At 32.2% G+C, this 69,393-nt stretch overlaps 10 protein-coding genes, 2 long non-coding RNA genes and 2 other non-coding genes across 18 annotated transcripts in view; 5 read left to right on the top strand and 9 right to left on the bottom strand.

Annotated features, from left to right (window-relative positions):
* The window catches only part of LOC126660393 (phosphatidylinositol-3-phosphatase myotubularin-1-like), an 18,159-nt gene extending 14,857 nt beyond the window's left edge, over positions 1-3,302 (top strand). For all 3 annotated transcript variants that reach the window (XM_050353867.2, XM_056103924.1, XM_050353868.2), the window contains 4 exons: positions 469-528; positions 881-945; positions 1,512-1,791; positions 2,294-3,302. In XM_050353867.2, coding sequence (XP_050209824.1) covers positions 469-528; positions 881-945; positions 1,512-1,791; positions 2,294-2,815 — 927 coding nt within the window. In that variant the 3' untranslated portion in view covers positions 2,816-3,302. The remainder of the gene's footprint in view (positions 1-468; positions 529-880; positions 946-1,511; positions 1,792-2,293) is intronic.
* A 7,788-nt stretch (positions 3,303-11,090) lies between these two features.
* On the bottom strand, positions 11,091-14,693 carry LOC126661091 (uncharacterized). Its single transcript, XM_050354855.2, has 7 exons — positions 13,846-14,693; positions 12,840-12,972; positions 12,667-12,720; positions 12,462-12,553; positions 11,765-12,003; positions 11,451-11,609; positions 11,091-11,347 (listed from the first exon to the last, which is right to left on the bottom strand). Exons 1-7 carry the CDS (start codon positions 14,502-14,504, stop codon positions 11,262-11,264), a joined length of 1,422 nt encoding a protein of 473 aa, XP_050210812.1. The 5' UTR covers positions 14,505-14,693; the 3' UTR covers positions 11,091-11,261.
* A 1,830-nt stretch (positions 14,694-16,523) lies between these two features.
* On the bottom strand, positions 16,524-19,147 carry LOC126659663 (uncharacterized). Of its 2 annotated transcripts, none has more exons than XM_050352977.2 (2): positions 18,731-19,144; positions 16,524-16,837 (listed from the first exon to the last, which is right to left on the bottom strand). In XM_050352977.2, exons 1-2 carry the CDS (start codon positions 19,037-19,039, stop codon positions 16,700-16,702), a joined length of 447 nt encoding a protein of 148 aa, XP_050208934.1. In that variant the 5' UTR covers positions 19,040-19,144; the 3' UTR covers positions 16,524-16,699. The 2 variants fall into 2 exon arrangements, with proteins under 2 accessions (XP_050208934.1, XP_050208935.1); XM_050352978.2 differs by having other exon boundaries at positions 16,743-16,860; positions 18,731-19,147.
* A 1,803-nt stretch (positions 19,148-20,950) lies between these two features.
* On the bottom strand, positions 20,951-22,943 carry LOC126661422 (uncharacterized). Its single transcript, XM_050355276.2, has 6 exons — positions 22,821-22,943; positions 22,033-22,076; positions 21,874-21,892; positions 21,675-21,755; positions 21,437-21,541; positions 20,951-21,337 (listed from the first exon to the last, which is right to left on the bottom strand). The coding sequence occupies exons 2-6, from the start codon at positions 22,035-22,037 to the stop codon at positions 21,221-21,223; spliced, it is 327 nt and encodes a 108-aa protein (XP_050211233.1). The 5' UTR covers positions 22,038-22,076; positions 22,821-22,943; the 3' UTR covers positions 20,951-21,220.
* On the bottom strand, positions 22,487-22,573 carry LOC126662445 (small nucleolar RNA Z159/U59). Its single transcript, XR_007635817.1, has one exon. It is a non-coding gene; the product is annotated as a small nucleolar RNA Z159/U59 (small nucleolar RNA).
* Positions 22,631-22,714, bottom strand: LOC126662378 (small nucleolar RNA Z159/U59). Its single transcript, XR_007635755.1, has one exon. It is a non-coding gene; the product is annotated as a small nucleolar RNA Z159/U59 (small nucleolar RNA).
* Positions 22,944-33,311: 10,368 nt separating the features above from the next.
* On the top strand, positions 33,312-37,146 carry LOC126661905 (zinc finger BED domain-containing protein RICESLEEPER 2-like). Its single transcript, XM_050355787.2, has 7 exons — positions 33,312-33,338; positions 33,498-33,677; positions 33,793-35,667; positions 35,761-35,817; positions 36,415-36,532; positions 36,973-36,996; positions 37,124-37,146. The coding sequence occupies exons 1-7, from the start codon at positions 33,312-33,314 to the stop codon at positions 37,144-37,146; spliced, it is 2,304 nt and encodes a 767-aa protein (XP_050211744.2).
* Positions 37,147-39,763: 2,617 nt separating this feature from the next.
* Positions 39,764-44,788, bottom strand: LOC126661159 (mRNA cap guanine-N7 methyltransferase 2). Of its 2 annotated transcripts, XM_050354962.2 has the most exons (10): positions 44,550-44,788; positions 43,981-44,075; positions 43,104-43,175; positions 42,865-42,974; positions 41,931-42,053; positions 41,759-41,851; positions 41,122-41,190; positions 40,918-41,006; positions 40,678-40,775; positions 39,764-40,262 (listed from the first exon to the last, which is right to left on the bottom strand). In XM_050354962.2, the coding sequence occupies exons 1-10, from the start codon at positions 44,728-44,730 to the stop codon at positions 40,035-40,037; spliced, it is 1,158 nt and encodes a 385-aa protein (XP_050210919.1). In that variant the 5' UTR covers positions 44,731-44,788; the 3' UTR covers positions 39,764-40,034. The 2 variants fall into 2 exon arrangements, with proteins under 2 accessions (XP_050210919.1, XP_050210920.1); XM_050354963.2 differs by lacking the exon at positions 39,764-40,262 and having other exon boundaries at positions 40,918-40,992.
* Positions 44,789-46,130: 1,342 nt separating this feature from the next.
* LOC126659658 (uncharacterized) lies at positions 46,131-46,906 on the top strand. The gene is made up of 2 exons (XM_050352971.2): positions 46,131-46,345; positions 46,585-46,906. Exons 1-2 carry the CDS (start codon positions 46,163-46,165, stop codon positions 46,810-46,812), a joined length of 411 nt encoding a protein of 136 aa, XP_050208928.1. The 5' UTR covers positions 46,131-46,162; the 3' UTR covers positions 46,813-46,906.
* On the top strand, positions 46,835-48,789 carry LOC126661906 (uncharacterized). The gene is made up of 3 exons (XM_050355788.1): positions 46,835-47,534; positions 47,630-48,207; positions 48,337-48,789. Exons 1-3 carry the CDS (start codon positions 46,835-46,837, stop codon positions 48,787-48,789), a joined length of 1,731 nt encoding a protein of 576 aa, XP_050211745.1.
* Positions 48,790-49,417: 628 nt separating this feature from the next.
* Positions 49,418-51,255, bottom strand: LOC126660041 (uncharacterized). Its single transcript, XM_056104044.1, has 6 exons — positions 51,197-51,255; positions 51,020-51,115; positions 50,584-50,710; positions 50,381-50,498; positions 49,778-50,297; positions 49,418-49,689 (listed from the first exon to the last, which is right to left on the bottom strand). Exons 3-5 carry the CDS (start codon positions 50,667-50,669, stop codon positions 49,974-49,976), a joined length of 528 nt encoding a protein of 175 aa, XP_055960019.1. The 5' UTR covers positions 50,670-50,710; positions 51,020-51,115; positions 51,197-51,255; the 3' UTR covers positions 49,418-49,689; positions 49,778-49,973.
* A 200-nt stretch (positions 51,256-51,455) lies between these two features.
* On the top strand, positions 51,456-52,447 carry LOC126662288 (uncharacterized). Its single transcript, XR_007635735.2, has 2 exons — positions 51,456-51,689; positions 52,260-52,447. It is a non-coding gene; the product is annotated as an uncharacterized LOC126662288 (long non-coding RNA).
* Positions 52,448-56,246: 3,799 nt separating this feature from the next.
* Positions 56,247-56,817, bottom strand: LOC126660956 (uncharacterized). Its single transcript, XR_007635474.1, has 3 exons — positions 56,726-56,817; positions 56,563-56,655; positions 56,247-56,297 (listed from the first exon to the last, which is right to left on the bottom strand). It is a non-coding gene; the product is annotated as an uncharacterized LOC126660956 (long non-coding RNA).
* A 140-nt stretch (positions 56,818-56,957) lies between these two features.
* LOC126661152 (uncharacterized) lies at positions 56,958-58,154 on the bottom strand. The gene is made up of 2 exons (XM_050354952.2): positions 57,156-58,154; positions 56,958-57,053 (listed from the first exon to the last, which is right to left on the bottom strand). The coding sequence occupies exon 1, from the start codon at positions 57,791-57,793 to the stop codon at positions 57,314-57,316; it is 480 nt and encodes a 159-aa protein (XP_050210909.1). The 5' UTR covers positions 57,794-58,154; the 3' UTR covers positions 56,958-57,053; positions 57,156-57,313.
* Positions 58,155-69,393: the final 11,239 nt, after the last annotated feature.

Raw genomic sequence — 69,393 nt, forward strand, 5'->3', positions numbered from 1 at the left:
TACCCTTAGTTATTACGGCCTTGTTTTATAAAATCTCTATCTGATTATTGGTAGCTGATTGAGGATAAGTTGGCCGATTTTCATGTCTATTTGGTTCAGGTATCTGTAGTTATTGATTTAGTAAATTACCATTAAAAGGATGTAATTAATTTATTATTTAGTTGTCTTTTACTTTATACCATTATTTTATCTTTTTTTATTGATTAAAATTTTAGAATAATTATCATTTAATGAATTAACTGTTTGCTTTAATAAGTATTAACTTCCCCATAAATTTGAGCTTCTTGTAATGATTTTTTTTTGTCACTGAAGAGTTTAATAGTCATTTCTTAGATCTACAAGTTACTTTTCAATCAATTAACAGAAAACAACTATAGCAATTCATATTCATTTTCATACTGAGTAAATTTGAGTATCCGTGGTGTTCTGCAAGATTCTAATGATTTACAATTTGAATGTTTTGTATAGTGGGTGGATTGCGTCTCACAGTTAATGCGAATGTATCCAGTTGCTTTTGAATTCTCCTCGGTATGTAGCTTTCCCTTGATAATACTCCCTCCATCCCATTTTGTTTGTCAATTTTTCATTTTCACACATATTAAATATCATAGATATATTTTCTTTTATACCCCTCATCTTGGGAATATGACAGAGACAAATATATTACTAATTTTATTCATTAATCTATTTATCAACTTATTAATAAGGCTTAAAAAGGAAAATATGTGTTAATAATACAAAAGTGACATTCTTTTTGGGACCATCAAAAAGACCAACAAAATGGGACAGGGGGAATATTATGCATTCTCATTTCAAGAAAAAGCCATATGTTTCCTTGTCTATTATTTGTCACTGATTTGTATATTATCTTGTGATTTAGGCTTTCCTGGTGGATTTGATGGACTGTGTACTTTCATGTCGTTTTGGAAACTTCTTTTGCAACAGGTAATTGTGATAACTTGTTTACATTGCATTTTCTTCTTGGTTTACCTTTAAATAGACAATGTCCCTATGGTTTCTGGGATGCATTAGTTTGATTTTTCTATATGATTTGTGCCGGGCTGTTTGATTATATTATGATTGGTTGCTTAATAATTGATATCAGCAAAGACCGTCTAGCAATTGAAGTAAAGGTAAACTGGGGTTGCATGGTTATGCCTATAAAGCTATTAAATATATTGTATATGGAGCTATTAGATACATATTATTTATAAAGAGAAAGATACTCTCATTGAATTTATATCCCAATTGATAAGGCCTTCTGACCCTGTTTGGGCTGGGTTGCTGGAATAGAAAGCTATTTTATTAAAATTTGGAAATCAAAGATTTTTCTGTGAGCTTCTTCTGATTATTTATTTTAAGCTCGACTTAAATTGCACATCTGCTCATTTTTATCAGGCTGTTAGAGAGGATAAAATGGTATATGTTTAAAGGAATTTGAGCTGTGACAACCACAATCAATTTGTGAAAAGCATTAAAACTACCTCTTATGAGCTTTTGATCTTCTTCAGTGAAAAGGAGAGGCAACAAGTTGGTATCTCTGAAGCTTGTGGATGTTTGTGGGCTTATTTAGCAGATATGCGCTTTTCGGAAGGAAGATCTCATGCACACTATAACCTTTTCTATGATGCACAGAAACATGATGGTCCATTGTTGCCACCAGCAGCAGCTTTAGCGCCAACATTATGGCCACAATTCCATCTCCGATGGGCTTGTCCTTCAGAAGCCCAATCTGGGGAGCTTGAAGCTCAATTTAGGAACATGTCTGCAAAGTTTTCTGAACTACAGAAGGTAAACGTATTATCTTTTATCTGGCTACATTCCTCCAGTTTGACACTATGTAGCACGGAAACAAATGGAAATGCTGAAATAGAAAACAGAACCAATATTTTTTAGGAATATGTTATGATTATAGAGTTTCAGAGTTTTAAAAGAGTTTGCCGAAATGGAAATGAAACGCCGAAATGCAGGATTCGAGAAGTTTCCGTACAACATAGGCCGGACACGGTTAATTTAGATTTTTCAGTACTAAGTTAACTTAGACAAGTCTCGGTACCATGAATCTCTAGTTTAATGAAAAATTTAACAATCCATGGGGACATTAGATCTGCTGAAGCCGATAAAGACGTTATGAGTATTATTATTTTTGTTTCATTTCGTGCTCCTCTTTCTGAAAACATTAAAGTTTGAGGTCCTTTTTCACATGTAAGGTGGAGCATACTGCTTTTTTCTCTTTATGGCATTCCTTATAGTTATTCGCTTATTAGTAATTGAGTGGGCAAAATCAAAACAGGCAAGAGAAGTGGCTGAAAGGAAGGCTAGAGAAATTACAATCTCCATGGAATCTTTATCTGCGGAATTACGGAATGAGAAAGAGGTCAGTAGCTCTGCTATGGCCTTGGCCAAGAAAGCCAGCAAGGAAAGTGTAGCCATAAGGAGAGCCGTCGAGTCACTGGGATGCAAAGTTCACTTCGCTAATGATGGTGATACTTCTGTAGATGTCGAAAACATTTCAATAAACTCTTCGCAAAATATTATGCATTCTTCTTCAAAAAGAGAATCGGATGGTACTGTGGCGCAGGATGACAAGTCGGATCTTTCGGTTTCAATTACAGTATTGGCAGATGATGCAGCTTCTGACAACCCTATTGGTCGAGTATGTGAACGTTTATGCCCATTACGCACAAGAGATGGAGGCTGCCGATGGCCTGAAGCTGGATGTGCTCAACTTAGCAGTCAGTTTGTTGGACTAAAAGCAAACTATGATGCTTTTGATCGTCTTTCAATTCTTGATAGTTATTTTGAAACAGAATAAGTACTCTGCCTCATTTTTGTCTGGGCGTGAGGCATAAAGTTTTGTCGATAGTTGATTTAGGTTAGCCCTGAAGAGAGAACGATTAAGATTGATCATATCGTTTTAGCGGAAGGAGTTAAGAAGCTTATTAACGATCACAAGCAGGTTCAAGTTCTCATCTAATAGGAAATTAAGATAGACCCTGATATTTTGTACGGGTTGCAGTATTGTTCTTATAGAGAATTTAGAATTAGCTGTAAAGCATCTTTAGATTTAATCAGTCCCCGGTAGTCGAAAGAAAGAGTCCCCGGAGTTATACTGAAGGTGATTTTCTTACTGGCGGTGCAGGTTTTTAATCCTGTTGTATCTGAGTAGCATACTGTGATTCATTATATTTTTCAAAAATAAGGTTAGATGTTGTACAGTGGCTAAATTGATTCATAAGTTTACATTCTTTGTATACCAAGAATTAAATAAATATACGATGAATCTCTTCTATTGCCCTCGAGTATTAATATGTACCTCCTTTCTATTTTAATTGATGTACTGGGAAAAGGTTTGTTTATGCCCTTTATGTTTACTTCAAGGCCCGTATTTGTTTTTACATTTGATTTTGGCTGAAATACATTTTTAGCGTTTTAAAACTGGCGTATGTATACTTTTATCTTTGACAGAGATAAATAATTCAAATTTTCTGTCATCTCTTTCCTATGTAGATGATTATATGGATGACATGGCTGGTACACCTAAGCACAAGTTTATTTATGTCCTAATGTTTACTCTAAGGTCCGGATTTATCCTTAAATTAAATATTAATTTATTTATTTTTCAATAAAAACTGAAGGACTTCTTTAAAAAAAGTATACACTTTGTAACTCCACTCCAACGAATTTATCGGAAAAAAATTTAAAAAATTAAGAGACTTTTTTCTTAAAAATTTTACATTCCGTACCCACTTAAAGAGCCACCGTCCGCCAGCAAACGAGGAACTGATTCTCCTCATCTTCATCCTCAGAAGTTCATCCTCTATGAGGATGAGTAGCTAGGTTCAACCTCCTTGAGGATGAACTCCGGCATTCTCAAAGATGATGAATCTGAGTTCATCCGATGAACTCGTCGGAGTTACGGAGTGTAAAAATTCAAATAAAATCTTTCAATTTTTATTGAAACAATAATTTAAATTAGTGTTTAATCTAAGGAAAAATCCGGGTCTGGAGGTAAACATTAGGAGCATAAACCAATTTGTGCTTAGGTGTAGCAGCCAGGTCATCATCCACGTAGAAAGAGATGACGGAAAATTTGAATTATTTAACCCCGTCAAAAATAAAGCATAAGTAGGCATTTTTGAAACGTCAGAGGTATATTTCAGTCAAAATTAAATATAAGGATAAATTTGGGCATTGGGATCAACATTAGGGGTATAAACAAACTCTTTCCCTTTAAAAATTTGCGTAAAGATTATGAAAGAGAAAATTAGGTAAAACACTCTATTTTCTAAAATAATAGTAAATTATACCTCAACAAGGAAAACACAGAGAAAATACCTCACCTTTTTAGCACTTTTATTTTTTTACTATATATTCTTTTTTTGTTATAATAATACTTATTTCTTATTATTTTTTTACTCTAAACATTATATTTTTACTCAAACATATATATCTCTTTGTTTTTTTCAGATTTACTTCTCTCTCTCTCTCTCTCTGTTTCTTCTTCTTCTCCATTTTTTCTTCTTCTCCATTTTCTTCTTCTTTTTTATTTTTTTTCTTTCTTTATCACGCCGTCGTCGTTCCTTCAACGATCCGCCATCACTCCACCATTGCTCCGCCTTCGCTTCATCTTCGCTCCGCCGTCGATTCATCGTTCTTTCATATTTTAGCGATTTTTTTCTTAACTCGTGGTGATTATTACGATTTATTTTAACTCTCAGATCTAAAAAAATTGTTCTTGAATTTTTTTTAGTTTGAGATCTGAAAATCTGCATTAAAAACGATTTTCTGATGAAAAAAACGATTTTTTTGCAGAAAACAGCGCCTGATTATCATATCGTTATCACTATGACGTTATCATATCATTATCATAACATTGTAGAGAAAAACGATTTTCTGCCAAGAAAAGTATTTGATTATCATATCGGTATCATTAACGTTAACATGTCTATATCATAACGTTATCATATCAGTATTATAATATTATACGATTATGATAATAGTATGATAAGGTTTATGATAATAGTATGATAAGGTTATGATATAGTTATGATAAAGTACGTTATGATAATATTTTGTGATTTTCTTATGATAAAGTTTATTATGATAATGTTATGATAATAGTATGATAAGGTTAATGATAAAAGGTTAAGATACAGTTGTGATAAAGTACGTCATGATAATATTATGATAATATTTTTATGATACTGTTATGATAAAGTATATTATGATAATTTTTATAAAAACAGATGATAATAGTATAACAAAGTTAACGATAATAGTATGATAACGTACGAAAAATAATTTTTTTTACAGAAACATTATGATACCGAGATGATAATGTCACTGCTGCTTTTATGATAATATTATGAAAAAATTTGTGATACCGATATGATAATATCACTGTTGATTTTTTAGATTTATATATGAAAGATCAAATTGCGATATAAAAAATAATGATACATAAATAATTGGAAATTTTAAAATAAAATTACAAGATTGAAGATGACGGAAAATTAAAAAAAAGTGAAAGTGAAAAATGCAGGAAGTGGAAGAAGAGTGAAAAAAAAGAAGAAAGAAAAAGAAGCAAATTGGAAGAAGACAGAGAGAAAAAAAAAAGTGGAAAGAGAAAGAAAGATAGAAAAGAAGGAAAGTGTCAGGTCATGCATTCTATATGTTAGAGTAAAACATTAAACTTTTGCCACGTAGAATAAAAGTAAAATGTCTAAAAAATTGTGATATATTTTTCATAATTTTTCCGTGTTGAGGTATATTATCCTATTACTCTTGTTTTTGAGGTAAATTTGTAAGGAACCCATTATGAAACTCAATTAAAAGATGTGTAAAGTGCTATAGTCTCCTTATAATAACTCCATCAGCTGTTTTTAGTTAAATTTAGAACATTGTAAAAGCAGCATGTAATTTGGAGAATATTTTTCACTTAAAATGTCAATTAAAGTGGAATGGGGAAGTAATTCAAATTAATTTTATTTATGTGATAATTTTTCAAACCAAATTAATACAAATCAATAAGTTTATTTCGGATTGATTTAATAATTTCTTAATTAATATTCAAATTATTTATTCAATATAAAAATTATATTTAATATAGCTCTTACATTAAAATTTTTAATATTTATTAATATGATAAAGTTATTAAACATTAAAATTTATTGGTCAAAAATAAATATTTAATTATTTGATAATTATCAAAGTCATATTGACTCCTATCAATATAAATTACTATGTTAACTGATAGAGTGATTTAGATGGCATTTGATAAAATTGAAAATTAAGTGCTGAGGTCACAATTTATTAAATTTGGCTGTCATGCATGCATGGTCTAATTTTTTGAATAAATTGGTTCAAAATAAATAAAATTTGTAAAAAAATGTGCTTTATTAATTTTTTTAATCAATTAAAATATTTACTATTTAATTAATTTGAGGCAAAACCCATACGAAGGCCCTTCTACTTTATCAGTTTTGTTCGAGAAACCCCTACTTCAAAGTTGTTCACGTACGAGTCCCTATACTTGGCAAATCCCGATTATGATACCCTTGCGTGGATGGAAAATGGCAAGTGAACCCCACTTCCGTTATGTGAGACTATGAAAATAAATTGATGTGGTTTTTTAAACTTTTAATCTCTATAAAATTATATAAAATTAAAGGACCTCAAGTGAATTTTTCCTTTCTTCTCCAACGTTTCTCCAAACCCAGTGAATTTAACAACTAAAGATGATCAGACAACATAAATGGTGGAAATTATAATGGTTTACATTTGACAATATTTTATAATTTGCAGAACATTATAATAAAAATGGTGGAAATGTAAACCATTATCAAATATAAACCATTATAACAAAAATATAATATAAACCTTAATTAAACCTAATGAAGTTAGACTCAATGAACAGACAAAGACAATCTACAGATGGGTTTGAAGATCAAACGAAGACAAGGTAGGCCGTCTTCGATCTCAGATGGTGGTGCCGTTGCCGTCTTCGATCCCAGATGGTGGTGCCGTTGTCGTCTTTGATCCCAAATGCTGTTGGAAATTTCTTATCCCGCTGTTGTTGCCTCTAAAAAACGTCGTCGTTGCCGTTGCCTCTAGAAAACACTGCGCTTCCGTTGCCTCCAAAAAACGCCGCCACAGCCGTTCCCTTGAGAAAACGCCTCCACAAATGAGAAAATGATGTGCCTCTGTTTCTTTTCTAGTCAAAGAAAATATCAGATGATGAAAATAATTTAATTAAGATCAACTATGTTTTGGTTCATATTTGAGAAAAAATAAATTATGAAACCTGGGTTCGATAATTAATTTCCATAGATTATGTTTAATTAAGGTATAGAAGGGAAAATAGGTCTGGTTAATTGGCCATTTGAAATGAAATTTGGTGATTTCTGGAAAAAATGGAGTGAGCCATGAAGAAGATGGAAAAATGATGTTTTTGCCATCAAAGTTATTGTATTTTACCATTTTTTTATTAAATTATAATTTTATATAGAATAAGTCCTTAAGTTGTGTTGCCATATGGCATCAATAAATAGGAATAAGCGCCACGTCATCTTTTTCCGTTAATTAACGGAGAGTGGATTTCACTTGCCAGTTTCCATCTATATAAGGGTGTTATAATTAGAATTTGCCAAGTATAAGGATCCGGACGTGAACAACTTTGGAGTAGGGACCTTTCGAACAAAACTGGTAAAGTAGAAGGGCCTCCGTATGGGTTTTGCCTTAATTTGATGACTTATTTAAAAAAAATTATAAAATAACTTTCGGAGCATTGACTTAATTCAAAGAAAGTTTTCCATTTAAATATGAGGAAGTTAAATGTTTGAAAATAACTTTTAAGCAACTTTTGATGACGTGTGACATGCATGTGCCACCATCAATGTCAACTCGTGATAGTCACATATCGGTGGAAATAAGGGTGTGAGCTTGTATGTAAGCATTAATTTTTTATTTAATTTTAGACTAATTTAAATTAAAAAAAAATGAATTGTATTTTTGTAAAATTAAAAAGATATGCACGAAATGGCCAAAATTAAAAAAAGACAAGATGAAATAGTTAAAGATCATGTTTTTTAACAAAGAGATATTTATGACGTGGATATCTTTAACTACTGCATCAATTTATGATATTCCACGTGAGTTTTCAATGCCAAAATTTACGCATTAAATCGCCAAAATTTATAATTACGTGCATACATTTTTGCTATTATCTTAAAAGTGGCTGATTATTATGCAAATAATCTTTTTAAAGTGATTCGTTGGATAATTATTGCTATTTTATTAAATGTGGATACAAATTTTGTATTATAAATACCACAAAGATAATTTTATTCCAGTAGTAAACACCTAATGTATTATCCTAGTTGTAACTATGGTTTGAACACTAGGGATTGCAGAGTTATTTTTTTTTACTTTGACAAAAAGAGCATTGTTGCATATTTTTTTTTATAGATAATGTTTTGATTGGTTGAGTTAGGTCAGTTTTTTAAGAGATAAAACCGAAAATTCAAATAAAATGTTATTCGAATATTTCGGTTCAGGCAATTTGGTTTTGAGTTTGATGGACTACTGCTGACTCGAAGGAACTAAGGTTGGCTTTATCAAAGTTATGGAGCCAAAATTTATATTATCTGTATTCTATCTTTTAAAACTGAAGTTAAAAACTCTATACAGTTCTTTATGAAATTTGGAGTTATATAAAAATTAAATTTTTATTTATTGATCGCGAGGCCAAATATGCAAGTTGTATATACTATTTTTATGCAATTTAATTGCCGTTGTCTCTTTTGAGGAAATTACACTCAGCACTTGATTATCAAAAATAATTCCAAAAATACTTGAGCATCTTTTTTTTTTTCTGTCAACATTTGATCTCACCTTTTTATTTCATCTAGCACTTGATTCCACCTTTTTATTTCATCCAGCACTTGATTCCACCTTTTTATTTTATCCAGCCTTGATTTCACCTTTTTATTTCATCCAACACTTAACCCAACCTTTTTATTTCATCCAACATTTAACTCCATTTTTTTAAGATTTAGGATTTATATTTTAAGATTTTAGGATTTAGGGTTTATGATTTTAGGGTTAGGGTTTAGCATGATTTAGGGTTTAGGGTTTAAGCATGATTTAGGGTTTAGGGTTTAACATGATTTAGGGTTTAGGGTTTAAGATTTAGAATATAGGATTTAGCATGATTTAGGATTTAGGGTTTAGCAGGTTTAGGGTTTAGAATTTAGGGTTTAGGATTTAACATGATTTTGGGTTTAGGATTTAATATGGTTTAGGGTTTAGGGTTTAGAGAAATAAGATTTTAAGTGTTAGGTTTAATGTTTTTATTAAATCAAGTGCTAGGTGCAATTTATTTTCTTTTGTAAGTATTGTCCGCAAATAAAAACGAACATAAGTATTTTTGAGATTATTTTAACAAAATTAAATATTTTTTAACTTTTCCCTTGTCTTTTCTATTATAAAGTGTATGGTGTATGTAATGCTTATTGGCCCAATGTACCGGATTTTACATATTTTTTCAATTTTTATGTCTTATCACAAACACATTTTCATTACTATACTTACAAAATAGAGGCTTTTCTTCTCCTCGAGCAACTCACTCAGCACAAGCAAAAAATTACTTCAATAACTTTACACAAATAGCGTGAATTATTGTCATAGTAATTGTGCATTCAATTCGCTACAGTATTAATTTTCATAAATTTTGATGCATTAAAAAACAAAGCTAACAATTATACCTGCCCTCTTTATCTTTACGAAGATAAACTGACCTATAAAATATAAATCTTAAAAATCAAGGTATTTCTTTAACCACCATGTATTAAGAGTCACCTTTTCTTTGTGTTGCCTTTGCGTGTCCTTTTTCTTTTTTATTTCCCGAGGAAAAAAAATGCATTTGTTTGCAATTCAAATAACCCTGCCATTCAATTATAAATTAGTTAGCATTGTAGTGTGTCTCACACAACTCTCTGTACTAAGAGTAGTCTTTCTTTTGCTATTTCATATCTTCACGTATTGTGTCCATTCTCAAAACTTTTTAATTTTTCAGGTTTCCGCACCAACACTCGAATATCTCATATAAGGTAATAAAATTTCAAATTATCAATCAATACACATGTGAATACATTTGCGTTTGTAAGGAAGTTTATTAGATGTTTAATTACAACAACTAAGCATTTACAAATACTTAGCATATTTAGTGCCCACTATTTGATTGCGTATATTATTTTATTATGAAAAAACCATATACTTAAATATAAATTTATTAACTATTGCGTATTGATTCGCTTTACGGATTTCCTTAGTAGAACCTATCTAGTTGAGTATTTTATTGTCTATATGCCGCAAATTGTCGTGACATTTGACTATTTGTTTATGTTAACGTTATTTTTATGTCCGCGATATTTTTACATAGTATAAAATTGAACCGAAAAACACTGTACATTGAACAGTATTTTAGGGTTCAAATACTATTTTGTCCCTCATTGTTACAGTAATCTCAATAATACTTATACACAACTTTGGCCGATTGACTTGTTTTAGTTAATTCCAGCTGCTTCTCATTCAAAAGGACAATTTTGTTTTATTTAATCACATAAAACACAAGATTAGTGTTACTTAGATTAAAATAATTTTATCATACCTTTTTTTATACTAGTGTATTAGTCATACTCAAACAGGGCATAATTTAATTTTCAATTTTTTAAAAATCATACAAATTTACTTAGATAAAGAAGTCAATTTACTTTTTATTACGTATCCATTTTTTTTTTAAAATTGAATGATTTGATCTGAATTGAAAAAATATTGTATTATGCTATTGTGATTTTGTTATTTTGTTATTTGGTGAATTACTAGAATAAATAGGCACAATTAATTACATATATGGTAAAAAAAATGGCATTTTATCCTTAAGATAAGTCAGATTATTGCTATATATACACGTTAAATATTTGACGAATCATTTTGCATTTAGCAATTATAAATATTATTCACTAAATAACTATATAATTTACTATTCAAGTAGCATTTATATTTTATTTTTTTGTCAAAATTGTAGATTTAAATTAATAACTTCCACAGCGAAGCAACGGTCATTTTACTAATTTTACATTATAGGTTACACTTGGTTTCATCTTTTCTTTGCTTCTATTGCTGTCATTCTAAATATATACAAATACCAATTCACAAAGAGTACAAAGCAGCAGTTTCATGTCATTCTAAATGCATTCTCATGCTTGATCAATAGAGGTGCCAACTTGATCTCCACATAATGCTCTACAAATGTTCCCGGGTTCGAGCAAATTGAAGATTACGACTGCAATATCAGAACGCATAATTTCAGTAGAGTAGAGAAAGGAGACAGAAACGAGGTTAGTTAATAGCTCGATTAAAAAGTTGTAAGTTGAAGTATGACAAACCAGGAATTCCGTTCTCTTCGCAGTACGTAATTGCCATTGTATCCATACAAGTAACACCCTTGGAAACCACTTCTCCGAAAGGTATGCGATCCAGTATTACATTACTGTTTTCAGAGATTCCATTGACAGTTGTGCCTTTAAGGAGTGCTTCCGCATTAACTGACATATACGTATAGATATCAGAAATTTTATTCCAGATCAATATCCTTTTAGAAGAGCTCAAAATAAAAAAATAAATAAAAGGGGGGGGGGGGGGGGGGGGGGGGCTCAAAATAACAAAAAATATTAAAAGGGAGGGCAGAACGAGGAAATACTTTCAGAAGCCCTTAGAGCTGCAGCTGCGTCAGTAGTATTAAATAGTGGATTTCCAACAACAGAACCGATACCGCCAAATATGACAACTCTTCCTTTCTCAAGATGTCGGATTGCTTTTTGCCTGCTATAAGGTTCAACCAAATCTGGCATTGCAAATGCACTTTGCACCCGGGTCTGAATATCCAACTTCTCTAAAGCTGACTGAAGCAGTATGGCATTCATCACTGTTGCCATCATACTACGGGACATCATAAGTTATCACCAAGTCAAAAAATACAAAAACTCGAGTATACCCAAGAAAGTTTAAGCCAAATTGCGGATAAGAAAACAAATTTTATACATTAACAAGTAGGAACATTAGATGCCACATTAGTATTGAATCAAGCTTTACAAGTTGCTTCTGCAAACCAGCTAATATAGGCTTATTAGGATGACTATTCAGTCGGTATATCTCAAGAGAATTGCACATGGAGCATGGTCAATGCAAAACATACTTGTAAAGCTAGTGACTCAAAATTTATTATTTTCCAGGCACTCCGTTTTAACCATTTCAAGGACACTAGAATGACAGAGATTAACAATCATGAACCATGCATGCTCCAATTGTGATAGTATAAAGCACAGAGCAACATTCTCGTAATATACCGATGCCCTGTTAGAAAATGCTATGCAAGCTCTAATGTTGAGGAAATTTACCCAATCTGATATGCCATAGGTTTATCTAAGCCAGTAGCAGATATCCATGAATCTCCACAGAAAAAATTGCGGCCCCCAACAACAATTGCTACCTATAGAAGCAAATGAACCAAAAAAAAAAAAGTTCTGATCAAAGAAGTTAAAAAAGGTATACAAAGGAAAATAACTACAAAAGAGAACAAATAAAGAAGAATTTACACAATACCTCTAAACCAAGGCGGCAAGCAGTAGCTACTTCCCTCGCCACGTGTGTTGCCACCTGATTATAGAAAAACAGATCTTCAAATTGCAATGACAAGAAAACAATAAACAAAAAGACACTACATTGTGCACTTGATTGCAGTAATAGCAACAATTGTACAATAGATAAAATTGCACCTTGGGGTCGATATTTTCAGAGTTTCCAGCTAAAGCAGCACCACTAATTTTAAAAACTACTCTCCGCCATTTTAACTTACGAACCGATTTAGCTTTCAGGTTCTTTGCAAAGGCAAGATCACTAGGTGTATATCTGCATAGCACATTTAAGACATTTAATTTAAAATTCACAAAGGTCCTTCACTTCATACATCATGGCAGTACGCCCAACAACAATTTGTTTGCCAAACGCAATTCAACATCAGACATGCAATTTTGTATCAATTGCAAGCTACAAATTCTCTAGATGTCAATCCCCAACATACACGAAACTATTCTTGTAACTCTAGATTTCATTTAAGTATAAGCAAGCAATCAGTAGAGTAAACCCACCAAAAACAGCGACACATTCAAGCAATTACCGAGGTCTGGCATATTCTTCCATTCTCCAAGCGGCAATTAAAGATCCATTTCTTATATCAGTTCTTCAAGCTCAATCTTCTCGATGTACAGAAATTAATAACGAGCTAATTCTAAAACCAACCATACTTAAAATTAAAAGTATCATCCTAGAATAACCTCAAAAAAAGCACTCTGTCAAGTTAATATGAGAATTTCAGCACACTCAAATCGACCTAAACATGAAACAAATAGCAAAATTAATCATCATCTAATAATAATTTATTCCATAGTTCATCACAAATAGACACACAAATTTGCTAAACCAAATTAAATATTAAAATTAAAGGGCATTGATCGGCATATTAAATCTGAATATATAATGTTTGTAGCGATCTAAATCTCATGGTTTAAAACGTTACATATTAAATTATAACATTTCGCGTTTTTTGTATTTTGTAGTCCAAATCTTTCAAGCAATTTTAATCCTACGTTGCATCCGGGCATCCGTGCCACATTGTACATAACCTGGCACTCCAGGTATGATCAGAATTTCCGGAAAATAGATTCGGGCTACAAAATGCAAAAACGCAAAAAAAGTTCACATTTACAATGTGATATATTTTACCTCTTGAGTGGTTTAACATTCACAGCACCTTCAGCTTCACCACTACCAAGCTTATTAGCACAAGAATTTCCCATAACCATTTCAATTAGCTTAAACCAATGCCAATTACTATTATTACCGCTACTAATTACCCTCTGTAACTCCAGTTTATATCTCTTCTTTAAATTATCAATCTTATTCTTACACTGCTCTACACTCTTTTTCTTAACATTACCACTATAATTACCATTATACCCTCCTCCTCCGCCACCTCCTCCGCCGCCTCCTCTCTCGCTCACTGCCTCCGCCACCTCCTCCCAATCTTTCCCTCTCAAGTTCCCCTTATTCACCTCTCTATACCTCTCCGTATACGCCTCTATCAAACACGCTATCGCCGCCTCGCTCCATTCCTCCCTGTCTTTCCGGTAATCTTCCCGGTAATCCACGGTGGCGACGTTCAGCTCCGATTCTCCTGCTTTTCCGTTAGGTTTTTGCTTCTTGCTTCCGTTGTTATTGCTGTAGTGGTGACGTTTCGAGGACGGTGTCGCCGGAGCTCCGGATCCTGATATTTCGGAGTCTGCATAGGGAGTGTAGTAGTCTCCGCCGTTTACCGACTCTGCGTCAGGGTGGCGCGACGGCGCGTGAGGATATGTGAGGACCGGAAAATCGTTAGTGGCCATGAGAGAGAAATAAAAACAAGAATAGTTACCGTTAACGAGAAAGAAACGGCGTCAGAGTCAGGCCTAGGATTAGAAAATTAAATGGAGTGAGTGAATGGAGATCGGTGACGGAGTGAGGGACGGGTGAGAATGTTGGTAACGACCCGTTTAAACAGAAGTGGTTACATTACAAATCGTTAAAAGCTGGAAACACACGTTTTCTTTAATTTTTTTTAGGCTAATCACCCCAAAAACTACCGGTCTTTCATTTTTTTTCCGATAATACCCCGACTTTTTAATTTCGTTAATTGCATCTTATTTCGTATTTTTACATTTCAATAGCACCCTAAATTAAAAAAATAGATGATTTCATGATTATAAGGATTAAGTTTTATAAAATAACTAAATTTAAGGGTCATTTTATATTATTTTCTACTTGGCTAAATTTTAACAAGTCTCTTAACTTAAAATATGTTCAAATAAACCATCTTCTCCACTAATTCAAAATAAAGAAAAAAAATATCTTCCCCGACATCCTTTCCACTCGACCCGCTGCCGCTTCCGAATCCGCCACCACCCACCGCCGCTTTCGGGACCAGCAGCTGGCCTCCTTCCGGTCATGGAAGACCAGCAGATCGTCTTCCCCAAAGGAAGGTCTTCCATGGAAGACGCGCAGCTCGTCTTCCATGGAAGACCGGTGACGGAGAGCGGCGGCGTTCGAACGGATTTATTTATTTTTTGTTATTAATTTATTTATTTTTGTTATAGAGAAGAGGGTTTGTACGTATAATGTAAAATATTATATGATATTTAGAGTTTTTTAAAAATATGAAGGATTTATTTTAAACTTTATCCAAATGAAAAGAGTTCAATTTAATATTTTAGGGTGCTATTGAAACGTAAAAATACGAAATAGGGTGCAATTGACAAAATTAAAAGATCGGGGTGTTATCAAAAAAAATAAAAGGTCGGTAGTTTTTGAGGTAATTAGCCTTTTTTTATTCACTGAGTTAAATTACTTTATAATCCTTAATTACAAATAAATGTAGAGCAAATTACTATGCAAAACAAATATATGGTTTTTCACTTTTATTTCCAGTTAGTTCGTCCATTTTTAATGTTAGTAAACAGGGTCTGAAGATTTAGTGATAAATTAATTTTCAAATGATAGACGAAATTATTGACAGAAATGAAAATGAGGGACGAAATCGAAAAAAGAAACAAAAATGAGAAAATATATAGTTTTATTAACTCGGTTGACTAACACTAAGAATGGACGGAATGACTAAATCATTGATAAAAAACAAAAGTGAAGACAATATCATTTAATTTTCAAATAAGAGAGATTATAATGTGAATTATAATAAATATGAAAGACTCATAGTAATTTGCTTATAAATGCACCATTTGTTTGAGGGCTTAAAAGGTAACTTTTGTTTTTGAGGTAATATTGATTCAATTCTTCCTTTTTACATAAATTTAATATAAAATATGTTTCGACGAAAATTAAATTTTGTAATGAAATTGAGCTGTTAGCAATTTCCATACATAGTGTGAACACAAAAATGAATTTGATTAAAAGAGAAGATTATTCATTACAAATCAAAGTAAATCGAGTAATTGAACTTGAATAAATACAAAAAAGAAAATCTATCGTAAATTAACTGTTATATTTTTTTATCTATTAACCGACTATTTTGATTGGCTCCATTTTAAATTTCAAAAATTCAAAATAATTCACTCGGTTCAAAGTAAATTGATTGATACTCCCTCATCTCATAAAAATAGAAAAAATAGTAGAATTTACAATAATGAAGAAACACCTTAATTATGATATATTTAAATATTCCTATAATGCATTTTAAAATATCTAAAAACGAATATTATAAAGTTACTATATTTGATGCTCATTCAATAAAATTATGAAGGTAGTTTGATAATTTTATTTTAAATTATCAATAAATGTGGTTACTTTTTCTATTTTTATAAAACAAAAAAAACGTACCTTTCCTATCTTTATTGGACGGGACAAAGGGAGTATGATTCTAGTTAAAGTATGTGTAACAATGTGATTGAAATTTTTAGCAGTGTCAATGAAGATTGTTAAAAGCAGATAGCATTAAACAATATGAACTAGACAGAAAAAAAAGAAGCAATTACAAAAATTGCTGTTAGCTAAGAAGCTATTCACTTGCAAAGAGATTGCACAGACTCATTCAGTTATCATCGGGCGGTGATTGATTCTCATCGGATGATTGGTCATCATCTGAGGATGCTTTCTTCGCTCTCTCGTTCCTTTCCTTATATCTCGCCCATGCCCATTTCAAAATAATGAATCCACCCAGTGCATAAACCTGAAGAATTTGAAAAATAGAAGCTAAGCTAAAAATATCAGAACTAGGAAAACACATTTTGGACTTCCAAAACTAAATACGAACTTTCATTCTTTTACAATTTGAATCATCGATTGAAAATCCAATCAATTGGTGCTGATGTGGATGCCGAAACCCATCTTATCATGCCTTTCATTTTTGGATTTCAGCATTCCACATCAGGCTTCCGTGAAAGGTAAATATTTAGTAGGCCGATAAAATTTTAATGCATGTCTATGTTTGTTTTTCACGTTCGACATTCAAGGATTATGCAAAGAAACTTTACTACTATGACAAAAAGAAGCCATACTTTAAGCGTAGAATAGTAAGGCAAGACTGCCAAGATATTGCAACTATCAGAAATTTAGAACATGGACTTGGGCATTCTAACAATTGATCTCAGAAGCAACTTCAGAAGTTTAGAAATTTCAAAAGCTCTTGAGGATATCATTCATTGAGGCATTTATCATTGGAATTTAAACCTTAGATTTTTGTTGTTGATTTCCGAAAAACATGTCTTCAGGAAGCGTGAATTTGATCGATCAAGGAAATCCTAGTTAGGTTTATATGGACAGGACCAGATTCTTTTCCCCATCTCATGCTTAATCTAAGCAGTCATAACATATGTCAACACATAAATGAACATGTACTAACATCTCCTATAAAGTAAAAATGACGTCCGCCTAAACATCAAAGTACTCTACCATTTCTAGCTCCCATATTTGCCTTTTTGATTCTTAGCTACTTTTTAAATATATCAAAGCAATCAATTATTCAAAACAACTAACCTTTAAACATAGAAATACCAAAAAGAAAGACAAAGAATGCTCCAACCCACTATTCTCTCTTTTCCTATCCAATCCGACATTGCTACCACCAAGTACATACAAGAAGCCGGTCATCAAAACTTGAGAAAGCTCAACAACTTCATCTATGGTACCAGAATAATCATCCATTTCATATTATCTTATTATGATCAGCCTCCACATGTAAGCAACAATTTAAGTCCCACAATTTTTATTGGCCAATGAGTTGATACATATTAAGCCTAATAATCACCATAACTAACATATTGTATGGGGCGATAGGTGGTACCCACTCGACTGCTTGTTCAAATTTTAATGCAAAAAGCTCCATAAACATCCTCCAAATTGGATATTATTCTACTATATATAACAGTCGTATTACAATATTATATAAGATCCATTACCTAGGTTATTCCATATGAATTATAAGATCCATAGCCTCTATAGAAAACAAACACGAATCCTTTTTTTCTCTTCCTCAAACCTTCTAGTGTAGCATGTCTTAAAAAATGTGAACTTTTTTAATAGACCGAGTAAATATCAAATAATTACCAAATCTTACAAAATAGCAAAGTGAAAGCATAGCAGCAACAAAATGATGACAAATTCAAAAAGGAACTTGAATGCATATAACATAATAAACAAATTATACGGCCATCATCTTCTGTGCCCTTTGCTCAGTCCTATTTCTAGGACACTTGGACACGGACACGGACACGGCATTAACTAAAGGTTTTAATATGTAAAAATTGAAGTTTCATGTCCGACATGTTTCGGGAACGGGAAACGTTGATCATATGAAGTGTTCGTGCAGTCCGTGCTACCTAGGTTTCTCCCTAAATTTATCACATTTGAATTAAAACACATAAAATTAAGCAAACTTCCCCAACACCCATCTTAATTTTTCAACACCACATTCATCTAAACACCTCAATACATATCTTAAATCACATTACTCAATTTCTAAAACATTCAACTTCACCTAGAAATACAATAACTCACTACAAACATATCCAAATAACTTCAAATAAAAAACAGAATTTAAAGTTTGAAAATCTCACTATTTTACCTGCCATATAACAATAGGTTTATGAGTCCTTCCACTGCCCTCTTCAACCTCAATACCGAAAGGCGCCGTAAACTTGGGATTATTAGCATTAGGTAACCGAACAAAATTGGGTTTATTCTCGGCTTCTCTCTCGCTAATTCCCGTTTGTTGGTCCTCTTTAACCACCAATTGTGCCTGTGGCTGTGGCTCTGAGTGGTTAAAGAATGGAAATTTGAGGTTGAATTTGGGAAGTAATGAGAGGAGATTTGTGGGTTCGTTTGGGTTATTGTTGTTGGTGATAGTTTTTGGGGTGTCTTTGGATTCTGCCATGATTCAGAGAATTGAGGTTTGGAATTTGCTTGTGTTTGTTTTGGAGAAGGGTTTTTGTTTTTGAGGTTTTGTAGAGCGGAGAATGCAGAGTCTGTCACGTGTGGAGTTTAGGCTTAATTTTGGGTGTTGTTAAATACCGCCCTAATTTGACTAATTACCGCACTAATTATTATAATTTCGACCTTTTACTAAAAACTGAAAAAACAAAAAAACATATTGTCTCCGCCTGTTCGAATCTCAAAAAACACAATGACAGATAAGACTTCAAAATCAACAGGATTTGAGTATCAGGTGCCGGAAACAAATTTCCCGGCTTCTCCTGAAGTATTTTTTAAGTTTTTTTACGTTTTTTTAGTTTGCACGTCATTAATTTCATACTATTTGGGAGGATAAATAATGAACAAACGTTCATTTTGCACCCTAAACTTAGCAAAAAAGATTAATTAAAATTTAATTTTTGGATAAATACTTCACATACTGATTATTTTTTACTTTTTTTTTGGAAATTTACTTTTTTACTCTTAAAATTTATAAAAATACTCCGTCTTTTTAGAAACTGTTAGAAAATCCCATTAGAAACAATATTAGAAACGGTTTTTAAGACAGTTTTAAACTATTATTTTTAGAAACTGTTTAAAATCTCATTAGAAATTGTTTTTAAAATCCCATGAGATGTATCTACTTTACAAGCAATACTTGTACCTGCTCTTTAGATACAATATATATATGATAGATATGTGCTTTTTAGATAAATATAAATAATGATATTCAAAATATTGCAGATACATAAAAAATACACAAATGATACATATACATATTTTATATGTTATTCAGGACTAACGCACGCTGACCCAAGCCTACCGCGCGCTCTAACCCAGATCTAATGCACGTGTCGACAAGCTCTTATTTAATTGATTGGGTATAAAAAGTATTTTTTTCTATGGTAGGAGTGTAATATATAGAGTCGATTGGTATTTTTATACAGTAAATGATATTTTAGGATAGTTTTGAGGATTTCTCATAAATATAAGTGGAAATACAGTTTTGTACTTTATCTACAAATATATCTTCTTCAAATAACAATAAATTACTTTTGTATTATATTTTAATTTAAACTGAAATTCATTTTATATTTTTCTGAATAGCTTAAATTTATATTTAATTTTAAATATATTCTATTAACATACTAAAAAAAACTCCTACATTTTTCTTTTAAAATTTTACTCATTTTAAATTGTGATGTTGACATCATTTTTGTTTTGAAATTTGACAAAAAAAAAGGAATAGAATTGTTGAAACCAAAGGCAGGAAACCACCCAAATTTCAGATGTGAGGATAAAGATGAGCCCGTCAAGGCAACAAATGGACGGTCGTAGAGGTAGAAAAAGGAGAAACTGATGGAGAATTCATAAAGTTAAAGAAGGGATCGCTTAATGTGAAAAAAGCATCTGCAGAGGTGTCGACGATTGAAGTAAGTTTAAGAAGGGAGTTAGCGGAAGCTCGAGAAAATGCCAAGGAATTTGAACTCGAATTAACAAGAGTAGCTGAATCCGAAGCTATCCGAGTCCGAGAACACAAACATAGGGGAAGAGGTATTGCTTGTAAAGCTCGAGGTAAGTGAAAAGAAGTACAAGGAGCTTCAAGCCGCTAACAAGAAAATAGGTAACTGAAGCTTAAGAGAAATACAGTTTGCAGCTCAGCTCTTTGCAAGAGGCTCTGCAAATGCAAGAAACGAAGCACAGGGAATTGATTCAATTGAATTAGTCGTTTGATGGCCTAAGCCTTGAAAGGAAAAACAACAAAAACAAAGATTAAAAATATATTAAATAAATAAATAAAATGTCATACTAAGCGCATAAAGCTATACTAGTAAATTAGTAATTACTAAAAGAAGCAATTCGCAACTCCCGATTCCTTCAAATTCATGAATAATTTCACCAAAAGTAGCAATACACAAGAAATCTAAGCAGTGCCTTTACATATACAATAACCTCAGCAATGTTTTTATGTCTTCACAAGGGTTAATGCACTTTGTCTATAGTAACAAAAGACAAAGACTAACTAGGATTAGGGGCCTCAAGACATACATTTTAACGCAAATGGCTTTTACAGCAAATATGGAACTTTCACTCTGGCCAAGTTTTGCAGCAATCTAACGTCAAATTCAAAAGCAGCTCCAGCTTACTTAGGATTCCTCAGAACAATTATTACCGAGTCTCCGCGAAGAAACATCTTACTAATGAATCTATCCTTGTTAACAGGCATCGCCTTTTTCTTGCCTTTTCCGGTCTTTGGTACCTAAACAAAAACAAATTGCAATGTCAAATAACAGAGATCAAAACACTAACCTAAACCAAAGAAAAAAGAATTTTGAAAAACAGAGATCAAAACACTAACCTCAGTCCACATTTCTCTCACATTTTCAAGGACCATATTGCAATGTCTATCAAAGGCTCTAACACGCCCGAGAAGTTTTTTGTTGTTGCGGCAATTAATCAGCACCTGTTCAGCGTACAAAGATAGAGCAAACTTCTAATGAGACATCATAACCATTAAATGACCACAACTCAGCATAATAGAAACTTTCTAATAGCTAGACTACATAGGCAGATTAAGAGATCTTAAATTGCAGAACCTGTGTGTTATTTTTGACACTCATCATGAGTACTGAGAGAGGTCCTGTGTTGAACTCCTCCTCCTCATTCTTAGTAGGAACCTGCCACAATGGCACGCACAGACAAACAAACTATTAAAACCAGCACCTTAGGGATGAACAAACTATATCACAGAAACATAGCTGACCAAATGATAGTAGGATGGGAATAAAGACTTACATCTTCATCCATTGGCCGGCTAGAACATTAATAACAAAAAAAACAGAAATGTTAGCGTTTTAATAAAGAAATACTGAAACTAGAAAAATCATCTAATACAGACATTGAAATACACAAGAAAGTGGACAAACAACAAAATATCGAAAGAATAAACCGTACCTCATATTTGAAAGAACCTTTTAAGACTGTCTTCAACAAATATCCTAGCACAAAAACAATAGAACGCAATAATTAATCATTGAAGAAACAATATAACTACAAACCAATCCAAGGGAAATAACAAAAGAAAATCATTTCGTGTTGATACATTTGTATAAAGCAAATGCTATATCTGTGATTCAATGCAAAAACAAATGATGCTACATCTAGACTTCTTTGAGCTTACAAACCAGCAAGGATTATCTGAATGGCAAACAAATAGTAAATTTTACACTTTCACAAACTCTATTTCAGCATGAAAATCTCATATCAGACGTCGCACTCCGAGTGTTCATCACAATTACTCGGAAATAAGCAAACTGACCGAATCACACAGACCGCAACAATCACAGCAATTAACAAACTCCAAAACAATTCTAAAAATCCTTAACAAATAAAAATTAAACAATCAACAGCCCCTTCAGTTCAGGTCTCCAAAATTAGGTTTCCGCACAGAGAATCTCAGAAGAACGAAAGTAATTTTTTCATCATCATCAGAGGCTAACACTAACATTTCTTCAATAATCACATAAATTTAAAAAACAAACAGAAAATAACTGTCTCTTCAGTTCAGATCACTAATTTCCGCAAGGTAATTATCTCAGAAGAACGAAAGTTTGAAAAAGTACACATCATTAGAGACACCAATAATATAAACCCTAAAAGTATATGATAATGAAATCAATTATAACAGGACTGTGGTTAAATTAGGGCGAACAGTGAAGAGAAGAGACGAAGGAGTGGTATACCTGAGTGACGGCTTTCGGATCCGGCGACTGAGCGGTAACGGCGGCTTTGAGCTGTGAGTAGTGAGATTTATAGTCAAAACCCTAAAATCTTGAAACCTTTTCTTTGTGGGTGAGTTTTAGAATTGAAGCCTTGTCATTGTTGTACTTGGGTTTCTTTTAGCCAAGCCCACCAAATTACTAGGGCTTTTTGTAAAGGCTAATAGACTTGAAAAGACCCTAGCCTTTGTTTTGATTTTCAATGCCACCCCAGCGTTGTAATTTTTTCAATTTTATCCTATTTTACATTTTTAGTTTTCAATTGCACCATGAGACATTCAATTAAACTCTTTTTATTTGGATAATATTTAAAATAGATCCTTTATATTTATCAAAAAATCTAAATACTTTTTAAAATTATAAATTATATAAAAAAGTCATCTTCTCAATAAAATAAAAATAAACAAATTAAATTTGAATTAATTAATTAAATTCTTTTTAAAAAAAATTGGGAGGAGAGAAGCTCCTCACCGGAGGAGCAGCCAGAGGAGGAGCAGCTGCTCATCCTCCCAAAATTTTAAAAAAAAATATAATTAATTAATTTAAATTTAATTTATTTATTTTTATTTTATTGAGAAGATAACTTTCCGGTGGTTTCCGATGGTAGGTGATAAGCGGAGTTCGGTCGATTGGTCCGGTGATGGTAGGTCCGATGAAAGCGGAGTGTGGTGTATTAAAAATTAATAATGAATTATAATTAAGATTTTATTATGGATTTATTTGAGACTTTTTTAAGTTTAAGGATTTATTGAATTTTTTCCATATGAAAAAAAGTATGAAATGATCCTTCAATATATTTGTTTTATATATTTTAATCCTTATAATAAGAAAATTATTTATTTATTTTTTTATCTCATGGTGCAATTGAAAACCAAAAATGCGAAATAGGGTACAATTAAAAAAAAGGCAACGTCAGGGTGGAATTGAAAATTAAAAAAAAGGTCAGGGTTTTTTCAACCTATTAACCTTTTGTAAAATTACATTGTTTTTGTGGCATTGTTTGCAAAAATGTAGGGATTTCTAGACAAATGTATACCGAACAAAGGATCACTCTCACCCCCGAACTTGTGTCAAAATATTAAAAAAAGTTCAAAGCTGGAAAATAGGATCATTTATACCCTGAAATTGTGTATTTTTGGTAAATACCCCCCTCCCCACTCTTACCTTAAAGAGTGAAGTACACTCTCCAGTTTTGAATAGTGATTTTGTTGGTAAAGTGGTTTTTGATAGTAAAAAAGTTTTACGAACATCTTACTAGTAAGTTTTATGAATAGACCTTACTGGTAAATTTTAAGTTTTTTATTTTCGTTATATTTTTGCCGAGTTTCTTCTTGGAATGATTAATGTAATGAGTTATTTGTTTGTGTTTGATTTTTGTAATAGAGAGAGTGAAATTGAGACGAGGAGTTTGTTTGATCTAAGAGAATTAAATGAAATGCTTGTTTAAAAATATTTTGGTTTTTCTCTCTCTCATTTCTTGCATTTTCTCAATAAACAAACGGAGCTTAAATGGTTTTTGGAATTGCATTGATTGCAGTAAAAACTGAGATCCAATTTTAGGATTTGCTTGATTTTCTGGATTTTTAGCATGAGTGATGCTGATTCATTTTGATTCAATTGTTTGTTGGTGACTTTTCTTGATTTTTGTAATCATATGTGATAAAGTGTTGAACTTCTAAATTTGGTCCTACCATTCTTGAGCTTGGTATGTTTATATAGTAGATTTTTTTTCTATAGATAATTAACTCACAAAGACTCAGTTCTCTAATGTGAAGACTCAGTTGGGTGAATTGAAAGATTTGATAAGTGATTCTGTTTGTAGAATGTCTGTTGAGGTAGATTCTTAGTAACTGTTTAGTATACAGTTAGTCAACTGTTTGTGTTAATCCATTTTAAATTTGTATTTACTTGTTCCTTTTTCTTGATATGTTTTTTAGACTGAAGGTGATGTTGAAGTTTCTTCTTTATAAGAAACTCTTAGTGAACATCTAACGCTTTCTAACATTGAAATTGTTTTTGATCTTCCTATTTAACAAGATAGGTATGTGTTTTATATTTTGATTATTTATACAATTGTTGTTTGGTTTATTTGTTTTTTTAAAAAATAGTGATTGTGGAGTTTAACCCTTGCAATTACGGAGTATTTGATCCAGATAAAGCTAATTCCTTTGGATTTCAACATTGAAAACCATCGGGAGCATATTGAATTTTTGTTGTATACATATGGGAATATGAAAATGAAAGAAAACATTGAAAGTGATGTAGAGGTTGAATATAAAAAGACGAATACGGAAGTGAGAAAGAGAAAAATGAAGAAAATGATTTAAAACTTGTAATTGTTTAATATATGGATTTTTAGTTTTAGTGGTTTGTTTAGATTATTTTATTTTATTTTATTTTGTATGTGTATAGGTTTGTTTTTTAAACCTTTGAATGCTGGCTGCTAACTATTTTAGTTTTTATAAATTCGGTTTTAGTAAATTGTTAGTGAACTTATAGTAAATTATATGTAATTTTTTATAAAAAAAGATATTGGTAACCATTTGGTAGCTTAATAGTAAACTTTTGATAAACTGTTATATAATATATTAATAACGATAGTAATTGTCTACTGATTGTAACTAACATTTGGTAATCTATCAATACACTTTGAGTAACCTATTAGTAAACCTATAACAATATTACAAGGATACATCATTAGAGATATCAATAATATAAACCCTAAAAGTATATGATAATGAAATCAATTATAACAGGACTGTGGTTAAATTAGGGCGAACAGTGAAGAGAAGGAAGACGAAGGAGAGGTATACCTGAGTGACGGCTTTCGGATCCGGCAACTGAGCGGTAACGGCGGCTTTGAGTTGTGAGTAGTGAGATTTATAGTCAAAACCCTAAAATCTTGAACCCTTTTCTTTGTGGGTGAGTTTTAGAATTGAAGCCTTGTCATTGTTGTACTTGGGTTTCTTTTAGCCAAGCCCACCAAATTACTAGGGCTTTTTGTAAAATTACATGTTTTTGTGGCATTGTTTGCAAAAATGTAGGGATTTCTAGACAATTGTATACCGAACAAAGGATCACTCTCACCCCCGAACTTGCGTTAAAATATTAAAATAGTTTAAAACTGAAAAATAGAATAACTTATACCCTGAATTTATGTATCTTTGGTTCAATACTCTCCTAACTCTCATCTCAGAGAGTGAAATACACTCTCCAGTTTTGAATAATAATTTTGTTGGTAAAGTGGTTTTTGATAATAAAAAGATTTACTAAATTTTTTTAACACATCATAACAAAATATTGTCCTTTAATTTTAAAACTATATATATTAAATTAATATTAACAAAATATGGAAAACCTTTTTGCATTGTTTAAAAAAAAAATTAATTTTTTTTAATAAATACTCTTTATGAAGAACAAATCCTGTTGAGTCTGTTCTTTCATAAAAAAACAATAGCATTAAAGAAAATATTCTTCTTTAATGGAAAAAAGACCCAGCGCTGAGTCGTTCTTCCATTAAGGAAGAATATCTCCCTTAATGGAAGAAGAGACCCAGCGCTGGCTCTCTTCTTCCTTTAAGGAAGACTTCTTTAAAGGAAGAAGAGACCCAGCTGGGTCTCTTCTTTTTTAAAGGAAAAACCTTCTTATCTTTTATTTTTTTTATTTTATGCAGTCATCTTTTTATTAACATTTTTCTTTGAAAAAACAGACCTAGCTGGTCTGTTTTTCACGAGGAGCAGATGTTCCTTATTGCTCTTTGGAATCTAGGAGCTGATGTTCCTCATTGGAGTAGCAACTTCTCGTCTTAGGCGAGGAGGCTCCTCTTCCTCGTCTGAAACTTAAATTTTAAAAAAATTAAAAAAAAGTTTTTAATTTTTTTTTTTTAATTAGGGTTAAATTGTGATTAATTAGTATTTAAGTGTGATTAATTAGAATTAATTGTAATTTTATAAACCTCACTCTCCAATTTAGGCGCCACATCAGTAAAAGGGCTTTTTTGATCTGGTTTACACAAGTTCAAGGTATAAGTGATCCGGTTTTTTTAGCTTTGGACTTTTTTGAAATTTTGACGCAAGTTCGAGGGTGAAGAATTTTGTTCAATGTATACCAAACTGTAAAATAATCTCACAAGTACATGTGGACTAAAATTAACTAAAATATACAATTTGATTAAAAATTTCTTGCAAAAACAAATTTTCACTTTTGCCAAACAACGATGATGATCTTCATTCCTCCATAGACTTATGCCACTGCTTTTAGTCGAGATATGGTTGGTTGTTTGACTCCAATTTTAAATTTCCACTTCAAAACTGGATCACATCTATATATTGACAGTATAAAACTATCGAATTTGATTTCTTTTCCAGTGATTTTGATGGATTAAATTCTGATAAAGTTTTACATCGATATTCGTTGAGGAAAGAATACCTGGTTGTGTGTACTGGATTTTTGAGAAGTTGGGTATAAGTAATTATTGAATAGACCTTACTGGTAAGTTTTATGTTTTTTATTTTCGTTATATTTTTGCCGAGTTTCTTCTTGGAATGATTAATGTAATGAGTTATTTGTTTGTGTTTGATTTTTGTAATAGAGAGAGTGAAATTGAGACGAGGAGTTTGTTTGATCTAAGAGAATTAAATGAAATGTTATGTTTAATAATATTTTGGTTTTTTTCTCTCATTTCTTGCATTTTCTCAATAATCAAACAAAGGTTAAATGGTTTTTAGAATTGAATTGATTGCAGTAAAAATTTGAGATCCAATTTTAGGACTTTCTTGATTTTCTGGATTTTAGTATGAGTGATGCTGATTCAATTTTTTGATGATTAATTTTGATTCAATTGTTTGTTGGTGACTTTTTTTGATTTTTGTAATCATAGGTGATAAAGTGTTGAACTTCTAAATTTGGTTCTACCATTCTTGAGCTTGGTATGTTTATATAGTAGATTTTTTTATAGATAATTAACTCACAAAGACTGAGTTCTCTAATGTGAAGACTCAGTTGGGTGAATTGAAAGATTTGATAAGTGATTCTGTTTGTAGAATGTCTGTTGAGGTAGATTCTTAGTAACTGTTTAGTATACAGTTAGTCAACTGTTTGTGTTAATCCATTTTAAATATGTATTTACTTGTTCTTTTTTCTTGATATGTTTTTTAGACTGAAGGTGATGTTGAAGTTTCTTCTTTATAAGAAACTCTTAGTGAACATCTAAAGCTTTCTAACATTGAACTTGTTTTTGATCTTCCTATTTAACAAGATAGGTATGTGTTTTATATTTTGATTATTTATACAATTGTTGTTTGGTTTATTTGTTTTTTTAAAAAATAGTGATTGTGGAGCTTAACTCTTGCAATTACGCAGTATTTAATCCAGATAAAGCTAATTCCTTTGGATTTCAACATTGAAAACCATTGGAAGCATATTGCATTTTTGTTGTATACACATGAGAATATGAAGATGAAAGAAAACATTGAAAGTGATGGAGAGGTTGAATATAAGAAGACGAATGCGGAAGAGAGAGAAAAAAATGAAAAAAAAAAGATTTAAAACTTGTAATTGTCTAATATATGGATTTTTAGTTTTAGTGGTTTGTTTGGATTATTTTTTTTGTTTTTTTTTTGTATGTGTATAGGTTTATTTTTTAAACCTATGAATGCTGGACGTTAACTATTTTAGTTTTTATAAATTCGGTAGTTGTTTAGTAAACTATTAGTGAACTTATAGTAAATTATATGTATTTTTTTATAAAACAAATATTGGTAACCATTTGGTAACTTAATAGTAAACTTTTGATAAACTGTTATATAATATATTAATAACGATAGTAATTGTCTACTGGTTGTAATTAATATTTGGTAATCTATCAATACATTTTGAGTAACTTATTAGTAAACCTATAACAATATTACAAGGATACAAAATAAGATTTATAGGTTAACTTTTGAAAATCTATTAGAAAAATTTAGAGATGTTTATTGGTTATTTTTGGGTTACCTAATAGTTAAAAATTTAACCTATCAGTAACAATATTTGATAACAGTTACTTTAGTAACCTATTAACAAACATAAAGCCAAGGTATTCTTAGTTAAATTATTTTATTATCGGTGAATATTAAAGAAATCTATTAGTAAATATTTTTTGAAAATTTTAGGTATCTTAATAGTACACATATTATTATAGTATACCGAACAAAATGTTATTATTAATGAATCTTGGGATATTTATTAGTTTCTATTGGATAACCTGTTAATAAACACTTAAAATTCGATTAACAAACTTATAGTAAAAGTATCCTTACACAATTTGATTTACTATTAGTGAATATTAGGAAATCTATTAGAGCATATCCACTCTATTGCCAAAATACCTCACAATGCTATAATTAGCATTTAATATAAAAAACACATTTCCGTTGCACTTCTATTTCATGTGCTAAATTTAACATATGCTAAATTTTGTGCCAAATTTATTAGAAAGTTTAGCATATGCAAATTTTATTATATCTAAATTATTTACAGATTTGCCATCGATAATGATAATTACTTATAAAATTATAATTCTAGCATTTAGTTTAGCATTTTGCAATGGAACGAATTTCAATAATATAGCATTTTATTTTATTTTGGGCTAAAAATAGCATAAAAAATACAACATGCAATAGAGATGCTCTTAGTAAATATTTTTGGAAACTTTTGCTAGTTTAATAGTAAACGTGCAATAATAGTATAACGATACATAATATATTACTTATTGGTGAAATATAGCAATAATTAGGTAAAATTTTAGTAAATAGTTTGATACATTTTGATAGTATATATTAACCATAACGTGGAACATATTAATACATTTTAAGATCTTTATTCTCAAATACTGCAAGTAACTCACCAAAATCTACAATTAAGATATTCTTGATAGCCTGAAAACACTGCAAGCAATACCCACTTTTCTAAGATCTCTCTGTGACATTTCATCAAACACTTTCCTAGCAACATCCCCACAACAGCCATAAAAATAAATTAATGAGTTTTGCAGTGGCAAAACACACTCAACCTCATTCTTAAAGCTGTCGTGACACTTTTTCCCGGATCAAACACTGGCCATTTTTGCACAAGCAGCTAAAATATTCAATATGTCTAATGAAAATACTCCCAATCCCAAAAAGTATAAATAAAATGAAAAATTTATGAGCGAAATAATATATAGAATCTGCTAAAAAACATCATTAGAAAATATAATGCAAACCATTAAATATGATAAACAGAAAAAACACCATCAGAAAATCTATAGCAAAATATTGATATATTATAAAAAAATATAAGTACAAATAAAACAATAGACACTCATTAACAAACATTAGGTAAAAATAATTAAGAGTTTCAAATCAATAAACTGTCAACAGTAATAACTAATAATTAACAAATAACATGAAATACACAAAATATTGCAACTAACAAAAATAATGCAATACCTTAAAAAATTTAATAGCTTTATAACTGTCACCAACAGAAATATTAGCCTCTTTTTTTTTTACTGGTATTGGACTTTCCTGGAAATCATCGTCGTCGACATCAACGAAATCATCATTTGCAACACGCAATTTAATTAGCTGCGGGCTCGGGAAAATCGATATTCATTTCCATCATTTAGAGGGAAATTTATGAGTTTTTTTAGAAATCTATCGCGTAGTCACCATTTTATAAGAGAAATAAGAAAGTGAAACTGAAGAACACTAGTTGATCGTGTTCATGAGGAAATGGAGCAGTTGAAGAAGAAAAAAAAAGAAATTTGAATTAATGAGACATGCAAATAAAAAGCCGTAAATTCTAGCGAAAAATTGATTAGAAAGCTAAATCATGATATATTTTAACAGTGAAAAAAAATAAAAAGATGATATATGCAAGAAAAAAGATGGGAATCGTGAAAAAGAAAAAGCAAGCCGGGTAGTGTAAATGATATTAATTAGGTATTTGGTGGTACTGGGCTAATTTCCTAAAAAAAATGTACTCGTTTTTATTTTTTTATAAAAATATGCCTTTGTTTTATAGAATTATGCTTTTAGCACACTAGTATAGATTTACGTGGTTCGTACTACGACTCGCCAAATTATTATAATTATGATTACTATGTATTATTATAATTATATTTATGTTTAATTAGTAATTATTTCTATATTATAAATTTTATTAAAGTATAAAATAAAATAGCTTATCTTATTTAATGTTGTAAATGATTATTTTAATAGTTTATATTTTATAATTATAGAGAATTTAAATAAAAAATATCAAATAATAATTTATTAGAAGTATTTTATTTTATTCAGAATTATATATGATTAACATTTAAAATAGTATATTTTAGTTAGTATTCTACATAGGGTTAATTCCTAAAAAAATCACGAACTTTACACGAAGTTTCATTTTAATCATGACCTTTAAAAGTTGCCATTTAAAGGCATGAACTTTCATTTTGTTTCAAATCTATCATTTAAGTGTATTTTTGTTGACTAAATTCTTCAATAAACCATTAATGAAAGACCCAAATTATAAATCGACATTAAATCTTATTATCTTTTAGTTAGAGTATATAGGATTAGGAATTTTTGATTCGATAAAATACACCGGATTTTACTTTGGCGATAGATTTGAAACAAAATGAAAGTTCGTGCCTTTAAATGACAACTTTTAAAGTTCATGATTAAAATGACACTTCGTGTAAAGTTCGTGATTTGTTTAGAAATTAACCCTTCTACATATTATCTTAACATAGTAGTTTATTTTAGATAATACTATAACTTTAATTATTATTTTAATAGTTTTTAATTACTTATAAATAATAATTAAATAATTAATTTTTCAAAAATAGTTTATCTTAATTAAAGTTCTAGATAATTAAATAATAATTAAAATAACAATTTTGTATTAAATATTTAAATTACTTTACTTTAGTTAGTACTCTAACTCTAATCATTATCTTCATAGTATTTTAATTAATAATTATATTTTATAAAATAAAAAGAACATTAATAGAGATGTGCCTATCCCCTCAATTCGTGCTTTTATATATAATATAGATTAGTAGTTAGGGGTGAGCATAAACCGAACCAAACCGTGAAACCGGACCGAACCGAACCGAAATTCAGTGTGGTTATCGGTTGTTTGGTGATTTCAGAGTGGTTTGGTTTTAAAATTTGGGTAGTCTGGAGTTCGGTTAATGGTTCGGTTTGAGGGTTTCAGAAACCGAACCGACCGAATAACCGACCAGACCGAATATACTTAAACTACGTCGTTTTAACCCCTACCCTAATCCCTCCTAAAACGGCAGTGTACCACTCAGCATATATAAACTCCCCTTAAAATTTTCCTAACCCTAAATCTCTGATTCCCTCATTTCTCATGTGTGCAGCCTCTCTCTCTCGACTCTCTCTCTAAAACTCTCTGAAAACCCTAACCCTCTAACCCTAATTCTCTCTATTCTCTCAGTTTCTCACTGATTGAATCTTAAATCTTACACAATACATATTCGTTTAGTCCTAATCTATTGTCATCAACTATTTTGTGCTTTGAATCGAAGAAAATGAAGGATTTGAACCTTCGTTTCGATTGAAAAAGAGATTAATCTGATAATCTCTTATAGTTTCAGTATCTCACTGAGTTTATCAAAGTTTATGTGAGTATATCTTTGATTACCCTCTGTTTTAGAGGTTTAATTTCAATTTTTAATTTTTAGGGTTTTGATTTCTGCCCTATTTGATGATCGTTTTTTTCCCTTTTCATGTTCAAAACGTGGGATTTATTGATTTCCATGCGATGATCAGGTAAATAATCCATTTCTATTTTCAGTTTATTCAAGATCTTATGTCTGTTATGATTTTTTTCTTAAATCTGTAACTGATTGGTTTTTTCCTTCTTTCTTTCATTTCATGTTCTGAACTGGGGATTTCTGGGAACCCTTTCGGCTTTGGATTTGATTTTACAAGAACAGGTAATTAATATTTAGGGTTGTAATTTTTAAGATTGTTGTTGTGTTTTAAGTTCTTAATATCTAGATGTAAACTAACAACATTTTCTGTTGTTTTGTCTTCTTGGCATGTTTCTGAAAATGTTAAAAGATTCACTCACTTAGTGAATGAGTGAATCTTTTGTGGTGGAAGCCCCTGGACCCTTTGAATCACTCACTAAGTGAATGAGTGATCAAATCTGAGACTCAGACCCACTTGATCCAAAACCTAAATACTAATTTGCTTACCTGTTGTTTGCTCTGCATCTGCTGGTATGTTCTTCATTCCTTGTAATCTTAATGTAATTGAAATGTTGATTTGTATATGCATGTTGGTTTGTATATGTTTGTTTCTGGATGCCTCACTGAGTCACTATGATTGATTGGTTGGTTTGTTTCTTGATGCCTCACTAGTTTTGTAGTCTGTGTTTCAATGTAAATATTTTTTGATGAATCAAATGGTGGAAACCTATTACTTAAAAGTGGTTGGAAGCTAGTTACTAGCATGTTGTTTCATGTTTCTGATGATGATTTAGTTAAATGCTAATATTTTGGTAAAAACTTAAAGTGGTTTGGAAGCTATTTGTTTGCACTCTAAGTCTGTATATGTTTTATTGATTAAATGCCATTGTTTGCTGACACAGATGTCAAACCTTGACCAACAGCAAGTTGCTGGTGTTGGTGTTGAGGGGGTTGTTGGCTCATTTCCTGAGTTACCCCCTTCAACTCAGCAGCAGCAACCTGTTGCTGCTGGTGAGGGCTCATCTGAGCCTTCTCAGCAGCAACAAGAAGGTGATGCAGCTGATGCTACTAAAGCTAAACCAGTTGATAAAAAAACGTAAGCAAGTTAGTGTTAGATCTAAAGTGTGGGATCATTTTGAGCGCATTGTTGATGACAATGGAAAATTGATTTTGTCTAAATGCTTGTATTGTGCAAAGACTTATAACTCTGATACTAAAATTAATGGGACTTCTACCCTTAGATCCCATATTCTTTCATGCTTTAAGAACCCTCATAGTAAAGATACTAGACATGCCTTGTTAACTCTACAACTTGTTGATGCATGTCCTAATGAAAATGAGGGTAAGGGACAATTGGGGACTTGGAAATTTAATCAAGAAGACATTAGGAAAGCACTGTCTTATATGCTAATCATTGATGAGCTACCTTTTAGGTTTGTTGAGGGTATGGGGTTTAAGAAACTAATGAGTGTTGCATGCCCTAGGTTTCATATTCCTTCTAGATGGACTGTTAACCGAGACTGCTATCAAATGTTTCTTGATGAAAGGTTGAATTTGAAAAATACATTGAGAAGTGGAAGCCAAAGAGTTAGTATCACAACAGACACATGGACTAGTATTCAACGTGTTAATTATATGTGTGTTACTTGCCATTGGATAGATAATGACTGGCTGCTTCATAAAAGAATCATTAATCTTGTACCTGTTTGTGGGCATAAAGGGGACTACATAAGTAAAACACTTGAGAATTGTTTGCTGGGTTGGGGTCTGAAAAATATTTTCACAGTGACTATGGATAATGCTGGTAATAATAACACTGCAATTGCTGCATTTAAGAAAAAACTCATGTCTTGGGGGACTGATGTGTCTAGATGTGAATATTTGCATATGAGATGTATTGCACATGTCATTAATTTGGTTGTATCTGATGGCTTGAAAGAAATGAGTAGCTCTGTTAAGAAAGTTAGAGATTGTGTCCGTTACATTAGGAACAGTCCATCTAGACTTAAGAAATTTAAAGACCTCATTGCTGATGCTAAACTTGGCACCAAAAAGTCCCTCTGTCTTGATGTGGCAACCAGGTGGAATTCCACTTATCTTATGCTTGACACTGCTTGTTTATTTCAGTCTGTTTTTGAGAGTTATGAAGCATCTGATGAGAATTTTAGGTCTGATATGATTGAAAGCATTCCTAATTTTTTTGATTGGGAAATTGTTAAGAAATTTGCTACTTGCATGTCCTATTTCTATGTCACAACTTTAAGAATTTCTGGTTCTTTGTATGTCACATCCAACATGCATTTTCAAGAGATTTGTGACCTTTCTATTATGTTGGATGAAATGCTTGTTAATGAGGACATAAAAATTGTGCAAATGGGCAGAAAAATGAGGGAAAAGTTTAACAAATACTGGGGTGATCCTCAGAAGATGAATGTTTTGATTTTTTTTTCACATGTCTTTGATCCAACAAACAAAATGAAACATCTCCTGTTTGCTTTATCTAGTTTATTTGGGTCTGATGAAGGACCAAAATTGTTTCAAACTGTCAATGATAAGTTGACTAGTCTGTTTGTTGAGTATCAAAAGGCCTCTGTGAATGCTACTTCATCTGCATATGTGAGTCTTAGTCAATCTTCAGAGGGTGTTTCTGCTCAAACACCAGTCCTGCCACCACCTGCAAAGAAACATATGTCCCTTATGAAGGCCAAATTTGATATTCAGAATAAGGGTATAGAAAGTGATAGTAGGAAATCTGAGCTGGAAGTGTACCTGAGTGAAGCTACGGTTGAGAATGATGATGCATTCAATATTTTGAAGTGGTGGAAGCTAAACTCAGGGAGATTTCCAATCCTTTCGAGGATGGCTCGAGATATTCTTGCTGTTCCTATCTCTACTGTTGCCTCTGAATCTGCTTTCAGTACTTCTGGAAGAATACTGGACTGCTTTAGGAGTTCTTTTACTCCAAGATTGGTGGAAGCGCTGGTGTGCACTCAGGATTGGCTTAGAGCAGAATCCTCCCCTTTGGTGATTGAAGAGTGCTTGGAAGAATTGGAACCATTTGAGCAAGGTTATGTGCTTCAACTTTGCTTTTTTTATTTTAAATGTTTTCTTTATATACTTCACATTATCTAATAATATTATCTTCTGTGTTTGTTCTTATTGCAGAGTTGCCCAACTAAGAAGTTGGACTCTTGCTGCTTTTTGCTTTTGTGTGGCAACTTGGTGTGGAAGCCAAATTTTGCTGATGTTGCTTAATGATGCCTGTTGCCTAATGCTGCCTGTTGCTAAATGCCTAATGCTGCATGGACTGTCCCTGTCCCTAACCAGAAAAACATGGTGGTGGAAGCATAAAGGTTTTGATTTAACTTTGACATTTACATTCATTTTAACTAGTACTGCATTGTTTTAGTTTGAAATTTTAATTGCTTTCTAACTTCAAAATGCTTTACTCTATTGTTTAACTTGTACATTGCTTTAAAACTATCTATTTTAAAGGTTTTTAACATTTTAATTTGATACTAAACTGTCTGTTTTGGTTTCAACTTTTTATTTTCTTTTAAGTTTGAGTTTTTAGGCTATGATGAATCTTCCACCACTTCAAAATTCTGATACATATAAGGCCTTGATTTATTTGCATGATGAGGCTCTTTGTTAGCCACCGTGCGGATTACATCGCCTTATCCTGATTTAAAAAGTTTAAGTCTGAGCCCCTGGATTTTTAAAAATATCATTTTCTGACTTTAAAATGTAAATACTTGCTGCATTTTTATAGTTCAAGTTTTTTAAATTAAACTACTAAACTTTTAACTTTTCAATTAGTTTAAGTCTGTTTTTGTACTTGCTTTTAAGTTTGAGTTTTTGGGCTATGATGAAGCTTCCACCACTTCATATAATCTGAAACATAATGCCTTGACATATTTGCATGATGAGGCTCTTTGTTAGCCACCGTGCGGATTACATCGCCTTATAAAGATTTGAAAACATTACATCCGAGCCTCTGTTTTTTTAATAAAATCATTTTTTGACTTTAAAATTATACTTGTTGTATTTTAAAAGTTAAAGTTTGTTAATTTAAAATTACTTTAAATTGGTTTCAATTCAGGAAATGAATCTGAATTCTGTGAATCATCATTAATGCTCCCAATTTGCTGCAAATGGCTCTTTTTTGAATGCTATAAATGGCAGTGAGTGGCACAGTTTTATAGTTTTACATTTTTGCTAACTTTTAAACATTAACTTCATTTTTGGATGAATGTAATATTTAACCTATTTTTGTTATTAAATTCAAAGTTGGATGAATGTAATATATAAAGGTTTAGTTATTGATTCAAATGTCTGTAATTTGCCTTAAGTTGTATTTCAATATTTCTGTTTCAGTTTGTATTCTGAAAAATTTGAAGGGTCTGTAATTTGTTTAATTAGTTTGTTTTGATAAGTTTGTAACTTGTAAATTTATATTTATACTTATGCTTTTTGAATGAATGAAACTTAATTTTACTAGTATTTATGTTTGCAATTTTTTTTAAAGGCTTTAGCAAAATTGGCCCTTGAATTTAATGGGCTTTTTAAAAGGCCCAAACCGATTTAATTAACCGATACCAAACCGAACCGACCGACAAATTCGGCTAAAAATTATTTCGGTTTTTGGTCAAAAAAATTACGGTTCGGTGCCCAGTTTTCTTCATTTCGGTAAGGTCGGTTTTGGGTATTTCGAAACCAAACCGAACCGACCGATGCTCACCCCTATTAGTAGTTAATTGGTAGATTACTATTAAATGTCTGATAAATTTTGAAAAGGGTCTATCTTTATAAAATTAAAGATTAAATAAATATATTTTTTTGAAAAAATTAAAAAACACAAAATTTCAACTTATTGCAGTGAAATTATTTATAAAAAAATCACACGCGAAATTACAATTACAAAAATACCATCTTAAAAGATGCTATTTCCATCCCATTTAGAAAGTTTTATTAATGTTTTCACACATATTTAGAAGAAAAAATATATATATTTTTTCTTGTTTTACCCTCATTGATTGTAGGCTTAATTACTTAAAAAAAATTCACCTTGTAATATTTTTTCATTTATACCCCGACCTAGAAAAAAATTCATTTGTACCCTTTTTTTAATTTTTCGTTTTCAACTGTACCCCGAAATTTAATTTTTTGACAATTTAAATAATTAAATGATGCAAATATTAAAAACAATAAAATAGAAGGGTTATATTATACTTTTTTTGATTTGTACAAATACAAATAAGTCCTTTAACTTTAAAACTATTCAAATAAATCCTAAAAATTTAATCTTTTTAAATTTTTTTATTTAAAAAAACTTTCGACCTACCATTGTATTTTTTCGATTCACAAATCCGCTACCAAAACCCGATAATTTTTAAAAAAAAAATAAAAAAAAAACTAAATTTTTTTTTCGGGAGGAGCTCCTCCTCCTCCTCCTCCTCCCGAATTTTTTTTAAAAAAAATATATTTATTTTTTGTAAAACAATTATCGGATTTTGGTAGCGGATTTGTAAATCGAAGGTAATATATTTTTACGGTTTTGTATTTGAAAAATTATAAAATTAATTTTATAAAGAGGAAGGTATTTTTGTACTATTAATAATATTAGAGTTTAATTAGCATATAGGTTAAAAAATGAAGGACTATTTTTAAAAAAATTCTAAATGAAAAAAATTCAGTTTAATACTTTGGGGTACAGTGGAAAATGAAAAATCAAAAAAGGGTACAAATGAATTTTTTCCTAGGTCAGGGTATAAACGAAAAAATATTATAAGGTGGTTTTTTTTTTAAATAATTAAGCATTGATTGTATTAGTGGCCTTGTAAATGAGTTTTGCTATTAACATAGGATAAAAGATAAAAACGAAAAATTATATTTCACACGTACACAACAAACTAGTTATTCTAAACGCCCTTTATAGGAGAGATGTAGTTATACTACATTATTCTAATAACAATTAAAAACTAATTACAGTAGTAAGAGATTAATTTTAGTGTGATTTATTTTAAATATGATTGGTTCTAAGATCATTTTATATTCATGAGTTCACATACATAAAATATACATGAAAACAATCATATTTATGGTAGTTTTCAATTTCATGAGAAAACAGTTATATGAAACAATTTAATAGATATGAAAAAATATGTTGACATATATACTTAAAAGCTGAATTGAAATAAACAAATAAAAATATATATTTAAAGTCAAAATAATTTTTCAATAATTTATGATAAGATATTAGAGAAAATTAAATTGTTAATTATAAAAAATTAGAAGAAAGTACATCATTTATTTTCTTTTAAAATTTATTTATAAAAATATTATAAAATTTTAAAAATTACACTTTCCATTTACCCATTTAAATATTTTTAATTTATTTTTAACTTATATTTGAAAAAAAACTAAAGATTTCATAATTTAGATAGGTTTCTCTATCTGTCTACTATATTCAAGTTACCTTTTAATCTCGTTACTCTCTTTGAGATTTTGTTTGATTAGTTTATTTAATAATTGACCTTTTCTTTAATTTTTTTTTCGTATTTTATATTAATCGTTGAAACCCTAATTTTCAATTATGGTAATGACAGTCGATTCATCGCAAAATAATGTCGTTGTTAATACGATATGCAGTCCGCAAAAGCAAAAACATGTGCCTGCTTAGGTTGTCCGAAGTAAGTCGACATCAGTCATTAGTCTTTACCTCTCCGGTCGCTGCCATGGATGCTATTAATTTAGTAAGAAGAAATGACACTCAATACTATGTGTTGGTCTTGTTTATCCTCTTTTTATGTGTTGATTAATAATGCAAAATTTTAAGCAATTGTAAATTAAAAAAAGGATCTTAAAAGGGGATTGAAATTTTGTAAGGGTAGAATCAATAACATTGGACATTATTACCTATGATGTCTAATTCATTATTGTTTGTTTGATTTTATTTGTTGACAAATATATATGGGTGTACTTTTAATATATTTTTGAGTGGTTTTTGAATGTGTTTTTAGTAGACGGAAATGAATAAAATTAAAATTTATAAAGTAGGAAGAATCAATTGTTTTTAAATTTTTATTATCATGTGATGTTAGTTTTTTAGGTGTTTTTTTCATCAAACAAACAAAAACAGGAATCTTAACTAAAACATGGAGGAATATTGCGAAATCTGCAATCATATAAAGAAATAAAATATAGGATATTCAAGAAACTGAACATTAATATGCATTCATCTAATTTGATCTTACAATGTATTATATATAGATAACACTATCCTACAGATTTGTTAATTTTGTCATAACCATATAAAGGGAAATCAATACATGATATCAACCTACCGATTTGCTGCTATATGATTCCCCAGAATGCCTTCAATATCCTTCCATTGTCTACATATCGCTTCTCTTGCTTGATTGTGATAATCAATTACGTCAAAGAGCCTCTGTGAAACGTAAATCTGCTGGACCGGGACCGAGAATTCCCTTCTGCTCACTTATCTTGCCCAATCCAATAGATGGCGGTATCGCCTTTGGTTCCATTATCTTCCCCAGTACAATAGGTGGCGGTATTGCCTTTGCTTCCATTATCTTCCCCAGTCCAGGAGGGGGTGGCTCTAGAGTATTTTCCTCGTCTCTCCATCCCGGTGGTTGCCATTCTCTCTGCAACATCAAAAGCAATCTCGAAAAAATCAAATTAAAGAGGCCACAGTTTAGAGGATGTGAAGCATACCTGCCTTGGTCATCAGGACAATTAGGAGTGCGCAAATACCAAACCAATGTAGGGTTTGGTTTGACATTATAAAAAAATCGGTTTTCGGTTTAGTTAGGTTTTGGAAATAAAAAAATTCAGCATACATTTGATGTGAACCGAATCAAATTGACTGGTTTGATTTGGTTCAGTTTGTTTGAAACATTTTGAATCCACGTAAATTCAGTTCGATTCAATTTAAAAAATCAAAGTTTCAGTCCGGTTCAAACCAAATGCACACCCCTCCTAGAGGCAATGCGGGTTTTCTTTAATAAAGAGCTAAACAGCAAAAAAATGCTCGCATCATATGATGCCAGAAATACTTGCCTCATCATGATCGTAAGCATCATCCTGCAACAATGGTGTTGTTAGAGGCGGAACAACATCAGGGTCTGGCTTCTGAAATATGAAAGTAGTATATAGACCTGTAAAGTGAAAACATGTAATTAAATTGCTCAAGTTGGTAGTTAAACTAGAAAGTTAAAACACCGAATGACCGGGGAAGAAGTCTGCCTCTGGGATCAACTAGAATGTAATTAAATTGCTTAAAGGAAAAAAAGACGGCACCTAAAACATCGAACGATCGAGCAAGAAGTCTCCCTCTAGAATCAACTAGGTTCGGACCCGCATTCATCAGCATGCCTGCAAAATGCAATCTTTGAGCATATCAAAACTTTGACATCAGTACTGCTTATTCCAACCAAAGACAAGCAAGAATAAGGAAGTGAAGAACTTCTTTAAAATTTAAATTCTCAGTCCCTGATCAAATACCTGTTGTCATCATAGAACTCTGTCAGATTCTGAATTTCTACATATTCCAAACCAGCTTCTCGAGCCAATCTAGTTGTTGCACATACAGATATCAAAATTTTGTAATTGAAATAAGCACTTCAAATCTCTTATAAATGTTCCCCACATGACAAAATGATGCTTGGCTGCGATCAATTGCTTTAATTTTTCCATTTAGGATTATTTCTAGAAAAATTTCATAATTTTCATAATTGCATTTTTGTTAATTATGTCCAATCTTACTTCTGATACTAACTGAACACTGCAAGGAAGAATAACACAAAAGATGACCAAATTCTATGAAACCAATAGTGTTATAGAATTTTAGTCAAATTCGAGCAAACATATGCACTCAGGTGCAATTAAAATCCGTAAATCTAACTGTTAAATTACATAACTTCCAGAGAGACCCTTTCCAGTACTCATGACTGGCAGCAATCACAAGTCCTATTCAACACTTAAAACTCTGGTTTTAACATATGCAACTGTAAACTGACTTTTGAATTAAAATTCATATTGGAAGAAGTAAGATCATTGAGGATTTTAGGGTAATCAACAATACTAAAATATCACAAATTCAAAAAGCAACATTGTACAGCAAAAAAAGTAGGATATGAACCTGATCAAACTTGGAAAATGAACCAAGCAATGAGTTTCAGCAGATGCTTCATGAGCAAACTTCAACTGAAATTTCTTCCCAAATAACGGAAACCTAAATTATATAAAAAACTGAATAAAATTATCTAAGATGAAACAAGTAAATACAACAAATAAGTGAAACAGTTATATACTTTTCCTCCTCAACTTCAAAGGTAATCATGTAACTCTCCGACCGGATGCAATTGGGAACTATATTTGGCTTCATGCTGCTGCTTCTATTGTGGTATGCTTCAACATTCTTCTGGTATTTAGCCCTGCATACCGATTAATATTTAAACCCCATCTATGATTTGTTTTTCCTCACAAGAAATCTCAAAAGCAATAATCATTTAAATCAAAAAAGAAACTGGAGCTCAACTGTAGTGAAGTTCGGGACAAACGTTGAAAGAATGAATGATTATGACCAAGAAGTCCATGATCAGATAAGAAAGCTTTTTTATTTTTTTTCTAACATGCCTATCAGAACCTGCCATTGCCAGAGTATGAAATTGCTGGTCTGTGGAACATAATAAAAAGAAAGCAACATTAAACTAATTGATGCCTCATGTATTAGAGCTGATCATACAATGCAAGCCAATGATGTTATTGACATAGAAACTTGGTTACTTCAGGCACATAGAACTCAGAGCAAAAAGAAAACACAAATTTGCTTTGATATTATCAGGTATAATTAGAATGACACGACAACAAATAGTAACTCGTAATTATTAATGTAAATTTCTGCACCCCAACAAGTAAAAAGCTAGAGGAGAGAAAGAGAGATTGCAACGGAGAAGTGATGGCCCATGTCGACTGCACCTCTGTTCTTTACCCAGAGAAGCAACATGTCAAATTATTCTTTACAGTATATGCAAGAATGTGCTATTATGCACATTGGTGCCTGGTATAAATAGACAAACCAAATATCCGCATAACCCATCAAGTTAAAATATCAATGCACTGATTCAAAATTAATTTCTGATAGGACAAGAATCAGGTTCTGATGCAGAAACAGCATTATAAAAAAGGTAACAAAACAGACAAAAATTAATCAAAATCATGCCATTTGACGATCAATATTCTTACCATATCATAGATGAGTCAGGAGTAATACCCAAAAAATAACCCCCCGGTTTAAGCAAAGACGAAACATTGTGTAGAAGTTTCCTTGCACTTTCCTCAGTTTCGAAACACAACTGCAAATAAAATTGTAAGCACATTAAAGAAAACTCTATAACAGAAAATGTGAAAAAAAAAAAAAGTTTTTAATTTATCATATACTTAGTATAGCCACTAAGGAAATATGTTGGAATTATGCTCCGAACCTGCAAATTCTGTAAGCAACAGACTAGGTCAGCCTGGCTGGCCTTCTCCTGCAGCTGCGTTTCGAAAGTTTCCTGTCAAAACAATACACTGTCAAGTTAAAAATTGCATCTTCAACTTAAGACAAGACAAGCCTATATGTTGAGACATTACGATTTAACCTAATTCGAAGAGGAAAAAGGCAAAGTAGAAGGCACAGAAAGAAAGACAGTAAAAGATGAAAACTAGGAAGCATCCGTAAGTGTGAGCATAAAATGTAAGATTAAAATGCACATAAGATTTCGTTAACTCCTTTCCTGTTTTTTAACAAGTTCTTATTCTTTTTTTTGTCATTTCAGAGACAATTGTACCTCTAACACATGGTCGAATGTTTGTGATTTACCAGACACCAAAGTAGTTGTGTTTTAAAAGATGCTTCATGGTGCTACTCTAATAGCCTTTCAAATACGACCATTAAATTTCTATGATCATAGCCAATATGGTACCTTTAGGTACATGTAATGTCATCTTTCAATCATCCACAGCTGTGGGAGGAGTGTATTATAACTTACACTCCCACATTCCAACTTCAGAGAGTCACCATACAAGTGTTATAAACCATATTGCAAGAAAACTTCTTGAGACCTACATTTCAGCATGCTATTTCCATTTTGTGAAACACTGAAAATCTACATTTATAGCCTATATTTGAAACCGTTTTTTGTTTATAACCTACCACTTTCTGCTTCAAATTTCTCGTTTCCGCATTTTGTTTCAAATGTCATTGTAGAAGTTAACCATCATGACATTTACCATGACTAAAACTAAAACAATCTCAAGATGTTTAATTTTCCTTTATTTTATCGAAACATTATGAAAAAACAAAAAAGAGAAGCTCACAGAGCAAGGATCAGCCTCAAAGAAATCAGCAGTATAATTCTTCCTCTGACTCTCCCATGCTTCTTTAAGCTCATTTACAGCAGATGATGACACATCTGCAAAAACAACATAAAACCTTAAATAACTAAAAGAAATCCAATAATTATTATCATAAAATATCCTCAAAACATCTTTTTTTAATCGATTTAAACACATTCTACCAAACATAAAACCACAAATTCACACTTCCATATTTTTTTATGTTGACGAGGACTCACTCTATTGAACCGAAGTTCAATATCATTGTCAAACCGCGGGATGTGGACCGCCCGTAAGCCCATATACTTGGCAATTCCGGGCTATAATGGCCAGCAACCCAACCTCAACCACTCCATATTAAGAAATGGCATAGTCGGGATTCGAACCCGCAACCTTTGACGACCAGATGACATTTCATTTTGTGGCATTTATAACCTAAACGCCTTAAACGACATGTTTGCAGAAAAAACGCTTAAAACGACTTGCGTTTGTTAGAATGTGCTTAAATCGAAAAAAAAAACGCGACAATAACCCTAGCTTTAATAGAATACCGATTCCAATGTAATGACTAAATTGAGCAGAATCCCATTTTTCAGCATCCACTAATCCTCCGCAGTATAAATCACATACAGTGACATAAGGATGGAGAAAGATTTTGATAAGACCTAATTTTGCAAACTCGTAGAGACGATGGTGAGCCGACTCGGTCTTTGGAATCGCTAACGTTGACATTTTTGTTTTACTCCACTCCAAGTTTTTGCTTACTTCTTACTCATGAGTCATGAGTACAACATTGGGCTTTTTAAAGAAGGCCTAACTACTTTAAAAACCTCCACCTTGTAATATTTTTTCCTTTATACCATGACCTAGGAGAAAGTTCATTTGTACCCTTTTTTTAATTTTTCATTTTCATCTCTACCTCAAAAAGGGTACAATTGACTATATAAAATTTTTAAGGATAAAAATGTTAATAACAATTAAATAGAAGGGTTCCACCATATTTTTCCTTATTTTAAAAAATACAAATAAGTCCTCTAATTTTAAAAATGTTCAAATAAACCTTCGAATTTATTATTTTTAAATATTTTAATAACAAATTAAATTATTTAAAAAAATATTTTCGGCGTACCATCGTACTTCCCCGATTTATCGAACCCGCTAATTTTTTTATAATTTTTTTTTATCGTTTTGATGCCAGAGATGGGAGGAAGGAGCACGCTGCTCCTTTCCCCCATAGAGGAGGAGCTTAGATGCTCCTCCTTCCATGGAGGAGGAGCTCGTGCTCCTCCTTCGAGGAGGAGCCCAATTTTTTTTTTTTTATAAAAAACAATAAATTTATGTAAATTAAATATTTATTATCAATTTAATTTTTTTTTATGGAAAAGAAGATATTTTTGAACAATTAATATGATTAATATCTTATTAGAATAATAGTTAAATTTCAAGGATTATTTTAGCCTTTTTTATATATGAAAAGAGATCAATTTAGTATTTCAGGGTACAGTTGAAAACGAAAAATCAAAAATAAGGTACAAATGAACTTTTTCCTAGGTCATGGTATAAACGAAAAATTATTACAAGGTGGGGGTTTTTTTAAATAATTAGTCCTTTAAAGAAACATATGTCTTTTGTAGAAATATAATTTTTATACGGACCACAGTTTTCAATATGAAAACTACCATCAGCGCTGAAAATTATAACTTTTTTACGGATGTCATATATATATGCTGACCAAGTCAAACCCTCATAAATCAAATAATTTTCTCTCTCATAACAATTAGATTTTCTCTCCTCGCTCTCAGCTCATCTCTCTCAGCTCATCTCTCTCAGCTCCTCTCCCTCAACTTTTATTTCTCTCAATTCGTTTTCTTCTACACTGAAATATCAAATTAATCTTCAGATCAGCGTTTTTCTCACTCAGATCAGATCTTACAGCCAACTGTTATTCATCTTCATCAACAGTTTGAAAAATCGAGAAAAATATAGATCTCCATAAGCAGTAAGACTCAAATTTATACTTTCTTCTTGTAGATTTTGATTTTAATGTATTTGTAATATTGATTAAATATATAAACATACGTAATAATTGAAATTCTAATCTTAAACTACATTATAAACTGAAACAATGTTGATTTTTTATTTGAATGTTGACTTTCAATCAGGAATGGATACAATTGCAACTTTTATTCAGTATAATGGCTATTGGAATGATAAACTCCAGTATACAAATTTTTCTGTTAAGGGACTTCTTATTCCAAAAGATTCTAGTATGAATAATCTTGAACAATTATTGGCAAACCAGCTACAAGTGAATTTAGAAGAAGAAAATCTGAAAATCAAGTATCAGGTAAAGTAAATTTATTAATTCTTTCAATACAAACTTATTAAAATTTGTGTTGATAAAATCATGTAAGAATATAATTGTTATTATTATGTTTACACATTGTTAATATTATGTTAATGATGTATTAATGTTATATAATTTTTCAAATATGTAGTGTTTTTTCCTATAGTTATTATTGTTGACTTCATGTTGACAAAATGTTGATCTATATTTAAACTTTGTTTATTTTAAAATTTATACAGGTTAAACCAGATTATCCACCGCTAATAATACAAGATAATGATGCTTTGGTATTCTACTTCCAAATGAAAAGCAAACAATCAGATCCAACACAGTTTCCACTTTGCATTGAAATTGAAAAAAAAAATGAGAGATATATCATTATACGTTTCATCATCGAGATCAACACAACAAAACATCAACAAAAATGCAGAAGTTTGTCAACAGCAAGACAACTCAACAAATATTGATAATTCAGAGTCGGTTTCAAACATGTTTCAATATGCAACAAATGTCGGAAATTTGTTAAATGAAGATCAAGAAGTCGAGAGCCCGTACGTAGAGAATATGATCATTGATGAAGTAAAAGCGATAGAAATTGAAGAAGGGCAGAAATACAAAGACAAGCGCACACTAAAGACTATATTAAGCATTTATGCAATCAATAATCATTTCCAATTCAGATCTTACAAGTCGTGCAAGATTGAATATATAGCAATCTGCAATGAACCAGAGTGTGAATGGAAACTGAGAGCTTCGAGAAATAAAAGATCAAATGTCTTTATCGTGCGAAAATTCAACAAGGTGCACAGCTGCAAAGTGGGAGAGAGAATGGCTGATAAAAGACAAGCCACGTCAGATTTAATTGGAAATTTTGTAAAAGATAAGTATGCAAACTTCAAAACTGTTTATACGCCGGCCGATATTATTAGAGACATGAAGAAAGAGTATGGAGTCGAACTGACATACCAAAAAGCATGGCGGTCAAAAGAAAAGGGATTAGAGCTTACAAGGGGTAATCCAGCTGAATCATACCGATTACTGCCTTCTTATCTACATGCGCTCAAATCAACAAATCCAGGTTCTGTAGCTGAATTGGAAACAAAAGAAGAGAGATTCCTTTATATTTTCATATCGTTGAATGCATCGATTCAGGGTTGGGGGTTTTGCAAACCAGTAATTGTTGTTGACGGTACGTTCCTAAAGGCAGCTTACGGAAGACGCTTCTAACGGCAGCAACTCAAGATGCTGCAAATAAAATTTTTCCTCTAGCATTTTGTGCCGTAGATTCAGAAAATGATGCTTCGTGGGAATGGTTTTTCAACAAAGTTAGAGAAACATTTGGTGTGAGGGAGGGAATGTGCATCATTTCATATCGACACGACAGTATTAAAAAAGCAATTGAAAAAGTATACCCGAAAGCACATCATGGAATCTGTACTTACCATCTTTTTAACAATGTCAAAGCAAGATATAGACGAGCAAAAGGTGAAATCAGAGAGCACTTTTTTGGGGCAGCAAAAGCATATACGCTTGAGCAGTTTGGAAAACACAAGGAAGAACTTGACAATTTTGACCCAAAGATAAGGGAGTACCTAAATGACGTTGGTTTAGAAAAATGGACAACACTTTATTCCACAAACAACAGGTATTCAACAATGACTTCAAACATTGCTGAGTCATTAAATGCAACAAACATAGCTGCAAGAGAACTTCCTATAACGACCATGCTTGAGTTTCTACGTTCCCTTGTGCAAAAACGGACTCATGCAAACAGAATTTGTGCAAGATCATTAAAGACATATATGTCAAAAGTAGCTGAAGATATATTGAATGAAAACTACATTCGATCTCTGCATCTAACGGTATTTCTAAAAATTAAAATTTGTTAATAAGTTGTTGATTTGGTGTTAATATGTTGTTGACTTGTTGTTAATATATTGTTGATCTATTAAATCATATGTTTATTTTTTAACTGAATTCTTTGTTATCAGGTCAGCCCAGCAAATGACAATATATATACTGTGACTAAAACAAAAACACCCTTCTCGGTTAATTTGGAAACAGGAACATGTTGCTGCAGAAGGTTTCAAACAGATAGAATTCCTTGCGCACATGCAGTTGCTGTTATAAGGAAATACAACAAGGATCCTTTGCTCTATTGTTCCAAATACTACATGAAGGAAACATACGTCAACACATACAACCACACAGTATATCCTATGACAAATAAATCAACATGGAATACGCCGCAAGAAGTAAAAGATATAATCGTGCTGCCTCCTGAATCAAGAACCAAATCCGGCAGACCAAAAAAGAAGCGCATATTGGGAGGACATGAAAAAAAGTCAAAAAATAAATGCGGAGCTTGCAAGAAGACGGGACACAATAAAAAAAACATGCAGAAGATGATTATGATTCAGGAGAGATTTATTTGTATTAAATAAAAATACTTTGATTTCATTTCATATATTTCATAAAACAATATGACTTTTGCTGAAATTTTACATTTAATGTTGACCTTCTGTTACTATTATGTTCATTTCATGTTGATAATTAGTATTTTTACATGGAAAAATTTGTCAAATCATAAAATTACTATTTTATGGATGGTTCATATATTGTTCATAAAATACCATATCATAAACTACCATATTTATGGATGGTTCACATATTATTCATAAACTAAAATATCATAAACTAACATATTTATGTTGACCTTGTGTTACTATTATGTTAATCTCATGTTGATAATTACTAAGATTAATAAATAATAGTAGTAAAGTATTGTACTTAAATGTTCAAATAGAATAAAAAAACACACTGGTCTTTTTTAAAAGTTATGTTAAAATGCTGTTGATTATGTGTTAATTTAGTGTTAATAAACTAACATTAACATTTTGATAAAAATGTTAATAGCGGGATAAAATAATATAATTTAATTCAATTTGTTAATGAGCAAAAATAATAAAAAAAAATACATCAATCAGCTAAATATATAATAAAAACTTAACATAATCAAGTAATAACATCAACATTCTGAAACAACAAAAAAAAAACAGCGTATGATTCAAATTCAGAATAACATAACAAAAATAACAAAATACTAAAAATAAAACCAGAACCAACAACCTATATTTTTCTATGCCTTCAAATCTTTTCGAGGTTCCACTTCTTCTTCACCATCACTTACAAGATTCACACTTTGCTTCCACCTCCCATACTTAATCAAGTTTTGAACAAGCCTATTACGGTACGTTTCCATTTCCATTAATGAAAATGTAGAAGGAATTCTCTTAGAACTTATGAAATGCTCCGCAAATAAACAAACAAACGCACCACAATCGCTGCATAATAAAATGAAACAAGTTAAAAATACAAAAAAAAATCAGCATAAAAACAAATAATGTAGAAACAAAAAACAAAAGAACTGACCTATCACTTTGAATTGGCATATAGGGAACATTTTCATATGAAAATGACTCGTATCTGCTGTCCAAACTTGAAGTAAGAGCAAACGAACTAGAACTAGTCCTCGTTGAATAAAAGTCCATGTTCTTCAGAAATATGGGAAGATAATGGATGTAAGCTTGCATAAAATTGTGAACAATGGCATCCATCGTCGGACTCTTCATCGAATTGTAAACATAAACATTACAATCTTCAAAGTTAACACGCGCGAGATCCAATGATTTGGATCTGTAACAATGATAGGAATGAGAAGATCATCGATTTCAGTCCATGGCTTTGAGTATCCACACCCTTGACCCACATAATATTCAAGAATCGTATTACTGGCGGTAATTTCAATAGACTTCGAACCGGTAGCAAGAAAAGATCGATATTCTGCCTCCAAAACCTGACCAAAACTAGAGTCTGCAGTTGTAAAATTTGGCTTCCAGATATTCAACAATACACTCTTCTTTCTCAAATAGTGGAAGACAGTATCAACATGCTGTCACAGAAAAAAAAAATCAACAAAGTTTAAAATTAGAATAAAAAAATTAATGCATAAAAACAAAACAAAACTAAACTCACAGATGTAGAAAGTTCACAGCCCACGAAATTTAATGTATGCAGCCATTTCTTCTTCGCTTGAAGTTCGCCAGCAAACTTAAAAGGAAGATCAATTACACCATATCTACCGGTAAAAATTCTAATAAATAAAAAAATAATCAACAGTAAATTAATTGACATGTAAAAAAACAAATTAATTAAAAAAGGTAATACAATTAAATTACCGAAGCTTCTTATTAAATCTTTGTTCAACCCAATTGAAGATTTCACAATCTTTATAAGCATCTAGCAAGTTATACTCATTATCCATAAAAGGGCATGGATAATCTTCAAATGAAGCTACATTCACAACTGTAAAAAAATCAACACATTATCAAAAATTATATGTGCAGAAATATCTCAATTGACTATAAGACAAATCAATAACACGTAGGATATATGTTGACATGTTGTTAACATTGTGTTAATATTCAGTTGATATTAAAGCATAAAATTTAAAACAAATATTAACATCTTGTTAACTACTTGTTGATAAAAAAATATGAGAAAACATTACCAGGTTGAGAAGCTGCTTGACTTGATAACAATGCCTATATAAAAAACAAAATATAAATATCCAAACTGAATAATACAACTACAATTACACTACAAGAAACTCACATCAGCCTCATGAGTACTATATATAGACACAAGTTGCTCGTCAAGCCTAGCCAATTCAGAATCAGTAAAAACGACATCTGAATCCTCCATTGATATCTTCATATAAAACAAAATACAAATAAGAAACAAGTAACAGTATTATTATAAACTGGTAATAAAATATCAAAATATACATACCTGATTATTAACAAACGCAGATTTATCAGACACTTCTTGCTTTTCTTTATCACCATTATTAGAGGTGAGCAAAAACCGAACCAAACCAAAAAACCGAGTCAAATCGAACCGAAAAATCCGAACCGAGCAGAATAATGGTTAATATGGTTTGATTTGGTTTAAAATTTATATAAATTGCGGTTTACGGTTTTGGTTTGGTTTTAGGGTTCGGTTACCGAACCGAACCGAAAAAACCGAAATAATAAAAGAGGTTATTTTTGTCATTTCCATAGAATGCTATATATACCTTAATTTAATCTAGAAACCTTAATTTCCCCCTTTTCTTTCTTCTTCACTCATCCGCCTCACTCCCTCTCACCCACATACAACCCCTTTCTTTCCCCTTTCTTTCCCCTTTCTCTATTTTCCTTTGCCTTCTTCTCCACTATTTCTTCTCTATCATTCATAAACTCTTAAATTTATATGCTTTCAAAGATAAACATGAATTTATAAAGTAAAGAGCCTCCATTTACTTTATCAAGTTTTCTTTCCGAAGATCTAACTTTTTTTTCTTTATTGTTGATCCGGAATTTATGATAACTTCATGGTTAATTTTTTGAATCTTTACGTATTGTTTGAATTAGGGGTTGAGATAGGAAAGAAAGGGAACAGAATGGTTGTAAAATTTCAACCCCTGTTTGGCAATTTTTTTTAAAGGTTTTGAGGGGTTGAAAAATATTTCTCAACCCCCCTCAACCCTCATATGCCAACCCCCCATATTGGGGTGTTGGATTATTTTTAACTGATTTTTTTTATAAACCCTTCATTTACTTTATTATTTTTCCAAACATGGAAGGGTTATGCACAACCCTTACCTTCCTTTATCGTCCCTTACGGTACTTTACTTTACTTTAAAAACCCGTACTTTACTTTAATGTCTTCTCTCCCAAACAAAGCCTTAAGAAAATTCTCTGAGATCTAATTTTTTAAATTAATTTTAGAGTTTATAGGCTTTATTTTTATCAATATTTACTATATTCTGTTTTATTTAGTAATTTTAACTATTCTATTTTTTGTGTTTCAGGTTTATGAAGTTTATTAAAGAAATTAAGATCTTTTCTAGAGAAAAATAAGAATCAACAAAGTCTATTTAGTTTGTTATAGATGTACTGAAGAAATAAAATATGAAAAAATCAAATTATGTAATGTGAATAGACCAATTTTATGTATATATATATGTATGTTGATATTACTTCTGATTTTGATTTCTCATTTTGATTTTACGGATTTATGTTTGATATTTGATTTTTGTGTTTATTGTAATCGGTGAACCGACCGAACCGGACCGAGGAAAACCGACTTTTTCGGTTAACCGAATCGAAAAAACCGTAAACCATATCTGAAGTTTTGGTTTTAAATTTTAAAGGGGTGATTTGGTTTGGTTTCGACAGTTCTGAGACCGAACCTGTAATACCCCAAAATATTTTAAGATAATTACGTCGTGCCACGTGTCAAGATTTCCGATAAATTAAATTAAGGAGAATTTAGTTTAATTATATCGGGAATTTAGAATAAATTTTAATAAGTTAGTTAGCGGGATTTAAGGATATAACTTTAAAAATTAATATAAAATAATTTATAAATCCCGTGACGGAAATTATTTCGCCAAAGTCCGCGAAATAATTTATAGTATTAGTGGTAAAAGTTTCGAGTCAATCGGAGACCGTTTAAATTTTGGACGCGGATAGGTTTTGGGCTAAATTGCAAATTTTGAAAAGTTTCAAGGACCAAAGTGCAAGTTAGCCATTACATATGTAAACCTTCAGAAGAAAGAATGAAGCATCCAGAAACCATTTTTCATTTCCTTCGTTCATCTCATCGCCCTTCTCACCGTTTCCGTCGCTCGATCGCCGTTCTTGATCCGTTTTGCGAGTTTTTCGTCTCGATTTCTTCGTATCTTGGCGGGGAACAAGGTAAGCTTGTCGTTTCGGTATTTGGTTTAGTGATTTTGGTGGTATATCGAGTTAAACGATAGGTTTTTATAATATCGAATCGTTTAATCGTTTTAAACTCGTTTTCTATCGTTTTCGCGTGTTTCCGACTAGCTTGATTGATGTTTTGATGAATCTAATGGCTCGGGAATGTTTTAGCACGTCGGGAGGGCTGTTTTCAGCGGCCTGGGTCGTGCCCACGAAGGTGCACGACGTGCACAACATCAGTGCACGTCGTGCAGGGGCACGACGTGCACCAGTGGGGTGCACGACGTGCACCCAAGGTGCACGACGTGCACAAGGGGGGTGCACGACGTGCACCACCCCTCCTTTGAAGGGGAATGACCCTAAAAACCTAATTTGATGATTCCCCATCCCGATATCGACTCCTGGACTCCGAAAATGCGAGATTCGGACGTAAAACGAGTAAATTATGACTAGTTGTTTGAGATAAGTTAGTTTATGGATATCAATTGGTTTCATTAAGAAAACCTATATTCTCTATTGAGAATTGAATTGAGAAGTATTAAGAAATGAGAGAAGAATGATTCGTTTATCGGAAAAGATTACGTTTGAAGCACGACGGCTTATGTTTTGTGTCTTGTCGTGTCTCGAGTCTAGAGTCAATCTTAGAATAGGATTCTGATGTGAGTCAAATGTTTTGAAATTGTTTTAGATCCAGCGAGGCAAGAAGGAGCTGGACCAGGAGCTCGGGAAGCTTGACATTTCTAAAGCCCCGACGTATTTTTGGATAAGCGTTTTATGTGAGTTTATACGATTTGCTTTTAAAGTATTTATTTAAGCAATCATTTTATATTGCTTTATATTGAATTGCATGTTTTATATGCGAATTCTTTTTATGAATTGCATATGTTTGATGTGAAACCAGTATTGATCCGATGGAACGTGCTACCTATTGGGCGACAATAGGACTGTGTGATCACCAGTTTTGATATGCCTCAGCTGGGAGCTGATGATGAATATGAAATTTACGATTGGGTTATGATTTCGATACGAGAGTGAACTCGGCTACGGTGTAGCCTGGAAGTCCCTGTATCTAGTGGCTGGGCCACCAGCGAGTTGGACTCGCAATTGATATTTATGATTGGGTTGATCGATTGATTATTAGTATGTTTGAGGATTAAGGTTTCAATCGGATCCTGTACTTGGCTGCATATGATTGATTACGATTTTATGTTTTATTTGAATACTTATTAGTAAATGTATGAACTCACTCAGTATATCCCAATATACTGACCCCTCACAGATTTCCTTTCAGGATAAAGACGCTTTGAAGCAACGGACTTCTATCCTACTTCCAGAAGTCTGTATTTTTGAGTATGTAAAGAAACAGTACTTTACTCTTAGAGCTGCAGTAGATAAGTATTTTGTCAGTCAGTTTGTATGTAAAGTTTTCTGTAAATATAACTTTAACGTTTTAAAGTTTTAAACGTTTTATGCTTGCTGCATTATATATATTGTGACTGCCAGAGGATATGTGTGCCTGGCATGTGTACTTCTGCATGACACGTGTTTACTTATGTCATGCATGACGTTTACGTTTGCGAAAAATTATTTTACGTTTTTAGGCTTGCTACGGGTTTCGGAGCAACCACTCCCATTCCCTAGCGCCGGTCTCGGCTCTGAGATTGGGTCGTGACAGAACCGAACCGAACCGAACCGTGCTCACCCCTAACCATTATCTTTACCATCAACTCTATGCGGTAAGACTTCATTATCGTCCTTTCGACGCTCTTTATCACTCTCATGCTAAAGTTGAAATATAAAATAAACACCATATTCACAACATGAAAAATAAATTAAAACAATATATAAAATGAATTAAAAATATACCGCAACATCAGCTGATTTCTCAAAAAATTGGTTCATCTTTATCACAAAATTGTTAAAAGCAGCACCAACTTCTGAAATGTCCTTTTTCAAATCAACATGATAATCTTCCATTTGCTTCTTAACATGATTCTGCTCAGATTTTATACTCATAATCTGCTTCTCAAGGTAACAGACCTTCTCAAAAACAGTGTTAATATTATGTTGATTTCCTGTTGATTGACTAGGATTTACAGCATTTGAGTCAAGTAAATCATCAACTACAGCATCAACACTTTGTCTTCTATCAGAAGCAACTTGCTTCTTCTGTATTCCAGAAAACCCATCCAACATTAAGCCATTCCTTTCATCAGTGGTAGGTATAATCCTTGTATACTCCAACTGCATTTAAAAAAAACAGTTAAAACACATTTAAAAAAAATGGAAACAACAAAGATAACATTATAATTAATATAAATTACCTTGGACCCTAAACTGAAAAACTCAGTGTCCAACACACTCAAATTCACAGATTTGCCAACACTCCAGTTCAAGCATCTTGGAATATAGCTGCCAAGCTTCGTAGAAATAACACCATCTGAAGTCGGGAAGCACTCATAAAACAGATATTGCATGACAATAGGAAAGTCAACCACTCTGTAATAACCATATTCTTGCTTTTGGCAAATATGTTTGCTCTTAAAGGACCTAAGAGTGACAGCAAAAACTTCTTTACCCCACGGGTATGAGTTATAGTCCCCGGAATCAATAATGTCTAAATGGTGCCGCTCCACCAAAGTAACATCAACAGCAGACAGAAAATATATTTCTAACACATACAAAAAAGCAATTTTAACAGCATCTTCGTCCGACTCCCATCGCTTAGACAAAAAGCACTCTGTAACGGACTGTCTGTTCAACTTGGAGACGCCAACAAAATACTTCTCGACCAAAGAATTAGTCTTATCAACATCAACAATCTTCTGAATTTCCCCAACACAATTCAGACCAGTTAGCACAGCAAATTCCTCTATGCTGAATCTAATTCTTAAATTGTTAACACCAATCCAAAGTTCGTCTCGTTGCGGATGATTAAGCTGTCTTGACAGGAGAGAGTGTATGACTTGACCATGCAAACTAAAAGCAGGCAAATCCAAAACAAAACCAAAAGAAGTCTCCTTAAACAGTTTAAGTTGCTCCTCAGACAAATTCCTTTTCAAATTATCCACAACTTTCTGCTTCACACAATAATCAACCCTTGTAGAAGAATATTCAGTATGATTCCATCGGGGAGACCACATCTATTAAGAAACATAGCAAATACAATAAGATAGTATATAAACAAAAACAATGTGCAACAACTAAACATAATGTCAATATACATAAATTTTTTTAAAAAATGGCAAGTTAAAAACTCAGACACAACATTTACATTTGAAAAAACAATATATCAACATAACATTAACAGCAACTCAACATCATATTAACAAACTGAAACATTCAAAAACAAAAATCTATAAAATAGTTGAAAAAATGAAAAAAAATAAAGAATTAACAAAAGATAACCTAACTGGGATCACCAATAACTACTTCAGATTTAGGTGACTGAAGAGAAGCTTTTTTCTTAACAGCAGAAGAAGGAGACTTATTCTTCACAGGCTGTAACAAATACAAGAATGTAAACATAATATCAACATAAAATTAAAAATAATTTAACATTTCAAATTACCTTATTGCACTCATCAGCTTTTTCTTCTTTAGTATCAACAATTTCAGAAGAAGTTTTTTTATTCAAAACACCAGAACTTGATCTTCTATTCACAGCCTAGGAAATCAACATAAAAGTAACATTTCCTCAACAGAATGTAAACATTAAATACCAAAATAAAAAAGATGTTTAACACAACTGTAAAGCAAGAAAAAATAAAAAAATAATAATAATAACTTACCTTCAATGACTTATTAACAAAAACATCTTCAGATTCAGACTTTTTAAGAGGAATTCGTTTTTTCAAAATAGAAGTTGGAATAGTGATTTTCTTCTGAACAACAGGTTGCTGCAAAAGAAAAATAAAGATTTCAGAAAAACAATTAAGACATATATGTACAACAAATAATCAAAACAACATAAAAAAATAAAAACAAAAACAGTTTAATACCTTATCAACATTGTCTACATTGTCTGCAACACTATCCAAATTAGTAGATTCAAAAGAAGCTTTTCTTTTAACACCAGTCTTTTTCTTCATAGTTTTCTCAGGAGAGTTAGGTTTTACAGCATGGCTTGGACTGTTAGTAGTTTCAGAAGAAACTTGATTCACTGCTTTTTCACGGTATACGATGCCTTTAATTTCGCAAGTTCGACAGCAATCGAATCAGTACCAACACTCGGACTACTCTTAACACGCTTAGAAGAACGGACAGGCTGCTTCGCCAACTTTGGAACAGCAGTAGCAACTTCAGTTTCAACAATTTCAGAATTTACAAGGTTTGAATCAACCACAACATCTCTCTTTTTTCGACGCTCAAAAGCACGAACGACTTTAGGTTTATTTCCTTTAGGCACTAAATCCTCCTTTTCAGATACATCCTTAACATTTTCCACTGAACTACACTGCTCTATTGCATCAGGTACATTCATTTCTCCAACACCAGATGTAGCTTTTTCCAACACTTCACCTTGACTCTTTAAAACGGAATCAACTAATTCAGAATCAATTGTAACAGACGGTTCATTCTGAATAGATTCAGAATCTTCATTCCTCAGAACACCAGCAATAAAAGTTTCTTGCGACATTGTTTCATCCACACTTTTATCCACAGATTACGAATCAGAATCCATGTCAACAGACGTTAGTCCTCTCGACGGTCTATGACCAACTGACTTTCTCCGCATTATAAATACATGAAGTTAACAAACTAAATAACAAACAACAACAATTCAAAAAAATAAACAGAACAAAACAATACTTAAAATTAAAAATGAAATGACTATAATTATAATTAAAACACTAACAAATTAACAAAATAGATAGCCAGATTAAAAATCAACATGCAGTAAACATAAACTAAATCTAAATTTAAAAAAGTAACAAATTAACAAATACATATTCAAATTAAAAATTGATTGAGAAATTAAAACCTAAATCAATTAAAATCTAACAATCATAACATATAAACAAAAGCAACATAAAATCACAAAATAACAGTTAAAACCTAACAATCAATAACATAAGAAGATCAAACTAAACTAAACCTAAATCAGTTAAAACTTAAATTAATTAAATTCTAATAATGATAAAATGTAAACATAAAGCGAAAAAAAAAACAAAAAAAACTAAAATAGAACAAATTAAAAGCAACATGCAACCACAAAATAACAATTAAAACCTCAAAATCATTAACATAAACAAAATCAAGCAAATAAATAAGAAAGAAATAAGATCAAAGACAATAAAATCGAAATGCAATTACCGGTTATTACAGTAGCAAAATTAATTGAAAAAAATGAAACTCATAAGTATTTAACAACCGAGGAGCAACAGTTGAGCGAGAAAGAAGCAATACAGATGATAATGAAGTAATGGAGATCGTGCGCGACTGTGAAATCGTGTGGAGAAGAAGAAAATAAACCGCTATTTTCAGAGAAAAAAGAAAAAGAAACCGCCAATTCAGAGCTAAGAGAAGGAAGTTCGTAAAAAAGATAAGAATTTAAAATTCTAGGTCAACGAAGTAATAAAACCCGATATGAAAAGTAAAGAAATTGTTTGGCCCGTATAAAAGATATTGGGCTGAAAAAACCCGTAAAACATATAAAAAGCCCTACAACATTTCCGCATTCGGGACGGGTCATTGTTTATTCGGGTTTGTATTTTTCTTTTGGCTAATCCTCTAAAAATCCCCTCACCTTTCAACCCCCTTTCGTTTGCACCCTCACCTTTCAAAATCCCCAATTTTACCCTAATTACCACCTTTCACTTTCAATTGCACCATCGAAATATTAAATTGACCTTTTTTCACTCAAAAAATTTCGAATCAAGCTTTTTTATTTTTACTCATTTTCTAAATAGTACTAAATGTTAAAATTTCATGTAATACCCCAAAATATTTAATTAGCTAATTGGACCACGTGTCCAGTTTTGATTCACCAGAGTGGCGATATCAGAAGAATTTCTGAAAAGATAAAGTAAATAAGTTTCAAGTAGGTCGGTTTTGGGAAATTAACTATGAGAAAATTTAAGGTTATATTTCAATTCTAAATTTAGAATTAGAATTAAAAGGAAAAATGTCAAGAAAAGTCCAAAATAAAGTACAGGGACCAAAGTGGTAATTTAGCCACTTTGTGTCGAAAATGGAAATTTTGGATTTTGACGGAAAAGTATTAATATCGAGCTTTGTATTATTTATCGGATATAAATAATACGTAAAGGTAATAATTTAAGAAGTTATTGATTTAGTTATGGATTAAATTGAATAAAAGAAAAGTTTAAAGGATAAATGATAAGAAACAAAAAGAACAAGGACCAAAGTGGCATTTTTGCCATGAAATATAAGAAGAAGAAGATATGAATCAGAGAAGAATCGAGAGAGTGAGGAAAATAACGCCGATCGATTACGTTTCGCCGCCGTTTCGCCGTCCGACGTCCGATTCGAGCAATTCAAGCGGCGATCTCTTCAGAATTGAAAGCCCTACCGTTTCCGAGCGTCAAATCAAGGTAAATATCTCGAGAATTGGTGCAAAAATCGGATTTTGTTGGCTGTTTTGAGTTTTATAATCTATTGGATTGAAATTGATGTTTTGGACGTTATTATAGCGTTTTTGAGAAAACGAGAGTACGGGTTTTGTGTAGTGGAAAGGTTAGCACGTCGGGAAAGCCAAAAAGCCCCGGAAAACGTCTTTCCGGGGGCTGTGCACGTGGTACACGACCGTGTACCACGGGTGCACGAACGTGTACTAGAAGTACACGAACGTGCACCTAGCAAGGTACACGAACGTGTACCTGAAGTACACGAACGTGCACTTTCATGGTGCACGAACGTGTACTGGAAGTACACGAACGCGTACCCCTGAGGTGCACGAACGTGTACTTGGTTACACGATCGTGCACCCACCAAAATGCACGCCCGTGCACCCCGACTCGTATCCATGTGTATATGATGAATATTTGATGTAGAAATTCAACGTTTTGAGTAATTTGACTCTAAAGGATGGATTTCGGACTTTGAGAATCATTAATCTTGAGATTAGCTCGACGTTTTAGATAACTAATAGTAATGGAAAACGTCAAGGACGTTAAGCGATTCTCAATTATGAGAAATGGTATTCGCGAAGTCGACTATACGATTAAAGTTATCGAATACGTAAATAAGTTTAAAATGAAATTAAACCCTAAAACTTAGAAGTATTATGTGAGTAAAATTACTAGTTTCACGTCTGACTATTAAACGATTTATCAGACGTGTCAGAGCAGAGAGGTCAGTAGACATGGGATAGCGAGGGCATATCATTTCATCGACCACATTATTGATTGGATTGCGGTCACTGTGAGTTGCACTTTACTTTCGTGTATTATATATATAAAGTCATTTTATATTGATATGTATACTGTTTTTACGCATCGCATGTTAGATGATTTGATTAAATATTATATGTTTCTATCAAATGTATATACGAGAACTAGTATGCGATCCGAAGAAACTAGCTACCTATTGGGTGTCAATAGGCTGTGTGATCACCAGTATCGAGTCAGTCTAGTATGTTTGCATTTGAGAAATGACTTGACACAGCTGGGAGCTGTTGATGAATATGAAATTTACGATTGGGTTATGATTTCGATACGAGAGTGAACTCGGCTACGGTGTAGCCTGGAAGTCCCCGTATCTAGTGGCTGGGCCACCAGCGAGTTGGACTCGCAATTGATATTTACGATTGGGTTAAATGACAATGATTATTCGAGAAATGTGTCGCATGCTAGGATATTAGTTTCGTACGGATCAAATACATGTTTATATGTTTTATATTAATATTTTCTTGAGATGCGATGCTATGTTTTTATATTAATACTGTTAGTAAATGACAACTCACTCAGTATTTTCCCAAATACTGACCCCTCACCTTTTGATGTCTTTCAGGTACTTAGTATGTGGACCTAGCTAGAGGCCAATTTTGAAGTCCAGAAGTCAGTTGTATATGTTTAGTTTCTGACTTCTGTGAATGCTGCAGTAGTGGTCCCGCGTTGACAGAGTCGTAGTCTAGACAGCAGTACATTTTGATTGTACATAATACTTGCTGTCTTGTTTATATGTTTTGATAGGCTACGTGTTTTATGTTTCATTCACGGCACCAGATGCCGGTGATATGTTGGATACACTAACTAATGTATATAGTACCGCGAGGCTAGTTCGTACAGGGTACGGTAACTAGAGCCCGCGAGGTTTTGAAACAGTTAGTGTATATATTTAGTTATATGTTATATATGTATATTTGCTTCCATTGTTTGTTGTTATTTGTTTATTATTTGCGAAAAATTAATTGTGGTTTGAGGCTTGCTACGGGTTCCGGAGCTACCACTCCCGTTCCCTAGCGCCGGTTGTGGCTCAATATTTTGGGTCGTGACAATGTTGGTATCAGAGCAGTTGGTCCAGTTACCACTGCAAGTTTGTTTTGATGATTGTTTGAGAGCAGTTGGTCTAGTTACCACCGCTAGTTTGTTTTGGATGTCTGTCTGAATTGTGAAACTCTGTCAGTAAGTAAACCTAGGAACTACTGCAGCAAGAGAGTCAAACCTTAGTTGTTTGCATTTGATTGATATGTGCATTATTAGTAAGTTCCATAAAGCGCGCTAAGCGAGATGGTTAAATGAAGATGTGATGAATATTTGTGTATATGAGCGGCTACGACAACTAAGTGTCTATTACTTGTGTAAGGGGTATACAGTGATTACGTATTTGCGAATTACGTACAGATTGATTGAATCTTAAATGTTTATATCACTTTATAAGTTGATATGGAAGTTAAGAGAAGAAAAAGGGGCTCAGATGGTCAGTGACATTAGGAATTGTTTCTTTTCAGCATGTCTGGGCAAAATGGAGCTCAGCTACATGCTGCAGAGAAACAGGAGGAAGCGCCTCCTATATATCAGAATGGATTTCATAACGAAGTAGGCGGACCATCTGGAATCCACCAGAATGGATTCCACATAAATATTGGGAGATTGCATGAGATATATTAGAATTGTTTCATGTCAGTATCAGAAATTGATAGTTCTTCTAGGGTTAGAGGTAGAACTCACTCGCTTGAAATGGAACACAGTGAGGAAAGTGAGGAAGATCCCGAGGAAAATCCAGAGGAGGATCTAGAGAAAGAATGAGAAGAAGTTCCTCAAGAGGAGGACTTTAAAGAAGAAAAGTTATCAGATGAGTCAGATGTCGAGGAATATCAGAGTGAACATTTCTAATCCAATGTGCGGAGATACTGCAATTTGCGAGAGGATACAGAGATAGCTAAAGGTCAGGGACATGTGATTTTGAATCAGGTTAGGAGGCAGATGCGCTCCTTCTCTAGGGGAATGCTACCAGTGGAATTGTATTCCATTGACTGTTTATGTATGATCGAAGTAATTCCAGATCTTGATGAAGATAATGAGACAATCAACCGTAGTTATGTGAAGGGATTAGGACCAGAGTTTGATGAGCTATATGAGCATGTTCACGAGCATTTTGGGACGCTCACTATAATGGCTCGTAGGATCAAGGCTGACCGCGAGTGGGATGGCAATCCTGTTCAACCCTACTTTTTCAGACGTGCGTTCTACCCAGATTATATTAGTCGATCCTCTGGTATTAGGACTAACCCCCACTCGTGCATAGAGACGGAGGCAACTCCAGTAGAAGAGTTAGGGATGCGTAGCTATTAGGAAACCTAGTGCCCATATTAGACAATCCCGGTATCAAATGATTAATATGCTTTGTGTAATTGTGTTTACGTGTTGCATTATTGTGTATATATGCTGCATTGCATAACAAAGCATAGCAATTAAGGATATGCCTATAGGATAATACCTTCGGTAGTAAGAACCGATAGGAAGCGCTGTTGTTAAACACGCGACTAATAATAAAAAAAAAATAACAAGCATACGAACATAATTTACAAAAGCAATAACATAATAAACACCATATAATACATTTATCGTGAACGTAATTCCTGTATTACGTTCTAGAAGTTGTGAAGAAAGAGATGGGATACCAACAGGGAATCGATGTGAAACATCGGTACCTGCGTTTGTATAGGACATGGTACAGAGTGCTAAAGAAGTGGTTGTGGTGATTACAGCAGTAGAAAATGTTGAATTAAATTAAGTTATCGGAGATATGGAGAAAGAATTGATGTGATAGGAGAATAGTCAGAAAAATGACAGAAGGTGACAGCAATACAAAAATTTAAAATGTACCCAATAATAATAGAGAAAGCCGTTAATAGTCGCAGAGTGTACAATCTGGAGTAAACTTATGTTTTATGAAAAGTATGAAGAATTTTTAAGATTTTTCAAAGTACGATTGTGCTCAGACATCGCATATGACATTGCATAATCACGATAGGAATGCATAAGAAAATGATTTTCGAAATATAGATCATGCATCATATCTTTACAATGATAAAGAAAAATGCGATTTCGAGCAACTCTTTGGTGATGAGAGGTGTCATCACTCTGAGCTACAATTGTACTAATGATTTCAAACGCTTTATGAAAAGTGATTTAAAAGAGCTGGCCAGCCAAAGAATGTTTTGAAATCTTTTGTTAGTAAGTGAACTCAGATGTGAAACTCTGCGACGGATAATAAAATGTTCTTAGTAAATAAGAATAAAATTTAAAAGCAAATCCCAATAACAGAATAAAGCCCTGTTAATGATAATTGTAATAAAGCTAGTAAAGCTAAAGGAGAATGTGAATAAGGAGTTATCGCCAGAGTGTATACGCAGTTAAGCTACGATACGCTGGCAATATCTAAAGATACAGTATTTATCCTTATGACAGAATAAAGGATGAAATGACAGAGAGTCATATCGGAGGAGAGAAATTAAAAGTATAAAAGACAATAATATGAATGATGAACATCAAGTGATATTTTAAGGATATATAACCTTATTAATATCAGTATTTGAAGATACAGAAGTAGAAGGAGAAGGAATACGAAACGACGAAGAAGATAATCTTATAAGACGTGAAAGTTTGAAATTAGATAGATCAAAAGATAAGTGATGCTAATTAACTGATATTAGGTGAAGTCGCTAATATCAGCATTAAGAGTTATAAGTTGTGTTAACAGAAAAGAGAAGAGTTAAGTTATGAAACTCTAGTATAAGGAGAAAAGCACACGTATAGGTATACATGTCAGTATATATAAGAATAATGGATAAGATGAAAGAAAGTATAATGAAGGGACTCAAATACCCTTAAGATTTAGTAAGATGAATAGAGAAGTGGAAAGTTCTAGAGATACGTCAGAAAGATTATCAGAGTGGAACAGCATTAATGGAGCTATTATAAATAAAGGAAGAACGTAATGAATACAGTAATTAAAGGACAAGATGATACTTCATTACTATTGGACCGATAGGAGTGAATTGTATCTAAGAAACCACGGTATCATATTAGTACAGAGAAAGTAAGTTGTTTAAAAGATAATTAGAATCTTGACATAAATGCTGAAAAAGCATAAGGTGTATAGGACGACAAGTCGGAACTATTCCCTAATTTTGGGAGTTACAAAGTCAATTACAATCTAAAATGTTAAAGAAATATATAAGATTCTTACGAGATCATCATGAAAAAGGAATGGTAACGCAAAGGTAAGATAGATTTGACTGGAAAGTCAATAAAAGACTCGAGACGTACCTCAAAAGGGTAATGAGAGGGAAGTGAAAAGGATAAGAATACGAATAGTATTAGTAATAAGGGCAACTGTACAAGCTATATAACCGAAAGTAACGTGAAAGGAAACGTTTAAGACAATGGTAAAGGATGAAGGATCACGACCAACAGAACGACGTGAAGTTCACGATAATTTAAAAAGAGCAAGGGAAAAAGAGATTGAAGATAGTAAAAGATGTAGTAGGCTCAACTACGTTAAGAAACAAGTGAATGTGTTAGACTTGGAGCAAGATGAAAGAGATTGGTAGATTAGGAACGAAGTGCCAGATAATGATAAAAAGGAGTAAGAAATGACGAGGACCCGCTAGGAAAGAAAAGCGACAACTACAGACGATAGTAAAGATCATAACCGTAAATTATGATTACAAGAGAAAATACTCATAGGGAGTATGAATAAGGTAAGTACATCATTAAAGATGTAACTGACACGTCGTGACTAGTCACGTACGGAGGAGACAAGTAGCGACCCGATAACGATTAAGAATGAAACAGTAGACTGGGAAAGTATCAAGTGAGGATTAATCGACGCTAATGAGGAACAGAAGAAAGATCACAATCAGTAATAAGTATAAAGTTATAGCTGTGTATGGAAAGCTACGAGTTATGTAAAAGAAAAAGCTACAACTAAAACGTACTAATGAACACTGAAGAAAGTGTAAGGACAGTATAAGGTCTTAACAAATTTTATGAAAATTCGAGGACGAATTTTTATAAGGGGGGAAGAATGTAATACCCCAAAATATTTAATTAGCTAATTGGACCACGTGTCCAGTTTTGATTCACCAGAGTGGCGATATCAGAAGAATTTCTGAAAAGATAAAGTAAATAAGTTTCAAGTAGGTCGGTTTTGGGAAATTAACTATGAGAAAATTTAAGGTTATATTTCAATTCTAAATTTAGAATTAGAATTAAAAGGAAAAATGTCAAGAAAAGTCCAAAATAAAGTACAGGGACCAAAGTGGTAATTTAGCCACTTTGTGTCGAAAATGGAAATTTTGGATTTTGACGGAAAAGTATTAATATCGAGCTTTGTATTATTTATCGGATATAAATATTACGTAAAGGTAATAATTTAAGAAGTTATTGATTTAGTTATGGATTAAATTGAATAAAAGAAAAGTTTAAAGGATAAATGATAAGAAACAAAAAGAACAAGGACCAAAGTGGCATTTTTGCCATGAAATATAAGAAGAAGAAGATATGAATCAGAGAAGAATTGAGAGAGTGAGGAAAATAACGCCGATCGATTACGTTTCGCCGCCGTTTCGCCGTCCGACGTCCGATTCGAGCAATTCAAGCGGCGATCTCTTCAGAATTGAAAGCCCTACCGTTTCCGAGCGTCAAATCAAGGTAAATATCTCGAGAATTGGTGCAAAAATCGGATTTTGTTGGCTGTTTTGAGTTTTATAATATATTGGATTGAAATTGATGTTTTGGACGTTATTATAGCGTTTTTGAGGAAACGGGAGTACGGGTTTTGTGTAGTGGAAAGGTTAGCACGTCGGGAAAGCCAAAAAGCCCCGGAAAACGTCTTTCCGGGGGCTGTGCACGTGGTACACGACCGTGTACCACGGGTGCACGAACGTGTACTAGAAGTACACGAACGTGCACCTAGCAAGGTACACGAACGTGTACCTGAAGTACACGAACGTGCACTTTCATGGTGCACGAACGTGTACTGGAAGTACACGAACGCGTACCCCTGAGGTGCACGAACGTGTACTTGGTTACACGATCGTGCACCCACCAAAATGCACGCCCGTGCACCCCGACTCGTATCCATGTGTATATGATGAATATTTGATGTAGAAATTCAACGTTTTGAGTAATTTGACTCTAAAGGATGGATTTCGAACTTTGAGAATCATTAATCTTGAGATTAGCTCGACGTTTTAGATAACTAATAGTAATGGAAAACGTCAAGGACGTTAAGCGATTCTCAATTATGAGAAATGGTATTCGCGAAGTCGACTATACGATTAAAGTTATCGAATACGTAAATAAGTTTAAAATGAAATTAAACCCTAAAACTTAGAAGTATTATGTGAGTAAAATTACTAGTTTCACGTCTGACTATTAAACGATTTATCAGACGTGTCAGAGCAGAGAGGTCAGTAGACATGGGATAGCGAGGGCATATCATTTCATCGACCACATTATTGATTGGATTGCGGTCACTGTGAGTTGCACTTTACTTTCGTGTATTATATATATAAAGTCATTTTATATTGATATGTATACTGTTTTTACGCATCGCATGTTAGATGATTTGATTAAATATTATATGTTTCTATCAAATGTATATACGATAACTAGTATGCGATCCGAAGAAACTAGCTACCTATTGGGTGTCAATAGGCTGTGTGATCACCAGTATCGAGTCAGTCTAGTATGTTTGCATTTGAGAAATGACTTGACACAGCTGGGAGCTGTTGATGAATATGAAATTTACGATTGGGTTATGATTTCGATACGAGAGTGAACTCGGCTACGGTGTAGCCTGGAAGTCCCCGTATCTAGTGGCTGGGCCACCAGCGAGTTGGACTCGCAATTGATATTTACGATTGGGTTAAATGACAATGATTATTCGAGAAATGTGTCGCATGCTAGGATATTAGTTTCGTACGGATCAAATACATGTTTATATGTTTTATATTAATATTTTCTTGAGATGCGATGCTATGTTTTTATATTAATACTGTTAGTAAATGACAACTCACTCAGTATTTTCCCAAATACTGACCCCTCACCTTTTGATGTCTTTCAGGTACTTAGTATGTGGACCTAGCTAGAGGCCAATTTTGAAGTCCAGAAGTCAGTTGTATATGTTTAGTTTCTGACTTCTGTGAATGCTGCAGTAGTGGTCCCGCGTTGACAGAGTCGTAGTCTAGACAGCAGTACATTTTGATTGTACATAATACTTGCTGTCTTGTTTATATGTTTTGATAGGCTACGTGTTTTATGTTTCATTCACGGCACCAGATGCCGGTGATATGTTGGATACACTAACTAATGTATATAGTACCGCGAGGCTAGTTCGTACAGGGTACGGTAACTAGAGCCCGCGAGGTTTTGAAACAGTTAGTGTATATATTTAGTTATATGTTATATATGTATATTTGCTTCCGTTGTTTGTTGTTATTTGTTTATTATTTGCGAAAAATTAATTGTGGTTTGAGGCTTGCTACGGGTTCCGGAGCTACCACTCCCGTTCCCTAGCGCCGGTTGCGGCTCAATATTTTGGGTCGTGACATTTCAACAATAAAAGCATCTTCTCTAAAAAAATATTTCAAAAATTACTAAATTTCACATTCACTTTTATTTAATTTTACCGTTTTAATTCCATAAAATTAATTGAATTAGATACTATTTATAATATTTGTTGAAATATAAAGTATTAATTTGAACTTTTTGCAGTAAAAATAGGTCAATTTAATATTTAAGGGTGTAATTGAAAGTGAAAGGTGGAAATTAGGGTAAAATTGGGGATCTTGAAAGGTGAGGGTGAAAATGAAAGGAAATTAAAAGGTGAGAGGTTTTTAAGGGGATTAGCCTTTTTTTTTAAATTGGGTTTGTAGTTGTTTAAAATATATTATAAAAATAAGAGCAAATTATTATGAAACTTCCTATATTTGTCATAATTTACACTTTGTTTCTTTTATTTTAAAATCAAACAAATTGGTCCCTCACTTTTCTTTCTGTTGATTTAGTCCTTCTGTCCATTTTCTGTGTTAGTCAACCAAATTAAAAGACTAAATCAAAAAATAATTAATTTTAAAAAAAACGGCTTGGTCCTCCACTTTTATTTTTATCTGCAATTTTGTCCTTAAAGTATGAAATTAATTTATCCTTAAATCTTTTGACTTGTTTGACTAACACTAAAAACAGACAGAGGGACTAAATAGTTGATAGAATCATAATTGTGGACTAAATCGTTTGATTTTTAAATAAGAGAGATCAAAATGTAAATTTTGACAAATGTGAGGGATTTTAAAGTAATCTGTTCTAAAAATAATTCAACAACGGTTATTTTACTCTAAAATTTACCACAAAAGATCAATTAAGGTCAAATTTATGAATTTGAAACATTAACACCTTACACTTGACATATTACTTGTTCATTTCAATATTTTAACTTGTTTAACTTAAAAATGCACAAAGACTAAACTGGATTATATATGATATTAATCTTAAAAATTATCATCTTTAATGCCTATACAATTTCTGATTAAATATAACAATAGTCCTAAAAAAATTATTTGTTTGATTATTTTTAAACTAATTAAAATTGTTATTTGATTAATCCTATTAGAAGTTGAACTTGAACATACATTCAAAGCAGCAAAAGGAATCAATAGGCCATATAACAATTTAAGCATTTAAGGTAAGAAATACTTTAGAACCTCTAGAGATGTCTAGCGGTTGTCTATCACTTTCTTGTCTATACAGATAGAATCAAGCTCAG

The sequence above is a fragment of the Mercurialis annua genome, linkage group LG8, assembly GCF_937616625.2.
Source record: "Mercurialis annua linkage group LG8, ddMerAnnu1.2, whole genome shotgun sequence".
NCBI lineage: Eukaryota > Viridiplantae > Streptophyta > Magnoliopsida > Malpighiales > Euphorbiaceae > Mercurialis > Mercurialis annua.

Bases quoted from the DNA above. Each gene is read 5' to 3' on its own strand.
- LOC126661422 (XM_050355276.2), bottom strand. The intron at 21,542-21,674 runs GTTCTGCAATTT...TACGCTGAACAG, and splicing joins GTGTCAAAAATAACACACAG to GTGCTGATTAATTGCCGCAA. The intron at 21,338-21,436 runs GTTAGTGTTTTG...GTTTTTGTTTAG, and splicing joins TGAGAGAAATGTGGACTGAG to GTACCAAAGACCGGAAAAGG.
- LOC126659663 (XM_050352977.2), bottom strand. From the start codon at position 19,039: ATGGCAGAATCCAAAGACACCCCAAAAACTATCACCAACAACAATAAC. The intron at 16,838-18,730 runs GTAAAATAGTGA...CAAATTCTTCAG, and splicing joins AACCTATTGTTATATGGCAG to GTTTATGCACTGGGTGGATT.
- LOC126661091 (XM_050354855.2), bottom strand. From the start codon at position 14,504: ATGGCCACTAACGATTTTCCGGTCCTCACATATCCTCACGCGCCGTCG. The intron at 11,610-11,764 runs GTATTTCCTCGT...CGTATATGTCAG, and splicing joins AGCTCTAAGGGCTTCTGAAA to TTAATGCGGAAGCACTCCTT. The intron at 11,348-11,450 runs GTTTGTCATACT...CTGATATTGCAG, and splicing joins CGAAGAGAACGGAATTCCTG to TCGTAATCTTCAATTTGCTC.
- LOC126661905 (XM_050355787.2), top strand. From the start codon at position 33,312: ATGGTGGAAACCTATTACTTAAAAGTG. The intron at 33,678-33,792 runs GTTGATAAAAAA...TATTGTGCAAAG, and splicing joins ATGCTACTAAAGCTAAACCA to ACTTATAACTCTGATACTAA. The intron at 36,533-36,972 runs GTTAGCCACCGT...TTTCTGTTTCAG, and splicing joins TTTGCATGATGAGGCTCTTT to TTTGTATTCTGAAAAATTTG.
- LOC126661906 (XM_050355788.1), top strand. From the start codon at position 46,835: ATGTTTCAATATGCAACAAATGTCGGAAATTTGTTAAATGAAGATCAA. The intron at 47,535-47,629 runs GTACGTTCCTAA...TTTGTGCCGTAG, and splicing joins ACCAGTAATTGTTGTTGACG to ATTCAGAAAATGATGCTTCG. The intron at 48,208-48,336 runs GTATTTCTAAAA...CTTTGTTATCAG, and splicing joins TTCGATCTCTGCATCTAACG to GTCAGCCCAGCAAATGACAA.
- LOC126659658 (XM_050352971.2), top strand. From the start codon at position 46,163: ATGGATACAATTGCAACTTTTATTCAGTATAATGGCTATTGGAATGAT. The intron at 46,346-46,584 runs GTAAAGTAAATT...AAATTTATACAG, and splicing joins ATCTGAAAATCAAGTATCAG to GTTAAACCAGATTATCCACC.
- LOC126660041 (XM_056104044.1), bottom strand. From the start codon at position 50,669: ATGGATAATGAGTATAACTTGCTAGATGCTTATAAAGATTGTGAAATC. The intron at 50,499-50,583 runs GTAATTTAATTG...TTTATTTATTAG, and splicing joins AGATTTAATAAGAAGCTTCG to AATTTTTACCGGTAGATATG. The intron at 50,298-50,380 runs GTGAGTTTAGTT...TTTCTGTGACAG, and splicing joins GCTGTGAACTTTCTACATCT to CATGTTGATACTGTCTTCCA.
- LOC126661159 (XM_050354962.2), bottom strand. From the start codon at position 44,730: ATGTCAACGTTAGCGATTCCAAAGACCGAGTCGGCTCACCATCGTCTC. The intron at 42,975-43,103 runs GTTCGGAGCATA...TTTTATTTGCAG, and splicing joins GTTGCTTACAGAATTTGCAG to TTGTGTTTCGAAACTGAGGA. The intron at 41,852-41,930 runs GTATATAACTGT...TATATAATTTAG, and splicing joins TTTGAAGTTGAGGAGGAAAA to GTTTCCGTTATTTGGGAAGA.
- LOC126661152 (XM_050354952.2), bottom strand. From the start codon at position 57,793: ATGTCGCAAGAAACTTTTATTGCTGGTGTTCTGAGGAATGAAGATTCT.